This window comes from Hemibagrus wyckioides, linkage group LG08, assembly GCF_019097595.1.
Source record: "Hemibagrus wyckioides isolate EC202008001 linkage group LG08, SWU_Hwy_1.0, whole genome shotgun sequence".
In the NCBI taxonomy this organism is placed as follows: Eukaryota; Metazoa; Chordata; class Actinopteri; order Siluriformes; family Bagridae; genus Hemibagrus; species Hemibagrus wyckioides.
Window position 1 is genome coordinate 2,416,132 of NC_080717.1, and position 63,869 is coordinate 2,480,000.

At 39.1% G+C, this 63,869-nt stretch overlaps 2 protein-coding genes across 2 annotated transcripts in view; both read left to right on the forward strand.

Annotated features, from left to right (window-relative positions):
• The first annotated feature begins 55,639 nt into the window (after positions 1 to 55,639).
• Positions 55,640 to 59,933, forward strand: gar1 (GAR1 homolog, ribonucleoprotein). Its single transcript, XM_058396233.1, has 7 exons — positions 55,640 to 55,773; positions 56,145 to 56,307; positions 56,482 to 56,636; positions 56,738 to 56,797; positions 58,199 to 58,313; positions 58,421 to 58,570; positions 59,537 to 59,933. Exons 2-7 carry the CDS (start codon positions 56,160 to 56,162, stop codon positions 59,545 to 59,547), a joined length of 639 nt encoding a protein of 212 aa, XP_058252216.1. The 5' UTR covers positions 55,640 to 55,773; positions 56,145 to 56,159; the 3' UTR covers positions 59,548 to 59,933.
• Positions 59,934 to 63,418: 3,485 nt separating this feature from the next.
• Positions 63,419 to 63,869, forward strand: part of adh5 (alcohol dehydrogenase 5) — a 6,513-nt gene continuing 6,062 nt past the window's right edge. The window contains exon 1 of the mRNA XM_058397058.1: positions 63,419 to 63,543. Coding sequence (XP_058253041.1) covers positions 63,526 to 63,543 — 18 coding nt within the window. The 5' untranslated portion in view covers positions 63,419 to 63,525. The remainder of the gene's footprint in view (positions 63,544 to 63,869) is intronic.

Here is a 63,869-nt window from a genome sequence, read left to right on the forward strand (position 1 = left end):
AAAAAAGAGAGCGATTGCAAAGACAAGACCCTGAAGACTAGCAGTACAGGAGAACATACAGCCTAGAGAACACAGTACACACAGCAAGTATATGCAGGAACCCAGACAACACACGGCCCTGGGATTCAGAGGACTTTGGAAACAGATGGATTTAGGAGAAAGACCTGGGAATCTAATTTAAGGATTATTGTGGGTTCTCAAGTCATTATGTTCCTTTAGATCTGGTTCTGATCTACTGTATGCTCCCAGAAACATACATACCATTAATTCCCACATTCCCAGATATTTATGCTCCCAAGGCTCCTAATGATTCCAGAGAATGATTCCGCTTCCAGAACCCAACATTCCCTCTGGTTTGAAAACACTATGTTCCACAGGTTCCTATGCTCCTAGGGATCTCATCCTCATTGGTTCCTGGTTCTTAGGGTCCTATTCCCAATGTCCCTACAATATATTCCCAGGGTTCTGTGCTTATTCCTTTTTTCTAGGAATTTCCCAAACTATCACAATCATTCTGTGACATTTATGATCCAAGAACCTCTGTTTCCATGATTTTATAATCTGAGAACCATACTGTCCCTGCATTCACAGGGAGCTAAATTTTCCCTCAAAACTGTATGACGCCAAAACATGTTTCCAAAACCCAGCGTCCAAATGGCTTTGTATTTATTCCCTTAAAGAATGGAAACATCACTGTGTTCTCAAGGACTTCCAGAGCTTTTTGCTGTTTAAGATTTTTTAATCTTTGTGTTCTACTGTTCTATTTGTGTTCACAGGGTTCTAGGTTTTCAGGATATTACACTATATTGCCAAAAGTTTTGGGACACCCCTCTGAATCATTGAATTCAGGTGTTGTTTTGCAGGGGTTGGGCTCAGCCCCTTAGGTCCAGTGAAAGGAACTCTTAATGCTTCAGCTTCATACCAAGACATTTTGGGAATGACTCCTTCCTGTTCCAACGTGACTGCACACCAGTGCTCAAAGCAAGGTCCATTAAGATATGAGGAGGAACTTGACTGACCTGCACAGAGTCCTGACCTCAACCCCATAGAACACCTTTGGGATGAATTAGAGTGGAGACTGTGAGCCAGATCTTCTCATCCAACATCAGTGTCTGACCTCACAAATGTGCTAGAGGAACGGTCAAAAATTCCCATAAACACACTCATAAACCTTGTGGAAAGCCTTCCCAGAAGAGCTGAAGCTGTTATAGCTGCAAAGGGTGGGGCAACTCCATATTACATTCATGTGCATTAAAGGCAGACGTCCTGAAACTTTTGGCAATGTAGTGTATGTTCTCCAGGTTGAAAGAGTTTCTTTTATTAAATTAAATCCAAACACAGACACGTTAATTGGCATGCACTGTAAGGGTGTTTAGTTTGGTGTCTCAGTGACTACCTACAGGAACCTTCACGCGGCACTGGAGGAACATCGAACGTCGATAAAACCGAGAGTGTTCAGGAGAGTAAATAGTGAATCTCATTCAGTCTGAAACACTGTGGCTCTCTCGAGACGGTGCATGGTCACAGGCAGCACATGGCTTTAATTAGCCACTGTGTGTGTGTGTGTGTGTGTGTGTGCAGATCTACTATTTATAGGCTTTTGTCTAGCTACCTTGTTCTTCTCTGCTCTATTATACATTTTGAAAAAGGGGTCAAACTCCTTCGGTCATGCCTCGTGACATACAAACAGACACACTCGACCCCACTTTCCGTCTCAGTAGAAATCCAAATAACGTGAATTCAAATGAAAAGCGCATCTGTTGTGGAGTGTGTGTCCAGTCTCTCCAGGGAGAGAAAGCTGGCCTTTGCTATGACTCATAGTGCCTGTGTGGACACACACACACACACACACAAAGAACAAAGATAAAAACTTTAAAAGACTGGCTTTCTCCTTAAAGCTAGCAACCATAAACACAAAAGCATCTGAAAGCCTCTTAAGGATTTTCGAGATTTGTATTCAATTTAAGATCGAAGTTTTGAAGGAATTTTCTAGGATTCTCACGTAAATAGGAAAATAAAAGTGTTTAAGAGCAAATTGATCAGGAATAAAACAACAGGCATGATTAAACTCCTACAGGTTGATGGTGACTATGCAGTGACTCACTGAAGGAGAGCTTTGTAGCTTTGATAAAATAAATAAATTAAAATAAATTAAAATAAATTAAAAGTTTTTCAAAACTTGAAAAGGAGTATCCAATTAAAAAGAATAAAAATGAAATAAAAAAAAAGACAGCTACAGTGCAAAAATAAATAAATAAAGCTACTTAATCAAAAGGACATTAAAAAGAACAAAATTTAAAATGAAGATTTTTATTTATTTTAATAAAAATATCTGTTTTATTTTCAAAATAATAAAATACTAAATACAAATAAATAAATAAGTAAATAAATAAATATAATAATAATATAATAATAATAGTAATAATAATAATAATAATAATAATAATAAATAATGTCTCAGAGCAAGGAGAAAGGAAGAATAAAATAAAAAGAAAAAAATAAATAAATAAAATAAAATAAAAATAAAATAAATTTGACAAATTAAAAAAGAAAATCAGGCAGCAGTCATAAAAAGCAAATATAATACTATTATTATTATTATTATTATTATTATTATTATTATTATTATTATTATTATTATATTTAAATAAAATAAAATAATTAAACCAGGGAGCTTTGTCTGGTCTAATTCTTTTTTGTAAGTTGCCTTTTTCGACTTGCTTTTTTCGGGTCCAAAGAAACAGAAGCCCGAGTGTGTGCATGAAGTTCAGGTCATTTTCCCACTGGGTTTTGATTAACAGACCTATAATCATCCAGAGAGTTTCTGTCGAGTCCATCGATCCGAGATAAGCCGCTCTAATCGCCCCCATCTTCCTACAGAAACACGAGTCGAATGCTGACCAGACGAAACCTTCGTCCAGTGTCCTGCATGTTCACGTCAGAAACAGGCGATATTTCATACGCTGCACGTTTGGGACGTGAATGAAACTGAAATGTTTACACCTGGAGAGTGTGAGGCGGATCAATATATCAATTTACTCCCAAATCCCAGAGGAGGAACAGGATGGAGCAGGTTCCTGTGTCCCTTTAGCTGCTGAACACTAATAAGCTGGACATTATCCCCATAATGCACTGGGCATTTATATGAGGAGGTAAACACTCTGGGTCGTGCTGTTACAGGAAAATAATCATCACTAAATAACATTTATGGCAAAATATTCCATCCTGTCAGTCTGCTACTGCTGAATTTAATCTTCTTTTTTACCAGATACACCCAAAAGGAACATGTGGGTGGGGCTAGAAACACTGTAGAGCACTGATTGGTGAAACACACACACTGAAACGCATGTTTAAAGGCTAGCTTAAGGCCAAGAATTGCTTAAGAATAAGATGTGGAAGATATAAAACACAAATCTGGTTTAAAGCTGAAGTACATGTAATTAAAAAACTACCATAAAACTGAATGTCAACAGAGTAAAAAACTAGCATGAAGCTGAGAATAATGTGGGTTCAAATGTTAGCATAAATCTGAAAAACTGCAAAGTACAAAACTAGCAATAAGCCCCAGAATATACAACAGATAATTGCTAGCATCAAGCTGGAATATAGAAAATTCAAATGCTGGCATTAAGGCTAGAATAAATTAAGGATAGACAAAGAACAAGTGCTAGCATCAAACTGGAGTCTACAGGACACATGTCTAGCTTACAGTTGTAGTATAGTGAAGCCTAAAACTAGCATAAAGCTGGAATAAACAAATAATTCTAAATAAATATGTACAATGTTAGCATAAAGCCAGAACCCATACATTTCAAATATCTAGCATAAAGTGAAGTTAAATGATAGCATGAAGCTGAAAAGTATAAAACTATCAGGAATAAGAAATATACAAAATTCAAACGCTGGCATAAAGCTCACAATCAAAGACCAGCATAAATGAAGAACTGACAAGAAACACACGCTAGCATCAAGCTGGAATATTCAGAACACAAATCAGGCCTAAAAGCTGGAGTGTGTGAAATTCCAAACTAGCATAAAGCTGGAAATCCAAATGCTAATGTAAAGCTGAACACTGATGAACCACAAAACTAGCATAGAATATAGAGCTCAGAGGCTAGCATAAAGCTGACAAAACACTCAACTAGCATAAAGCTGTAGAATATAGAGCTCACATGCTAGCACAAAGCTGACAAAACACTCAACTAGCACAAAGCTGTAGAATATGGAATGTGCTGTACAAAGCAGTGTGGGTTGTTAGCAGGGGCAACAAACATTCCAGATTTCCGGGCCTGACGTTCCTAGCGGTCAGATCTGGTTGTGTGAGAAATCCTGAAGGTGTTGTAGAAGTAGAGAAGAAGAGAGAAGACAAGATAAAGGTTAAAAACCCAAAGCCAGATGATGGGGAAAAAATGTCAGCTAAGGATATTAGCATGAGTGCGGATTTACTGCGGAAATGTAATAAAGGCTTTTATTTTGCGTTAATATCATCATTAATAACATGCCAGGATTAGCAGGCTAATCAAACACCATTAGCATTTCCGCTGCCGTTTGAACTGAAAAGATCACACACGGGTTTAATTTCCCAGATCTGCTCCTGAAAATAATTCCTGGCTGCTTGATTATATAAAAGGAGAGATGTTTCGATCGATTGGAAATGATTTTCCCCTGTTCTGTTTCGCAGGTGGAGTAGATTTTCACGCGTAGCTGCTGAGCACGTTCACGTTTCGGGATAAACAGGAAGAGCCTCAGACATTAAAGAGGGATTTGATGTCGAACGGTCGGCTCCTGAGCTGCGGGTTCGTGCCGAGAGAATGCTGATGAGGGAGCAGGTGGGGAATATCAAGTGGTGTTTCGGGGGAGCGCTAAGCACACACCGCTGACTGAACGTTAGGACGGAAAGATCTGGATAATAACTGGAATCTTCGACACTTTTTTATTTTACACTGGATGCGTCTACATGGACAACATGAAGATTTACACTTTTCCAGAAAAAGAACTTGAGCGTATCCATCACTTTTTGTCCATGTCAACACACAAAAAAACAGTGAGCTTAAAAATGGACTAGAAAAACACAAATGCTAGGGTATAGCTCGCCTGGAAAAGCTAGCATAAGTTAAGATTCAATCAAAAACATACGCTAACATTCTTTAAAGTTTACATGCTAGCATGAAGCTGAAAAAAATCTAAAATGTACAATACTAGCATGAAGCTATTATTTACAACATTATACACTAGCATAAAGCTCATTAAATGACTAGCATAAGTTAAGAATCAACCTAAAACAAGCGCTGGCATCAAGCTGGAAAGTACAACATTCGATTGTTACAGTTCAAATGCTAGCATAAGCATTAAAACGCTGTAACATCAAGTTTGAATATGGGAAGTTCAAATACAAAGCTCAAATACTAGCATAAAGCTAATACTCATTCAAATGTTAGCATAAATAAATAAACACATCGAGCTGGAATATACAGAACACAAGTCTAGCCTCAAGCTGTAGTGTATGAAGCACAAAACTAGCATAAAGTTGCTGGAATATAAAATGTTTAAATGCTAGCATAAAGCTCTCATTCAATGACTAACATAAGTTAAGAATCGACAAAAAACAAGAACTAGCATCAAGCTGGAAAATACAACATTCAAATGTTAGCATAAATATTTAAACACTGTAACATCAAGTTAGAATACGTGATGTTCAAATGCTAGCATGAAGATGAGATATAAAAAGTTTAAATACTAGCATAAAGCTCACACTCAAAGGCTAGCATAAGTTAAGAATTGTCAAAAAAAACTAGCGTTCAACAAAAAATCAACAAAGAACAAATGCTAGCATCAAGTTAGCATAACATTTAAGTCCAGACTAAAGCTGTAGTGTACGAAGGACAAAACTAGCATAATGATGGAATATACAATGTTTAAATGCTAGCATAAAGCTCTTAATTTCAATGGCTAGTGTAAGACGAATTGACAAAGAACAAGAACTAGCATCAAGCTGAAAAACAATAGCATAAAGCTGAAAATTAATAACATACAAAACTAGCATAAAGCTGAAATACAGAAAATATAAACGCTAGCGTAAAGCTGAAAAATGACAAACCACAAAAAGCTAAGAATTCAGATGCTAGCATAAAGCTGATTTAGTTGGTCGCTAACAAAGTTTGTGTATTAAATGTTCTCTTTGTTGTTTTCAGACAAACTGTGTGTTTGTGTGGACATGAGGATTACAGTCTAAATCAAACATGTCAGTGGTTTCGCTCGGCTAAGTCTTGTGCGGTTGTTTTTCGATCCTCAAGCAGTGAATCAGAATCGATTTCCAAATCGCTAATCCTCGACTTGCCATTTCTTAAATTATGTTTTGGAAAGTCTTGATAGCTCAGCTGTCATGGCTAATCATTCCAAACACGGCTCTACCTTCATCCTCGATGCTCCGAAATGTAAATCAAACATTTATTAACCCGTCAGAAGATTGCGCCAAGCTTGCGTCAACACGATCTCCGATCTCCGCGCGACGCATCTGCGCTTAATCACATCAGCGTGACGGAGTCTTGAATCGAATCATTCTCTAGCTTATTTACCCCACACGGGTCTGATGAGTGTTTATACCCCGGCAGCTGTGTGTTCTCGCCACTCTCTGGCCTCAGATGCTGATGAAACTCGGCAGAGGTGCAAAATCGCACCAGAGTTTCGGATTTTTTAAAGACGGCGTGGCGTTAACAGAGCGCACGTGAGTCACGCGCTGTGCCGAATAATGCCTCATGGACCAGATGGATCAAAGAATCGATGAATAATGCAGAGGAAAATAAAGTGTAGAGAGAAAGATAATGATCTAATCACCTATCTCATTCTGAGTCTTATAAAACTGAGACTTTCAGCTGTGGATGATTTCATGCTAACACGTGTTTAAGACTTTCACACATATTACCACTACATTAATACACAAGATCCACTATATTGCCAAAAGTATTGGGACGTCTGCCTTTACATGTACATGAATGTAATATGGAGTTGTCCCGCCCTTTGCAGCTATAACAGCTTCAACTCTTCTGGGAAGGCTTTCCACAACGTTTAGGAGTGTGTTTATGGGAATTTTTGACCATTCCTCTAGAAGCACTGTTGTGTGGTCAGGCACTGATGTTGGATGAGAAGGTCTGGCTCACAGTCTCCACTCTAATTCATCCCAAAGGTGTTCTATGGGGTTGAGGTTAGGACTCTGTGCAGGCCAGTCAAGTTCCTCCACACCAAACTCACTCATCCATGTCTTTATGGACCTTGCTTTGTGCACTGGTGTGCAGTCATGTTGGAACAGGAAGGGGTCATCCCCAAACTGTTCCCACAAAGGCCGAGCCCAACCCCTGAAAAACAACACCTGAACTCAATGATTTGGAGGGGTGTCCCAAAACTTTTGGCAATATAGTGTATTAAATACATCATCTAATCGTTTACCTCAACACCGGCTTTGTGTTCTGTGTGATTTCTACACAAGCTACATGCAGGTTTATTTTCCTTTTTCTGACCAATCAGTGAAAGAGCTTCTCGAATACATTACAGCTGTATGATACAATATACTGATAAACATCAATATCACAATTGATTATGTTACAATATGCTTTTTTTATCTCATGGATATTTTCGTATTTTTTTATATATAATTTAAAAAGTAAATTAAATTTGTTTATATATTTATTTTTTTAATTTATAAATTTTTAAATATCAATTATTTCATGCATTGTACATGTTAATTGTAATTATGTAAATATATGTAAATGTCATAGTTTTTGCACTTAATCTTGCATCTAATATTTAAAAAAAAACACACATTTCTTCGTTCTGTTGAAGAAACAACAAAAAGAAAAGTAGTTCATATTTTATTTCAATACTTGGCTACAATTTTTAAAAAGTTAAGCTTTTTTAAATCTAGATATTAAAGTTTTAAGTTGATATTCAAACTTAATATCAGAGTTAAAAAATTAAGTGTAATTATATTTTTTCTTTCTTTTTACTGGTTAGAAAACACTCCTTTTATACTCCTTTTATATAATCAAAATTTACCTACAATTACCATATTTTGTTTATTAAAGAATATCTTTTTTATCCATTTGTACTTACATTTAATGTTGACGATGTTATTTCCTGTTGTCACTCACGTTATAGCAGCTATAAACAGCTATATGTCATTCCAGCACAAGCCTTTCTTTTATATATATATATATATATACTGTACATATACATATATTAGATTATATTATATATGAAATTAGAGTAAGGTAAAAAGTAAGGTTAACTGTGTATAAAAAATAGATATAGGTAAATATTTTCACTGTGTAATAGTGTAGTAATATAATGTATAAAAAGTGAGTTGTGTGCATTTGTGTGTTGATGTCCAAGTAGGTGGATAAGAGACCGATGTTTGAAGCTAATGACGAAGCTCTGACACTGAAGACTCCTTCTACAAATGTTAAATAAACATCTCCATGTCCATATCAACCATGAGACCTTTTTTCTTTATTAAAGAACACATTTCTACCGTAAGGTTAAGCTGTTGCTATAGTAATGATAACGCATTAGAACAAGCTCAGAAACGAATCAACACCTTCTGACCAATCACAACAGCGCTGTTGACCTGTGTGCATTTTGGACATGTTTCTGCTTTTCCCATGCCTCAGTATTTTCTTCCACAGCCATTACAGCGAGGTGAAAGGTGAAAACGTATGGCTCGGCCCAGCAGGACTCCAGCTAGACGGCTACGACGTGACGTGCAGCGTGATTTCTCGCATCAAACGCATCCCTCACATCCGATTCTTCGAGGATGACTCCGTCGGTGTTCGGCGTATTGTAGTTTGGATAATTACGCTGCGCATTCATAAATGTCACGCAATATCAAATATTAATCCCATCTAAATAAAATCGGAGCAGCAGCCCCAGTAAAAATGAATGAATGCTCTCAGGTCTCTCTGCTTATTGAGAAAGCCCAGCATGAGGGCTCTGCGCAATGCGATTTGCTGGTTTATTAGTAGAGAGTGAATTCACTGGATGACTTATGGTCCAGCGGAGTGGTAGAGACAGCTCTCTCTACGGCCGGCCCGTAGAAACTCGTATCCATGCTGACCCGCTCACTTTCAATAACAACTTCCTCAGTTTAAAGGTTTTCCTTTTAAGAGGATCAAAGCTGAGATTCACAGAAAAAGGAGCAGGTTGCCGAGGTCTGAGTTTTACCCGAAACGTAGCGATCTTGTGTCTAAAGTTTGCTTTTTCACTAACGTAAAGCTTTGTCATAAAGTGTTTATTTCAAACAAATCATTTGGCAATGTGATGCTGTTTCCTGTTAGAAAAAACTATGGAACTGTGTAATAATTTAATCATCTATAGGCCATCAAACTGTAGGCCAGGCCTCCTACCTGTATAAAAAAATAAGTAATTTGCTCTTTATTGGTTTTTTGATGGTCAATTCGACGATAACTCGATAACTTCTGATTGGTTGATACATTTCCTTTTTCTAATACATCATTGTTTCTATAGCAACACTTCGTTCACACAGGAGGATTATTTGACATTTTTGGAAGGAGTCTCCAGTGTCAGAGGGAGGAGTTTCCTTGCGAATATGACAAGGTGTCTTTTTTTATCGTATTAACTTTAAAAAATAAATAAATAAGAATCTGGTGAGAAAACAACTGCCTACTTAAGAACACACACACATCGGAATACTTTTCTTGGCATATCCCAGCTAACTAGGCAGGGGCAGTTACGACACAGTGTCCCTGCAGCAGGCAGGGTTAAGGGCCTTGCTCAATTGCCCAGCAGTGGAGCTTGGTGGTGCTGGGGCTTGAACCCCAATCCTTCATTCATACACTTCAGCCACCACTAGGGTTTTCACATATCCCAGCTTATTATCAAGCTGGGTTCAGGGCGCAGGGTCAGCCATAGTGCGGCGCTCCTGGTGCAGGTTATGGGCCTTGCTCAAGGGCCCAACTTTGACAGCTTGGCAGTTTGGAGGCTTGAACCTCAACCTTCTGATCAGTGACCCAGCACCTTGACTTCTGAGCCACCGCGTCCCTACAATTAATAACAGGAACCTGGGGTCAGAGCGCAGAGTCGGCCATAGTGCGGTGCCCCTGAAGCAGGTGGGGCTAAGGGCCCTGCTCAAAGGCCCTATGCTGATAGCTTTGCAGTTTGGTGACTTGAACCCTGACTTTCTGATCTGTGAACCAGCACCTTGACCACTGAGCCACCATGTCCCAACAATTAATAACAGGAACCGGTTTTAGAGATATTATAAACTTAACAATTTAACTATAAAAGGATAAAAAGTCTGATGTGTTGATGTTAGAGAATTATTGAAGTAAGAGGAATAAAACATTTCAGGTTAATTGAAAAATCGTCATGTTTGTTATTTCCCTATAAAACACGTTATGGCTGATCAACTGTCTGGAAATTCGTGCATGTTTTTGGCCAAACTATTACTTTAACATCACGACAATGTCATTGTTTCAGACGACACGAAACAAACGATGCGTGTTGGTTATTAATAACCGTTCAGCCAACAGTAGTCTAATGCAATCTGCATCAATCAAGGCAGCTGACAGATTGGACCTGAAAGCTCAGCAACAATGTGTGCGCTAATGAATACAATCATGCCTAAGCGTTCTCCTTGCTTCAGTTCACTTATTGCAGGCTAATGAAGGGTGGGATAATCACCTGATCATTTCTCCCACTCCAGTACTGAACTGGTACAACGCTGCTGCAGAGCTGGACTGAATTACAGGAAGTGAAGCTAACACCATGTTTTCTGATTCAGAGATATTAATTTACCACAGGTTAAAGGTTATATTTGGAATAAACAATATCAGAGGTTTTAATCCACCACTGGCATTTTCAATACCCTTTGAAAGGGGTGTTTATCATCTGAAGTTATTTCTACTGTCATTTTAGAGAAGGCAATAAGACGTGGCAGATTTAGATGAGAATTAAATCCAACAGATCTTCCAGTTACGACAGCTAGCTCTGTAACATCTACATGTTGTTGTTGTTCTATTGGCTGCTCCATGTTCAGGGTCACCAAAACAGATAATTTGGTCCGCATGTTTTGATTTGGCACAGGTTTTACGCCGGCTGCCCCTCTTGACTTAACCCTCCCATTTTATCAGGGCTTGGGACCCCCTGGGGAGTTACCTCTTCAGTGGCTGGGTTAGCTCCCTGCCCAGTAATCGAACCCGGGCCATGGCAATGAGAGCACAGGATCCTGCTGCTGGACCTCTGTAACATCAACATGTAACATATTATTGGTTAATATTTACAGCATAGTGTTGTTCTTGAGTTGATTATGTTCCCATAACAGCATGATGCTAAGAGTAAGAGTTTAAATCCAAGCTGCTTTGTGAAAATTGGGCCTTATGGCATTGGAAAGAAAAAGCCCCAGTTTGTTGTATTTTATGATTCTATTTATGCTAAATAGCACCACTCTTCCTTCAGTGAATTCAGAGCAAATAAAATGATGATGATTTAATCAATTGCTCTGAAGACGCTACATGTTGCGACTCCAGAGTCCCAAAGCCCCAAAGTACTATACTGTAAGCTGACTTTGATGTCATAATAAATGTCTGATATTTTTTTAAAGCATAATTAAACACACACACACAAAAACAAAATTCAAACACTCCACTCACGTACAGCATTAGAGCTGTTGCTTAGTGACTTCCAGAGCTACAGTGCGAATACAGATTTGTTTCCAGTCCCAGTTTCCTTCCCCCCCAGGACCGGACGAGCGATCGCCTTTAAGATGAGGGGCGGGGTTATCTCTCAGAATACAAGAAAATCAACTATCGACAGTTATGTCTTCACATGATCCGCGTGAGATCGGATGTGCTGTAGCCGGCAAGAACAGAATCTTACGAGCTTATGAGCTCTGTCATGATGGTTCTTACTATTCAAAGTCCGTTCTCACTCACCTGAGCTTAAGGAGAACAAAGTCAGGCGAATGCAACTGTCTAATTCAGCAAGTTTAAATTCATCCCAGACATCAGCCGTCGTGTTTTCAGCAGCAGGCCGCTAAGCCCGCTCGCTTTGTGCACTTCAAAGACGCTAAGACTGAGCTTTGGGTCCGCAAGTAAAACAAAGGAGCTTTACTGCTTTCGCCTCTCAGGTTTAGACAGAGAGAGAATAAAAAAACCTCAATATTAAATTAAACCTGAAGGAATATCACGTTAAATAAGGATGAAGAAATGCTAACGTGCGTAGTTTTGGAACTTTTTTTTGTTTCTACTACGATTGAAGGAAAGTGTAAGGATGTGGTTTGTCTTATCGAAGATTAAAAAATACACAAGCTGCTCACAGGTATTAAAACAGACAGTTGCATTAGCTTTCTAATAAGATGAGACAGAGCAGTAGTTGAGGAAAAAAAGTCGAAATGGTTCTGTGTGTGTGTGTGTGTGTGTGTGTGTCCTGGTGGCTCTATCTGGAGCTGTGTATCAGACAGAGGGACTGAGGGGACAGACTGTGTCATAGGTTTAAAAAGCAGCACATTAATTATAGCCGTCATTGCCCCAGTGTTGGCTGATAATCTGGCTCTCTCTCCAGCTCTACTTTCTCCTTATCGCTAGCAATATACCAACATCCTAATACACACACACACACACAGGGTTTTCAGATGTGCTCAGTCCAACAGAGACTTTTATGATTTATGAGACACACATGAACTAATCAGGACTGAGGCACTGAGATGTGTCCAGAGAAGAATCTCACACACATCTGTAAGTACACACTGTGCACCACTGGCTGCAAACATGAGATTTATTTCTCTTTCTCACACACACACACACACACACACTTTCTCCATCTCTCCATCTCAGAAATTCACTAACACAAGGTAGACTTGACTAATAAAACCTGACATATCAAAAGAGCATCATAGTCCTCCCACATTTATTCAAAATAGGGCAGAACAACACTAGAAACTAGGCTTTCATGTAGTTAAAAATCAAAAGAAACACTGTTGCTAGGCAACTAGGAAGAGTGGAAGCTAGCCAGTAACAGAGCTAGTGATTAGCTAACACATAACTGTTAAATCTTTTATACGGAGAAGTGTGAAGGTACAATGACAGTATAAACGGCATAGAATGATCAGGGATATCAAGATTTCTCTCAGATCTGTTGATAAATTATTTAAAAAAAACTCATTATGATTAAATTTACACTCTAATTTCACTTAGCATTAACCGCTAGTTGAGATTTCATGGATGAAATCAAGCATTTTCTCTCAATTTTTACCTCGGAATTTCATAAACACAGGTTGACCAGAACAGAATATTTACTACTGAAACATATCACAAGAGCATTGGATTTTTATCCCACATTTTAAAGTAGCAAGGAAATGGGGGAAAACACTATAATCTAGCTTTTTCAAGCAGTTAAAATCATGAGAACATTGTTGCTAGGCAACTAGGAAGAGCAGAAGCAAGCCAGTAACAGAGGCTAGCGCTTAGCTAACAAGTAACTGTTATAAATCTTTTATATATACATGTGTGAGGGTACAGTGACAGAAAAAATGACATAAAATGATCTGAAATATCGATATTTCTCTCAGATCTGTTGTTATATTATTAAAAAAAAATCATTATGATCGAATTTACACTCTAATTTCACTTAGCATCAACCGCTAGTTGACCTTTCATAGATGAAAACATTCTCAAGCATTTTCTCTCCAATTGTTTTTCTCAGAAATTTCATAAACAAGCATTGTATTTGTATCCCACATTCAAAAAGTAGCATGAAATGGCAAACAAATACTACAAACTAGCTTTAAAAGCTGTTAAAATGATGAGAATATTGTTGCTAAGCAATTATGAAGAGTAAAAGCTAGCCAGTAACTGTTATAATTCTTTATGTATGAAGGTACAGTGACAGAAAAAAATGACATAAAATGATCAGGAATATCAACATTTCTCTCAGATGTGTTGTTAAATGACAGAAAATGAATTAGAATTAAATTTACACTGTTACACTGCTAGTTGAGCTTTCATGGCTTGAATGACACTTTCTCTCTTTCTTTTTCCTCAGAATGCCACAAACACAAGTTTAACCTTGCATCCTTTTTTACTGTGGGGTAGAAAGAGTACCTCTGCTTCATCATGCCACCTGATAGCTGATAGTTTTCCTATAATAGCACACCCCCAAGTGTTTTATTCTTACACCTAGCTGCTTATTGGTTTTACATTAGCAGAGTTGTTTCCCCTGCAAAATAAATGTTACACTGAAACTTGTGACACAAAATGTCTTGGAGACCTCTCTGAATTTGTCTGCTTTTGTTTGTTTGTTTGTTTGTTTGTTTGTTTACATTATGTTAGCTTATGTAAAGATTCTCCGAAAGGAAAATGGCAGCCGAGCAGGCTCGTGTCACTGCGGGCATAATGACATCATCAGATTCTTGGAGATCTATGGAATGATGTTGGTTTGAAGGAAGGAAAGGGATGAGAATGTTCAAATTATTTCCACTCCTCTTTGGCAGGTGATGGAAAAGAGAAGGATTAGACAGAGAGAGAGAGAAAGGGGGATGGGAGAGAGATGGACAGAACGATAGAGGCAGAAGAGAGATGAGCGCGTTGTGGTAATTCTGCACAGGCTGCGTTGGCTCCCTACGGAGTCCTGCACAGGTAGTGTGAGCAGAATGCTAATGTAAAGAGCTAATGATGCAAAGCCTCTTCTCTTCCTCTGCTGCCTCTTCACTCATTTAACTGCTTCTTCTTCTACTTCTCTAGCTCGCTCAATCTCTCTTTCTCTCCATCACTGCTAAACCAGAGCTCGGATGGACAGCGTGAGACGGATGTGGGTTGAATGATGAGGACTGGTTTTACACACACACACACACACACACACACACACACATAGACAGACACAGTGTCGCTCATCTCATGGGGGCTCAATAGGGTGTGACCCCTTCAATCTGTCTCCACACACACATGCACACACACAATCTCGGGCAATGTCGCTCATCTCATGGGGACTTGACAGGGTGTGAAGCCTCCAATTCATTTCAAAACACACACACACACACACACACACACACACACACATGCACATGCACACACACACACTCATGCTTTTTGTCACACATACCATAACGATTCTTCAAAATATGAACGTATTTTTCACGTGTGTATGGAGATAATGGATTCCATCAAGAGAAAACTAGAGAAAACTTTGTAAACATAATTTTGTTACTCAAGCACAAAACGTATACAGAAATTCTCTTTTAAAAGTCAAAGAACACTTTTAAACGGTTTCCTTCATCAAAGTCTTTTAAATTTACAAAAGTATAAGTGACAAAGGAGAAACAGCTCATGCTAATCAAATCAATGATTACACGTTACTAATGACAAACAAATTGTCAGGTAAACGTCAATCTATAGCTAACAGCATCAAGCTACAGCTAGCTAATAATGGCTAGATCCATAATAATGGACTAACGTTAGCTAGCATGAGTCTACCTCTAACAATATGATGTCATGCTGACGTAATATGATAATAGTAGTTGGGTTTTTTTCCATGGCTATAGTAAAGCTAGCCACTGTTATTAATCTTAGAGGTAGAGAATCCTGACCGACACACACTCACAACAAGATAAATATATTTTAATTCTATAGAAAGCTCAATTTTAACAATCTTAGCCTTCTATGGCGTGCACATGACACAATAATGACACTTTACACTACAGGTGAAGTTTAGCGAGCCCTTTATTAACAATAATAGCGTTCCATGGCATGTACATGACACAATACTGAAAATGTTCTCCAAGCGAAGGTAAGTCAAGCCTCTTACTAAGTATCCTAACGTTCTATGACATGCACATGACACGATAATGACACTTTTCTTTGCGGCTGATTTTAAGCAAGCCACTTAAGTGTGATTTTTAGAGATCAATTCTACCATGACATCATAATAAATATGACATTTTAAGCAAAGTTATAACCTCTTATTACCACTGTATGACAAACATATAATACAATTACATTTAGCTTACATTTAGCTAACTAACAATTACATTTAGCTTACTAGCACTTAAAAAAGTGCTTAAATGTAAGCACTTTTTTAAACAGTTTTCTTCTTGTTTTTTGGGGGGTGGTTTTTTAGTTTAAAATTGTTAAAAAGTTTATATAGAAAATATTTATTTACTTTTCATTTTTTTGTTTTGTCTTTTTTAATATTCTTTCTTCCCTTTATTCATTAAATTATGTTTTAATAATCATATTTCAAATAATCTAAACTTATTAATAATTTCTATTTTCTGAAGTTATTTTATTTTTATTTTTTATTCTTTTCTGTTATTATTATTATTCGTTTATCAGCATTTTCTTTTTGCTATATTTTTCTTTTTTCATCTCTTTTACAAGATTAAAAATTCAAAGATTGTACTTAATCACAGTAATAAAATTAAGTAAATGCACAACATGTGTGTGTGTGTGTGTGTGTGTGTGTGTTAGTGTGTGTGATCTCAGACGAGGAGTGCATCATGATGGTCAGGATAAAAAATTCTGCTCAGGACCGAATAATAACACCCTGAAACCTGCTCTCATTCAGTTTTCCTTGCAATCATCACTAATACCCGGTCCAGCAGTAATGCTAACACTGGGGCTGTGGTTACCACGGCAACCCAAGTGAACTCTGATACAATAGAGGTGATTCATGTGTGTAGGCTATCATATATTCATCACATGTTCTCAGACCAAAGGCACCCTGGGCATCTACTTTGAGCTGAAAGTCAGAATGTAACGAACAATCCGAGTGTGTGTCTGTCGCACAACCTCCCTTGTGTGTTTCCTTCACGGCTGTGTGAGAGCGAAACTTTATTACATTGTTCTGAATGTTTGGAGTTTATTACAATAATCTGAATGGCTGTGGCAATCAGCAGACGTTTATAGGTATGGTTACAAACAAAAAACCAAGCAAATCCACCAAAAAGGAAACTGTTGTATCTCGGCAAGTGTGCGCTCTGAAATTATTGGCACTTTGCACAGAAATGTCCAAAGTCTTTTTTCACATACAAATAACAATAGAACGTATTTACCATTGCTAGGTTTCATAAGAGCAAATATTTTAGCATTGTAAAGAAAACATACTGTAGATTTAATTAAAACATAATCCAGAACATTTGCTTATTTGGCTAATGAAGGATACAACTGAGCTGAAGATTAATGCTTGTGCTCAAGGACCTAGCCATGATAGTTGGTGAGTGGTTTTTCATTAGTTGAGTGGTTGGTTGACTGGCTGGTTGGTTTGTTGGTTAATTCGTTTTTTGTTTGGTTGACTGGTTGATGATTGGTCACTTGGTTGGTTGGTTGGTTGGTTGGTTGGCTGGTTGTATAATTAGTCGGTGGCCTTTTTGGTTGATTGGTCTGATGAAGGATACAACTGAGTTAAAGTTTAATGTTCTTCCTCCAGGACCTAACTATGGCTGTTTTGTGAATGGTTGGTACATTAGTTGAGTAGTTGGTTGAGTGGTTGGTTGGTTAATTTATTGGTTGTTGGCTTTAGTAGTTGATAAAATTGTCTGTTGGTTGATTGATTGATTGATTGATTGATTGATCAGTTGGTTGCTTGGATAATTGGTGGGTGGCCTTTTTGGTTGGTTGGTCTGATGCAGGATAGAACTGAGCTTGATGGTTGATGGTTTTTCTCAAGGATCTAACCATGGTAGTTTGGTGAGTGGTTCATTCATTAGTTAAGTGGTTGGTTGGATTGTTGGTTAATTTATTGGTTGTTGGCTAGTTTAGTAGTTGATAAAATAGTCTGTTGGTTGTTTGGTTGATTGATTGATTGATCAGTTGGCTTGTCAGAAAATTGGTGGGTGGCCTTGTTGGTTGGTTGGCTTGTCTGATGCCGGATACAACTGAGCTGAAGGTTAACTGTTCTTGTTCAACTGTGGTAGTTTGGGGTGCTGGGTTCTGAACACATGACCTTCTCAGCTGTTACTCAAAGCCTTAACCACTGAGCCACCACAAGCTTTCTTTGAATTAATACAACCCTTTTTGCAGTTAATTCATTGGTTGAATTAATGCAAACTAGTTGAGCTAGTTTTTTTGACTCTGTTAAGGCTTTGAGTTTTCTCCCACAACCAGTAAGAACATACCAGTAAGTGAATTGGTGGCTCCTAAAGTGCTCCTAAATCCAGGTGGATTCCTCACCCCCAGTGTTTCCAGGATATTCTCCAGATCTGCCGCCACCTTGAACAGGATTGCAATGGAAACAGAGACTTATTTTTACCGTGATCATCTCTTCCACCTCAGAGTTTGGAATGAAAACCTGTAGTATGAGCTGAAAAAAAAACTGATATGTTATGTATGGAGGACTTGGCCAAGATCCTTTAGTAGTGTCTTCAAGTTTAGTAGACATCTCCAAAGCAGACTTCACCAAATATTATTCAATAATTCCAGGTCCTCTACTTGTCATCCCTTGCAATTTGGTGGGTTTAAAGAAATTTGAAACCGGTGTTTCACAGACACAAAAAAAACCCCACAAACCTATTTAATAGCGTTACCATAAATCTGTAAACCGTCAGCATATTTTCCAGCTCAAAATATGACTCATTGTAGGAGTTATTCATGATTTTATTTCTTTCTGCAGAGTTTTAGTCTGAGCTGGAAGAATAAATCCCTGACTAGAATGATGCCAGCCAGTAACACATGCATTTCTTATTGATTTAAGTGATTGTTATCCCCAAACATCGTGTATGATTTATAGTGCAAAGCAGAAAGCCAGAGTTAGAGTCTGTTTTTTGATTGCAGACCTGTTCTGACCTGTTGCATGTATATTTCACTGAAACCTCGAAATTGCCTGGCGGTCATTTTGCTTTCATTTTAAATTGCCTTTCATTCTGCGTTCTGTAATTAAAATGTTAATTGTGCAACCAGAAAGTAACTGTCTCGGATGTTTAATTGCATACTTACCCAGTAAAGTGGGGTTAGGCTATTTAATTCTGCGCGATCCAGCGACAAGGAGGAAATCATACGAGCATGGTTGAAACACTGCACACAAGTCAATTAGCTGAGCAAACCATTTTCCAAATGCATGCCTATATCAAGATAAAAGCAGAGATAAAAAAAAAAACCTCAGCTGCATTTAGCTTAGAAAATCAGGCCCATTATATGCCCTTACTCTCTGCATTATCGCTGCTGAAATGCCTGCTGCTGCTTTGCAAAGAGGAAAGTGACAATAACGGTGCTCATTGACTCAGCATGCAGAAAGGAAACACATTTCCGAACCCCTCAGGAAGATGACGATCCTCTAGAGCCGCTTCTTTTCAGAGGTACGTGTTCGGGTAACGTGACAGGATCCAGAAAGTCATCTGAAAGATGTTTCTCACCTCGATGCTCCCCTGTTGTCACTCAGCACATTGTGTCACACTGGGCCAATTTCAGGAGTCACTATTCGAAAGGACACATGTCTTCGAGAGTCAAACAGGGAAAGAAATAAAATAAAATCTAGTTTCTAAACACGGCACGTTTGAGGAGACTAAATTTAAAAACAGCCACTGGGTGAGAAACACAATTATTCAGACTTCTCTAATCCGAGCTGGAGTCAAGCTCCTGGCCTGTTCTTACTCATCAGCCACCGAGTCTCACAATTTACTGAGATTTCACGCAGACACTCTTAATGCATTAGTCCAAATGCCATTAAGAACTTCATGGGGATTTTGCTCCTCTGTTTTTGATCCTTGAGATGATGTCAGAATAAATAAATAAATAAATAAATAAAGCCTGGGTACCTTTAGATAAGAAAAGGTTTAAAATTTCTCTCTTAAGAAAGCAGCCCTAAACAGTTGGTCACACGGTCACGCTGCCTTCATAAACTGTACTGAATAAAAAAAAACTCATTTTAGTTTTGCTGTGTCGTGATATTTCCCTCAGCATGCTGGCAGCTGCCCGTTTCACCGCCTTGTCTCAGGGTAAGAGTTTTTTGGAAATTGCAGACACAATAGCGTGATTTTGCCCACAATCTCTAGGACTTCAAGATCCAAGTAATCTGAAATGTTGTATATAAAGTTTTTCAAAGACTCTAACCCTTTCATGATGTCAATGACCTTTAATTATTCAGTGAACATTTATGGTTTGAAATATTAAGAATGCAGAGAATACCATCTTAAGCTGCTTGAAAGAATAGTTCACCTGTTAGTTGGTCAGATAATTGGTTGGTTGCTTGGTTGCTTCCTTGGTTGTTTGGATTATGGATGCTTGATTGGTTGTTTGGCTGATTAGTTGAGCAGTTGGTTGACTGGTTAGTTGGTTCATTCATCAGTTGTTTGGTTGAGAGGTTGATTGATTAGTTGGTTGGTTGGTTGGTTGGATGATTGGTGGGTGGCCTGGGTGGTTGGTTAGTTTGATGGTTGTTTGGTTGGCTATTAGTTGGCTGGAAAATTGGTCAGTTACTGGGTTGATTTATTGTTTGGTTGCTTACTTGATTCATTAGTTGAATGGTTGGTTGACTGGCTAGTTGGTTCATTTATCAGTTGTTTTGTTGAGTGGTTGATTGATTAGTTGGTTGGATGATTGTTGGATGGCCTCAACGGTGGCTGATTGGTTGGACAGTTCCTGGATCAGTTGGTTGGCTGATTTGATTGGATGGTTGATTGGTTAGTCAGTTGGTTGATTATCCTGATTATGGTTGCCTAGCCTATCCTAATAACTCTGGATGCAAAACTGAAGTATTCACCACTGAAAAGATGACAGTCCATCATACCTTTCTTAATATTTTATAGAATTTTCATCAGCCTTTTTGTATTTAAAAACCTCAAGGGCTGGGAGAGGAGTGCTCATATGTCTCTGTGTTTGTTAAGAAGAGATAGAGTAATGCATTCTGATAGGGCAAGCATCATAACACACACACACACAGAGGTGAATTTAATGCAGAGCCCTTCATAAAGTTACATCATAAAGATTAACTTCCAGGCCAATGAGACACACTGGGAACATCAGTCGTGTGTTGGTTTCATTAACATCACTCCATGTACATAATTGTGCATTTGGTTTTTTAACAGCCCCATTAACATAAAAACTAAAGGCTCATGAAGACAAACAGAAGCAGTCTGAAGAGAGAAACTTCCGGGTGAAAGAGACGTTAATGTGGAGAGACAGTCATCGATTGTTCCAACACTCAGACGGAGGAAGTGAACAGCTCATACTGATTCACCATCAATTAGCACAAGGGCAGATGGAGAATGAACGTGTCTCCCAGGGGCAGATGGAAGATGGAGGGTCTCCCAGAGGCAGATAGAAGGGCAGCTGATGGAATCTGAGTCACACAGACCAGGGAGGCTTCCGTCTGTCCCAGAGGAACGTTTACCCCACAGAGTTCAAGTCTATATAAACAACTATGCAAAGTTCAACTCTGCATTGTGGTGCATTTGTTGAAATAATAGTCAACATTTTTAATTTGTTAGTACATAAACCTAAAATATTCAACATTAGACTGGTTCTGGTGGCAAACCCTTACAAAATCGCTGAAGAACCCATGAGAACCATGTTCAGATTTCATAGAAACAAATAAATCTAAATGCAAGCCACACTTCTAATTAAATTCAAAATCCTCATTTTTAGTTAGCTTTTTTATTATTTAATAAAACGAATTAGGTAAATTAATATACTGTATAATCAAGCATGAGCCAGTGTTGAATATATTACACCAGAGGGAAAGTACAGAACATTATTATATAGCAAAAGAGAAAGAACCAAGAATACACATTATTTCCTGGTTTCGGGCACGTTGTAGCCAAGCGCTTCCTGTTTGAAGGGATCCGGAATCCTGGACACAGTGGAAAAGCGGGCTAATGATGCCTTCCTTCCATCGCTCTACTTTGTAACAGAGTTCATTTCAGAGCAACAAGAAGTGTAAGACGTCCAATTAGATAAACTGATAAATCTAAGTTTGCTTTGCTTCAAACCAAGATAAGGAGCAGCAGTAGCGAAGCGATAGCCTGTTATTCGGGCCCTGCGGCGAGAGTTTACACAGCACAGTGAGTGCCGGAAAGTGAGAATCCCATTAGCTCCATTTCCTTGTCTTGGAAACAAGATCTTCTTTGATGAAAAACTGAGGCTCAGTAGATGCAGTAATGAAGGCAGATCTTATCAGATTAACAGTAGGTAGAAACTCGTATACAACCAGACCTGCCTGATTCATCACTTCTTCTTGGAGCTTCTGCTGCTGTGGATCCTCACACATGGATTCCCTAAAGATTCCCCAAAAACAGTTTAAACCGGAGTATCACTCACTCTTCTGCAGATAATCTCACACTCACACTGTAGTTTTGTACATCGTAGCTGCTACTGTAATCAGAAGGAGTGTCCTGTGCTCATCCCTGGACTCATTGTAATGAAGATGTAATACTGAAATTCACATAGTTTTCAGACATCAAACTTAACTTCAGATGTTATATAAGCGTTTGGGTGAGACACAAATATTGTCTTTTTAATATATTAAATTTAACAGCAAAAAAAAACCCTATTAGCTATTTAGCCTACGTTTTCTTCTGTACTTCTACATTACTGCACAAAACTTGTGTTTAATTTGGCAACCTTGGGTGTGTCAGCTAGCAAGTCTTAAGTCAGGGTTCCTCAAATCTGGCCCACGAGATCCACTTTCCTGCAAAGTTTAGCTCTAACCTTAATCAAACACACCTGAGCAAGCTAATCAATGTCTTCAGGGTCATTAGAAACTCACATGTAGAGGAGTTTGATCAGTGTTGGAGCTAAACAGTGCATTGCCGTCCAGGGCAAGATTTGAGGAACCCTGTCTTAAGTCATCGGCTCTTAATAATTGCTTACACTTTTCACTTACAATACTGTTTGTCCTCAAATCACTTCCTCATCACTGTTGCCTCTGGCTGAAAATATCTATACTACTTTGTGCAGTAGTATACTAGTTTGTGTACCCCTGACCATCACATGCCTATTTGGTTCTTCCCCCAAACCAAACATCTCCTTGTGCTATAGAAGTACAGTTTCCCTTGACTGGAACTCAGAGACCCAAACCCTGTTCCAGCAGGACAATGTCCCTGTGCACAAAGCAGCTGTGGAGGTGAAGGTTGGGGAAAGTGGAAGACCTCAAGTGTCCTGCACAGAGCTCTGACCCCACTCAACACCTCTGGGATGAACTGGAACTGGAGTCTTCTTACCATCACAACATCAGAGTCTGATCTCACTAATAATCTTGCAGCTGAATGAATCACCACAAATCTAGAAAAAGCCAAACTTTTTCCAAACATTTAGTGGAAAGCCTTCAAAGAAGAGAAGAGTGGAGTTTAATATAACAGGAAAGAGAGGTGAATAAATCTGGGATGAGATGTTCAACAAGCACATATGGGAGTAATAGTCAGGGGTGCACATACTTATGTCTGTATTGTGTATTTCTTATAATGAGATTATTATAAACCAAATATAAGCTTTAAATTTTCTTATTCTTTTGATAGAACGTTTTACTTCTTTCTGAGAAAAATGATCTGCAAATAGACCCATAAGCTTCAAAGAATAGGTTGAAGAATCAAATATTTGCTTTATTATCATAGAAAATACCAAGTAAATTTGACTAAATTCAAGATATTTCCACAAAGATCACGTCTGTAAAGCCGCTTTGTGACAACGTCTATTGTTAGAACTGCTGTATAAATCAAAAACCGAACTGAATGCGGCCTGATGAATAAGATAAACCCATGCGTTTTCAATAAACGCAAGACTTTCGAACCTGCGCATTATTTCTAACTCCCGTGACTGATGCATTCTGCGTGACGGGAACGACGATAACGGGGGGGGGACAGAGATAAAGCCTGTGTGATTTCTGATAGGCATCATGAAGAAGACTGAGCTCTAAGTAAACAAACAGCGATTGGGAGGCGGTGGAGTCCACTGCTGTCGTCCAAATCTCTCCAGCTCCATGTGAAGCTCTTGGCAAATACACACACACACACACACAGGGAAGCCACCCAGAGATACAGAGGTTAGGGCAGCCGTGTTGTTTCACGCAGCCCCCTGAAAACCATCTGCAACAGATGCCTGGACACACGCTGAGCAAATAACGGGCGCTCGGCAAAGCAAGACGACGGCAATAAGAGTCTCGGCCGATTCCTTCCAACGGGTCAGCGTGAGCTCGTCTCTCGGAGGACACGTGGCTACACGCATGACTCAATCGCTGATTCACTGGCCGCTTAGCAAGACACACACCATTCATTTGTATTTTCCAGTTCGTCACGCACATATCTCGTCGATAGCCAGAATTGCTCCGTTCTTATGATACACACTTCATTTAGCCTCGGTGTGTTGTGAGATGATGAGAGTTTGCTCAGCACGAATCGATACCTTTCTTTCAGTATCTAATGTCCTTCCATTAGTGTGTTCACATCAAGGTTGCGCCCTCCAGGTCATCCTAACTAAACTAAACTCATCATCCTTTCTGTGTGTGTGTGTGTGTGTGTGTGTGCATAGTAAATCCTGTCCTGGCTAACTGTAAATTATAAGGAATACTCATGCAAGATAAATGAATCCATTCGCATCCAGTATTAATGCACTGGTTATTTTTTTTTATCTAGGGGTTAGCTGTCAGTTTAAGCATATTTTATCATCAATGAATTATAAAGAGGGAAAGTTTCGGGTTATGATTTTGCACAGCAGTTAAGATGTCCTTTCAGTATAATCTTTTTTTTTTTTAAATAAATCCAATTTCTCACTCATTCTGATCAAAGGATCCAAGGACAAGCTAATAAAATAAAGATAGGGATAAAGCCTCAGCTGTACTGCACTAATTTGACCCTAATTACAACCAATCTGGATTAGATGGGTTATCTTACTTATATATGTTAGTGGGCAACAAAAGAGTTAATGTGTTTCTAAAGGTTGAAAGTGCACAGCATTCCTCGTTAGATGTGTGGAGTTCTACCAGAGTAGAAGATTTGGGAAATAAAATAAACTTGACCACAGTTCGGAGTTCATTGGTATAGGTATGGTTTTTCAATTATTTGTGGTTTCTAAACCAATCTGGCAACCCTGGTTTCTACATAATGTTCAAGGCTTGTTATTTGGCACACATATTTTACATATTACTACATCCCATTATCTTATGATCTCCCTTTGTTTCTTAATTTTATCGTCAGTAAATGAAGAAATTGTGATTTCTTCATGGAAATACGGGAAGTAAATCTTATTTTTTTTAAAAATCCAGTTTAAGTGAAAGAAATGCAACTGCTTGCCACTTATTTATTTATTTATTTTTTATGAAGGTTATTTGAAGTGGATTAGTTTAACACAAGGAGGTAGAGAAACTGGTTCAAGATCATTATTAGGGGAGATATCTACTCATATAAAACAAATACCACAGAGTACGGTATATACACTAACCAGGCATAACATTATGATCAACTGTCTAATATTGTGTTCGTCCCCCTTTTGCTGTCTGAACAGCCCTGACCAGTCCTGCACTGTGCATTCTGACCCCTTCTATCAGAACCAGCATTAACTTCTTCAGCAATTTGAGCAACAGTAGCTCGTCTGTTGGATCGGATCACACGGGCCAGCCTTCACTCCCCATGTCCGTCAATGAGCCTTGGCCGCACATGACCCTGTCACCGGTTCACCACTGTTCCTTCCTTGGACCACTTCTGATAGATACTGACCACTGCAGACCGGGAACACCCCACAAGAGCTGCAGTTTTGGAGATGCTCTGATCCAGTGGTCTTGTTCATTTTTCCTGCTTCTAACACATCAACTTTGAGAACAAAATATTCACTTGCTGCCTAATATATCCCACCCACTAACAGGTGCCATGATGAGGAGATCATCAGTCTTATTCACTTTACCAGTCACTGCTCACAATGTCATGCCTGATTGGTGTACCATTAAACCAAACAATCAAAATGTTAGAACCGGCCTCATGGGCGGAGTCGGTTGTATCATTATAATTCTCACAAATCTCATAAAGAACTGAGCCGTGACGAACAGATTCCTCCAGCTTTAAAGATTTTTTTTTTTACTTAAGGTCATTTTATAGTAGATGTGTGTAATGATCTCAGAGATGGGCGTGGCTTCGTCATGATATTCCTCATGTATATCCTTAGTCATTAATCAAACATTTCCATGTGCATCATGTTCATATCTCATGACTTTAATACAAACCTATTGCTTTAACCTTCACTTTAAATGCTTGTTATCATAGCCATCATTTTGCACAAAGGTCACATGACCATACCATTACAAGTATTTACGCTATACTAGTGCTAGAAATTCTACAACTAACAATTTTAAAACCCCTGGAAGAAGCTCTGGTGTGAGGAGCATGAAGAAGACACTGATCTCACACAGATATCACTTACCCAGTGTGAATCGATTCGAATTACACACAGCTTCCAGCAAACATACTTAACAGACATGTGTCAGGAGACGTATCCGCCCTGAACTTAAGAGTGAGGATGAGGAAAACTTTGAGCCATTATTACTGCTGTCTCTTACCAACAGAAAAGTGTGTGTTTTAAGCATGTCTTTTTTAGCATTTCTTAAGATTTTAAGGAAAGCTCAGTCAAATTAAGATACTTGTTGAAAATTATTAGATTAAAAATGCATCTGGATAAAAATACATTATTTACAAAAGCATTCTATTTTAAATTCTTTAAAATAACGATACATTCATGTCTGAAGATCTATACGCTGGCTGGAATTTCCCCAAAAAAAATATAAACATTAATAAAACATAAATAAAAATAAAATTTTATTCATTTTTAAAGTACTTATACATTCATAATGTAACTCTAAACAATCTTCATCACTGTTCTTCTCAGAAAACTGAAGTAAATCTGTTAAAAAAAATATATTGTTAGATGTTTTTTCTAATTTGAAAAAGACATTCTTTATCCAGAGATAGATTCGTTTGTTAGCTTACTTGGTTAGCTAGTACGCTTTCCAGAAAGTTCTAAGGGGGTGTGGTTTAGCGGGTCTGGAATTAGATCGTTTGGATTATGTTATGTTCTGAATCTTTTTATTTGTTGTTCTAATTTGTTGTGACTGTAATGTTTTTGAGCATTTTCGATCGTTTACAAAACTTTAATAGTGTAATATATACCACAAATTATAGTCCCCTATAGACCACGCCCACTTCTGGTTAAAAAATCCGAACACAGGCACACAAAACAAACACATACGGATATTTGTAGCGCCACTGCATTACAAAATCGATGCTAACTTTGATTCTAAGTGTCGCTAAGTGGCTAAGTTCACTGAGCAGGCATTTCTCAGAACTCCTACGTGCTGAAGTTAGCTCAATGCCAACAAAGTGTTCTCAGAAAATCCTTCAACACACATGCTCTGAGGTTCTGAGGAGGTTATTTATTAGAAACTGTATGAAGTGTGTCCTTTCCTCAGAATGTTCCAGGAACATCTTCCTGTAGATACATCTTCCTGCTGACATGTTAGCGACCAACGCTGGAGCATGTACGTTGAATGTTGAATGCCTTTCAGTGTGCTAAGTGCAATAGAGACAACAAAAATAATCTATATCTACAAATATATGACAGCCATGTTATCAGGACAAACCTTGAAGTTTAAAGCAGTGATATCTCAAGTGTAATTAAATCCTTGTATTTTTATCAGTGTTGAATCGGATTCAGAGTGTTAAGGAAAACGTGTCATGAATGTATTATCCGCTTCTAAGGAAAGAAGTTCAGAAATCTCACATGTTCTGGATTATGTAATTACACGGCTGTTGGGGTTTGTTTTCTGTACAAATAACCAGAGATTGATGAGAGACAGAACTGATCTGAGTATCATAGTATCAGTAAGAGTGTGAGGATGATACGATCAGAAAATTGTCAAATTGTGGATATCAGAGAAAACTATTCGGATATCGGATCCTGGAACCAAGTGAAAAAATTGGAATTAGATTCGGAAAAGAAATTCAGAAATGAAAATATTTACATACCCAAAGGCTTGATTAGATTTGCTTTTGCTAGGAAGTTAATATGTGGTTAATATGAGGATTAAATCTAAGCAGACACTGAGGGCTTTAAGAATTTGTAGTTTTTCATACATATTTGTGCCAACTAGGGGCAATATATTCATAGAAAAGCTACAAAAACTATTTTTTTCCGCACAAATGTGTGTATATTCAAAGTAAACGTTGATATCAAACCCATTTCTGCTCTCTCAGATGCTCCGAGTGCTTGTTCATCTAAAAAGCAGCTCAAATTCCATCTTCAACCAGGAAAATTCTGTGTAAGGTTCTCCAACAGAGGGGAAAAACACACTGAAAGCCAACAGACTCATTTTAGATCAGACTCCCAGCCTGAACATCATTCATTTCCATTCTGTAGGCAGACTGGAACACCAGTGTACTGATCAAAAGAGTTAAAGCTGAGGAGTTTTTAGAGAATTCTGTATCAGATGTGCATCAGTAGGATGTTGCTCAAGGCTTCAGTATCAATTTTGGAAAAGATAAAGTTGGTATTGTGATAAATCATTACCATTTATTTATCCTCTTTTTCAGCTCTGTTAATCACATATTGGTGTGAAACCAAACCGAAACAAAGAGAAAACAAAGCAGAAGTATGAATTTCGCTTGGATTCAGCCTCGGCAACTGAAAAGGCCTGGAGGTGGATTGGTGATGAATACGTTCCCCATGCCTCCTCTTTAAGAAACTTCTTGGCTGCAAATGTCGCAGAGTTGAAATAAAAGCTTATAAAACGGAGAAATCAATATTGAATTATCACAAAGGGCTAATAATAATAAAAATAATAATAACTGGACTCGGCTGGATGTTTTTATTCCTCTGTTTGTGAGAGGATGGAGATATTTAAGAGCGGCTGCAGGAAAAGCCTTCTTACTACCGCAGCGTGTAAAACTCTCCATCTGTTTACCGCACTCTCATATGTGAGCAAATTAGAAATGCATCAGTTGACAAAAGTCATGTTTGATACCGAATATATAAAGAATTCCACTAAACGTTACAGTGGCCATTAAAGTTCTGCGTTCGGCGAACGGAAGTTGCTTGGGATAAAAGCATCTGGCAAATGAATAAATGTAATTTTATATTGCGGCTGGAACGAGTAAAGCTCTTTGCAAATCCAATGCATTAGCATTTAGTTAATGGAGTTTTAACTAGCTCACATGTCATTATCAAGCCTATGAGCATATTACCGGGATCAATAAAGCCGACGTGATGCCGTACGAGTCGAGGGAAAAAGTGCAATGCAGTTTCGTAATACACTGAAGATCTTCACAAGGTCAAGTGGCTGGTTTTCCGATGCATTTGTTTATAAAAGTGCTTTTTAAAAGCACTTGCAAAATTCATAATTCATCATTTAATATGGGGATTGTTTACTGTACAGTCCCAAGACAATTTAGAGCTGAAAAACACTTGCTGTATTGTCCACAAATATGTACTATATTAATACTAATGCTTTCCTAATGATTCATTAATATATGCTAATTCGTAGCATACACCAGGGCTTCGGAAACAGCAGAAGTCATGCGTTTTCGGTTACATCTTGTTATTATTCCAGATTTCTAAAAGCCCAGTGTATGAATTGGTACTTTAACGTCAATTACTCGACTTCATACTAGCTTCATTAGCAGAGGAGCTTAGCAAAAATGAGCTAACTGTACTGGCTACATTCACTCACCAGGCAGATCTTCACTACTTCCTTTTCTTAGTTTTATTTTTTTCTTCCTTATGTCTATATACACATTAAGTTAGAGAACATATACAGTAGAACAGGATAAGATAAAGTCAGAGGTATGAATATTTCTGACATTTTTGCAGAAACTAATTGTAGGCACTGAAGAAATATCAGATAACACGTGCTGTTGTACTGATCCAAAGAGACTGTTGCTTAGTTTTAGACCTAATTTGCATAGAGTTAAGCAAATCTTAATTCTGCCTGCTGTCACTCTATTCACAGCTCTGTGTTTCACATAGGAAATGAATGTCTGTGCCATTTTGTGAACATAGGGTCAGAGTCAGTTTTTGAAGAACTAGCGGGAGCTGATGGATGGAGAAATATGCCCATTTTTTATGTGGTACTGCAGAGATGACATATATTTTTGTAGACCAACCTGAAAGTTAGCATGTGTAGATTTATAGGGTTGCCAGATCAGCGCAAGAAAATCGGCTCAAATGAAAATGACATTGAGGATCACGATAAACGATACACTATACACAGCATTTCGGGGTTGAGATCCTCCGTAATTCTACAGAGTGAAAGTCAGAGGCGAAGAGGACGTGGTGCTGGAATTGGGGCCGTGTAGAGTATAATTAAATTTTGGATTTGGGAAAGTATCAGTGTAATGGATTACACTGGCTCATCCAGAGTAAATCCCTGCAATGGTGTTTCTGAATCCAAGGCAGAATAAATCAGTGAGTGAGTGAGTGAGAGAGAGAGAGAGAGAGAGAGAGAGAGAGAAAGAGGGAGAAAGAACACTGAGGGACTCTGGCCAAAGATTTCCACTGAAACAAACAGGGTGATTGTCCCTGTTACACCAATTAGAATCAACTCAGACACAGGAGTGGTGCACTGAGGACTTTGTAGATGTGCAATCCAAAATCAAGGTCAATAACCAGGCAAGGGAGAAAAACACAGCCAAGAGTACAAACAAAACCAGAGTAATCTAAAACAAAAAAACACAGCATAGGCCTAGTACATGGTAAGGCTTTAGTGCACAGTGAGGGTCTAGTTTATGGTAAGGGTCTAGTACGTAGTTAGGGTCTAGTACACTGTAAGGGTCTAGTACGTGGTTAGGGTCTAGTACACTGTAAGGGTCTAGTACGTGGTTAGGGTCTAGTACACTGTAAGGGTCTAGTACGTGGTTAGGGTCTAGTACACTGTAAGGGTCTAGTACGTGGTTAGGGTCTAGTACACTGTAAGGGTCTAGTACATGATTAGGGTCTAGTACATGGTTAAAGTCTAAGTATACAGTAAGGGTCTAGTACATGATTAGGATCTAGTACATGGTTAAGGTCTAAGTACATGGTAAGGGTCTAGTACACGAATAGAGTCTTGTTCACAGTAAAGATCTAGTACACGGTTAGGGTCTAGTGCACAGTAAGGTTTTTGTGCACAGTTAGGGTTAAGTATATGGTAAGGTTCTAGTATATGGAAAGGTTCTAGTACATAATACGGGTCTAGTGCACAGTTAGGTTCTAGTATGCAGTTAGGGTCTAGTACACGATGAAATTCTAGCACACTGTTAGAGTCTAGTACACAGTTAGATTCTAGTGCATGGTAAGTGTCTAGTACACAGTAAGGGTCTAGTATGCAGTTAGGGTGTAGTACACAGTAAGGGTCTAGTACATGGTAAGGTTCTAGTACACAATTAGGGTCTAGTACATGGTAAGGTTCTAGTATAGGGTTAGAGTCTAGTACATGGTGAAGGTCTAGTACAAAGTTAGAGTCTAGTGCATGGTAAGGGTCTAGTACACAGTTAGAGTCTAGTGCATGGTAAGGGTCTAGTATACAGTAAGGGTATAGTACACAGTAAGCTTCTAGTACACAGTAAGGCTCTAGTATACAGTAGGGGTCTAGTACAAATGCAAGGATTCACAATGAGCTCATTTATCAATCTTTCAATAAAGTTAATTAAATAATTAATATCAAATTAATATAAAAATTAATTACTGTAATTCTTTATTAATTATTATTTAGTAATTAATTATTTGTGTTGTATTCACATGTGTATATTTTTAAAATGACAAATTTCTGTAAAAAAAAAAAAAAAAAAGCACAAAGCATATTGTCTTCATTTATGGATTTTATTTGGATTCGGTGTCATTAACAGGAAATGCATATATTCATTTGGCAGAATGTTTTTTGTAAATTGCTGGAGCAAAACGATGTAAATATCGCTGAAAATTAGACTGATTTACTTAAAAACAAACATAGGATATAATCATTTCCCCCAAAATAATCAGTATCACATTTCTAACACCACTTCTACAATCATGTAGGAATAAATTTGTTTGTATCCAGTTGGCTAAATGAAGCTCAATGTTTTGGTTAATTTCCTGCCAAAATAAGCAAGCAGAGTCATTAGAACCAATCAGATACACGTGCAACATAAACACATTCTACACAGCTGGCTCAGAGATGGCGGTTTTGCTGATTTTCCCCATGTGTTTATTTTACACTGAGGGAGGCTCTTGCAACTATAAACATGCTAATGTTACACACGACACACTCGCACACGGCATGTCAACATGCATGCAGGTGGTAACTGTGAGTGTCAGAGCGTCCGATGAGCTTCTTTTTAAACCTCAGTTATTCCCACAGAGCCAGAAATACCAGCCACAAGATAAACAAGAGCAATTAGCACCACAATGGGAGTTGTTTTACCCGAGAACGACGTTGTTAGACACAGTCGAGATGCCGAACTTAGCGAGAATTCACAGTGCAGCAGCGTTAATCTAGTCGAGCTGAATAAGGCAATTAGAGCCTGTCAAAATTTCAAAGAAATAAGTGAATAAGAAATATTCCATTTCAAGGCTGATAGAAAACGGCTAATACGAGTGCACAGAGCAGAACACAAGCCGAGATGCAGATAAATCACAGAGGCGTGTGATGTGAAACGCAATGCTACGCGCTTAACAAACAGGAACCTGAAGGCAATTTCAGATTCTCTTCATTATCAGATTTATTAAATCAGATAATCCAGGTCATCTTTGGGGGTTTCCCTTGGACAAGGACTGAGGCTTGGTTTGGGGCAAGGCTTATAATCAACGGTTTTGGTAAGGTACACAGTACACAGTAAGGGTCTAGTACACAATTAGGGTCTAGTACACCGTAAGGGTCTAGTATTTGAGCCACACCTTTAAATACTCACACTTATTATAATCAAGCAATAGTTATAAAATATATTACAATTTCTCTTTTTATTATTATTATATTCTGAACAATTGCGAAAAAGGAAATCATTTGCTGCAATTCAGTGTCTCTAAAATTTTATAGCTTAATTCAATTATTTACTAATCCTTACCAACATAAAAGTGATTATAATAAAGAAATTAGCAACTCTATAATACTTGAAATACTTTAATACTTCAATCTCAATGAACCTTATTTGCCTTTTATTTTTGGTTATAACTGTAACAGAACAGTAAAGTAAGCTTTCAGAGCAGCTCTATTAAAGTAATAACAGCTTCCATTATGAATATCAATTCAGCCCAAGTGCCAGGCCTTTATCAAAAATAATTCACCAGATTGTCTGAATCATTTTCACCATTTTGTGCAAGTGCCAATTTTGACACTTTTAAGAAAACCTTCAGGATGTCAAATAAATCAGTGTTTCTAAAATGAGGTAGATGTACTGCCACGGGTAGTTTAGAGCTAACACAAACGGTACTTAACATAAAAGGAAAATTGTAACTTTAAATTGAAGAGCAAATGGTTTTATTTTATTCCAGAATATATAGTTGGTTCATATATGACAGATTTAATAAATAATTAAAGTTAGTGCCTTCTATAAATTGAATGAGTAAATCTTTATTATTATCTGTTAATGCACAATATGGACAAAATTGTGTGCACCCCTGACCATCATACAACATGGCTCTTCCCCTAACTGTTACTACAAACTCTATATGTGCTGTAGAGTTCCAATTTCCCAAGGATTCTAACCCTGTTCCAGCACGATTATCCCCCTGTGGACAAAGAAGCTCCATGAAGACATGGTATGAACATGAAGCATGGAGTGGAAGAACTCGAGTTACTCAAACCAGAACTGGAGTCTCATCAAAATTCTAATATCGCTGATGATCATGTAGCTAAATGAATTACCACAAATCCCCAAGATTTACTGGAAATGCTTTTAAAGAGAAGAGAAGTTTTTAGTTGAGTTTATTATTAGGAAAGGTAAGGGGATAAATTTGGAAGGAGATGTTCAACAAACACATATCAATGTGCTGGTCGGGGTGCACATACTTTTGGACAAATAGTATAAATGTATTCACAAGGAAGCTCACTGAACAATAAAAAGGGTACACTGGAACCTCGGCATAGGAATTTAATTGGTTTTGGAAGCGAGTTCTTAAGGTGAAAATTTGTATTATGAAATGAATTTTCCCATCAGAAATAATATAAATGCAGATAATCCGTTCCAGCCGCCCAAAAATATGACCAATATGACCGATACGAAGCGTATGTAAACTGTATGGCTGCTTACGAAGAACTGACCCAAGCCAAGCATTCCATGTCAAGGCTCCTCACAGGAAGTCGTGCCACCAAGCTTGGGCTAAAAATAGAACAGACCGCTCACACCCCCAATCTGTCAAAAAAAAAAAACACCCTAAAAATCACCTAGCTTTTGAATGCATGCCGAAGGCATAGTTGGTATCGTGGGTTGAGTCTTTCCAAATAGCTTTCACTGACTGAAAAAAAATTCATAAAATTCGTAAACTCGCTTCGGTTGGCTTTCCACTGACGCTAACAAGTTTTGAACAGCTCCTGGACGTACACATAACTTAGCCAGCATTCGTTCGGTTGCCAAAAATGCTTTGCATGCCGTTGCAAATTTCTTGCAAAATTTCAATTCTTAAGGTGAAAATCCATATGCAAGGCCATTCGTATGCCGAGGTTCCACTGTACTTTTAGGTACTGATAGTAACATTGCATGTGCTATTATACGTTACATTCAATATGATTTAATTTAGTATCCTCTGCACTCAGATGTATCCAACTTCATTCAGAATCTGGAAAAGGCCAAGGGTTAATTTGCAAAAAGGATGCTGACATAGATAACGGCTATCTTTGTCACACACCAGTTGTGTGATGACAGAAGGAAAGAAACCTTTTCTGAAGCGGCACATTTTAGTCATATGTAGTCTCTAGCTTTTGCCAGATGGCTGAAAGATGAGGTTTGCTGAGTGGGTGGGGTCAGCAGACATTTTAAGCTCTTTTCTGGCTGTATTTGATGTTCAGAGATTGCACTGATGGGAGCTTATGTCCAATTATTTTTCTAATCCGTTCAATTTTGCTCATGGTGCGTGAGCCTGGATTGCCGTAGGTAGCAGGCTGCGATGGAGGATCCGCATGATGGTTTGGATGACTGCTTCAGCAGCTTTTCCTTTACTCTGCATCTCGTCAGTTGTTAGAGTCTCAGGGGGAATCTCTGATGTTGGTGATGTTCAGGTCCCACGTAAGCGAGCTAGTATGTATGTCATAGAATTTAAACGACTCTGTGATGGTTTGCTTTCATTTTAATTGATAAATACGTTGAATTCTCTTTTCTCCTCAATTAAAAAGCTAAAACACTGCAATTATTGAATTGTTGATTATTTTGGTGTAACCAAATTGGAGAACCGCTAATCGAAATCTACCTTTCTGGTTACAGGTGTATTCCCCGTGTGCAGCCAAGTGTTTCCAGGATAGATTTCCTGACCCTGACCAGGATAAAGCACTTACTGAAGATGAATAAGTGAATAAATAAATATATTATCAGTTTTTCCCTTGAACTCATAAACAATTCAACACGCAGATCGTGCTTAGACCAGGGCAAATATGTTGATTTTGTTCTCAGAGAAAGAAAAAAAAATACATGAAATAACAACATATTGTCACGGCATTGTGTTGTTCTAAGAGCAGAGTGAAGGAGCAAATACAGTATTAGAGAACTCATAAAATGATAATATTCAACCTCAAGGCTTGAAGCCCAAGTGTGTGTGTGTGTGTGTGTGTGTGTGTGTGTCTACTGAGAAAAAAATAAGCTATTGAAAGTGTATGCAATTTTACATCTGCAGAGCTCTGGGTGAACTCGTATTCACCTCCCAGAGAGCAGCAGATGTGGTCAGTCATGTCTTTCCGATATTTGGCAACTTTTGTAGATTTTTAAAGAGCTGGAAAGACGATTTTAACGTCTGAGCCTTTCTATTTTGATGCGATTCCTCTTGTGTCAGTATGTGGGGTTATGGCCCTTCTTCTTACAGACAGCTTGAGAAAATAAGAGCCATCTTGCAGAAGGCTGAAATACGTCAGGAAAAAAAACTGGGAGGTTTCATTAACTGTACGGCATATTAGCCGATATTATTAGCCGATATATTAGAGATTAGATTGTTCTCCAGTAATTGTTTTTATTTTCCGTGAGGCCATTTTTGATTTAGAACACTATCAACCCCCAGAACATACAATCTCTCGCATGTAATTCTGAAACATGATCAGCTTAAACGCCTGGCAATTAAATTTTTACCTTCCATCTAAAACAATATTCCTTTTGAAAATGATCACAGCGCTTCCTCCCTTTCACCAAACAGCACTTCCTTTAAAATCACCACCCCATCTCATGTGGTCCATCTCGCTTGTTTCACCTCGTATGTTACACACTTACACAGAAATGCCGGACCCTGGGGGGGCTTTGAAGAAGTGTGAGCAGAAATGAGCTTCACTCTGCGTTGGCTGGCTGATGTAGAGGCGAGACTCGCGCGGTCAGGAGGGACACACAGAGAAAATACGCTCATGTTTCAGAGTGCTGCTGTAACAAAGAGTGAAAATCCAATAGTTTCCTCATTAGACCTGCTGGCATTGATGTTCCATCGCACATCCGGGAAGGTGTAGCGAGGCTGTTCATATGAATCGATAAGTCAGACTCGGACTGTGTACGATCCTGGAGTTGGGAATGGAGTCGAATGATTTCATGGCCATTTTCTTTAGTTTCAGAACACTAGCTACCGGAGTCAGGCTCATTTTTCCACCATTTGGCATTGAGGTTAAAATAACAGTGGAGAAATTTTACAGGAAAAAAACCTGATACTTGTGACAGAAAGAATAAAAGAGCATTTTGGTCTTTTTCCTGATCTTTCACCAAAGTGGGTTTGGTTCTGGTCTCTGGTTCTGAGAGACAAACTAATAGAGAGGGTTTCTCCCAGTGTGGCTTGAACGCCTCTTGGGTTGTGCTAGCTCACAGCTCATTCTGTCTAAGTGAATGCAGGGGTGGGAGAGAAGAGCTGATCCTCTTTCTCAGCCCATCAATCTTCCTAAAGGCTTTGGGTTGGGATAATGCTTCTTGAGCTGCTAACTTCACCGCCGGGACCCCAGGGGACACGGACCAACCGCTGCGTCCGTCGACGTCCGTTCGCCACTGTGGTGTTTTGAGCGCCAATTGATGGTGTTTTGATGCATTTTCCCATTGATTCTATCAATAATCCCACGCTGTTAAACTGGCTTTCGGATTCAATTTGTCTTGGCCGCAGTAATAGACAGTTCATCTAAGATTTGTCATTAGACGCAGAACGGATGGGAGGCTAAGCAGCATCGGCTAATCACAAGTGATCCCCCGGAAAGCAAGTATCCTTATTCGCCTCCAGCTGAGCTCTGCGGGTTTCCCACTTTGAGGACATGTCCCAAATGTAATAATCTTTCTCACTGTCTCCCTCTCTCCCTCTCTCTCTCTCTCTCTCTCTCTGTTTCTCTTTGTCTTCTCCCTGGGTGAAGCTGAGAAGCATCCAGAATTTCAAGGCAGGTAGACAGACAAAGGGATTTTTTTACACATGAAGCAAACGGATGCCAAACAGAAATGTGAAGAGATTTCTTATGAATGAATGCCTCAGCTGTGCAAAACCATTCAGAACTGGAGGAACCAGATATTTGTAAAGAGTGAGACCAAATTTTCACAACAGTCAAACAGAATTACCCCTCTAAAAAAGGAAATAATATATATCTTTGGATCCACAAATAAGAAAATACAATATGGACACATATTTTAGCATCTCTGTGAAGGAAATCATACAGGTTCTGCTAAATGATTGGCTCTGAATGCAGAGCTTAGTCTCTCTGTCCTTCACATTGAAGCAAAACAGAAGCAAGAGGAACATGACAGAAAGGTAGTAACTGTGAGAAACCCAGAGACTCAGAGGAATGAGGGGTCAAATCACAGCACAGTGCTGTCTAAACACCACTGCATTATTCACTATATGCATGCAGGAGGATACGGTGTGAAGTTTAGGGTGGAAAAAAAAATGAGAGGAATACAATGGGGGGGGGGTCACACTCAAGGGTCATGGAGGAAAAGTGGTACAATAAGAGGGGAAGGAATATTATGTATTAGGCCAAGTTAATTCCACATGACACAATGTGAACTGCAAAAATCACACCGGACCTGACCTTTTTTATTCTTATGTGGTCCTGAAATCTGATATAGATCTAAAATATTGATCTGCAGCAACGCCTAACCCATCTCAAGGGTCCGACTCGAGAGTCAGTCTGCTAATGCAGGAATTCATCTTAGAGCATTATTCCTGTGTGTCAAATTTCACGGAAGGAAAAAATCACTAATCAAAATGGCAATTGATATGCCATGAGGAGATGCTTATTTAACATTCATGGAAGGAGTCTTTAATGTCAGAGGTGTTACTTTAAAATTTCTGTCACAGGAAATTAAACATGATGCTGTTATTGAAAAATAATCAACTTCTATATGGTAACATCAATCTGTCACGGATTATTCGCTTATAACCACTCATCGTTATTCCTATATTATTATTAGTAACCTTTTCCTGCCCTTGGCGGAGCCCTTGGCTTGGCCCTCTTTTCACTCTGGGGCATTAAGCAGCCACTTAGCCACTTCGCTCATGCCTAGAGCCACCCCTGTGGTGGTTGATAAATTGTGCACAGCAACAAATGGGCTAGAGTGACTAACTGTACAATCGGTAAATAATAGGTCACTATGGTAGGGAGTCCTTGGCTTGGCCTACAAATAGATCGGCCCTTAGAGAGGAGTTGAGTTTGAAATGTAATTGTGATATTTCCACCCTCTTCTACATCCATTCTGCTGAGGTCTAGGTATGCTGATGATGCTGCCCATCACCTGGTGTGATAATGTGACTGTAAGTAGCTAAGCCTTTTAAAGCTAGGATTTTGGTCATAATCTTTGTACCGACTTTCACCGTCATCATCTAATGTTCAATTCACTTCACAGCATATCCTGAGCATCTTTACAACTACATTGTTTGAAATGTTCATTCTGGTGAGGAATATTGAGACATGCATGCACACCCTGTGTGTTTAAGAGCACAGCCAAAGACAAAAGCTAGAAATTGTGCTAATATCGCACTGCATTGTTTCCATCTACTAGGTGGTAAAATTAATTAGCACAAAACAGTGCCATTATCGTGGCCACGTGATTTGGCTGGCACAATCCTGAGAATATTCTGTAAATAATGTCAAAAGCAAAATGGTTCCCCAGAAAGCTGTAAATCTCTTGCCTGAACACACAGCATTAGCCCTGATAATCTCACACACCCCAGCGCAAAACGATGGCAGAACCTATCTAATGCACTCAGTCTGGGATTGACCTTGGGGTCTGAACGCTACTGTTCATTTCTGCTATTTGATGCAGTGATGCATGTACTGCTTGTGTACTGCTAGGTGTACCTGCCACAAGACTGTATTCATGGAATTGATTCAAAAGCTGGAAGGCAAGGTGAGAGACCAATTTGTGCTACTCAAGATGAGAGGCGATGCTACATTTAGGTCAAGACTAAAGTCGAGTCAAGGCTTTCTGTAAGAAACAAGTTCCATTATCATTCAGACCTTCACTGAAAAAAAGAGGAAAAAAGTACAGAAAATGAGATAGTACCTTAATCTATATGAGTAATAAAAAAGTATGAACTTGAGTCGACTTAAAAAAGAATTAATAACAATGCAAGGGTGCTTGCCCAGCATCCGAAATAAGAGGAGACTCTCCCAAAGGAGCTGATGTTTTTTAAGTGTTCCATTCCAGTGACATTGAGATATTGTTCTGTAAGCTTTTTCCCATCTGCAATGCTGAAGATGCATTGATGAGCTTTGATGAAGAGCACGCCTGGGGACATCTTCAGTCCACCAGCTGATCAGATAAGATTGTGCAGAAAGAATAGCGAGAGAGGAATAAGGATGTCTGGGAACCCCCAGGTGTGGGTTCTTTAAGATGATGAGTGAGAGTCTTGAATAAATCCACAGAAAATGACTCAGGAAAGCCGGGGAAGTGTGAGCTTGTGGGGTTCTTTGAAGGTTTACGAAGGTTTTGAAGTTTTTTGTATGATGTGTGGAAGGGTTTTTTTATTTATCTATGTAGTTTTTTGCCCTGATTCAGACAAATATCTACAGTTACAGTTAACTAACTTGGGGCCATGTTGGGGGTATAATTTAGGGTAAAGATAGCGGTGCAGTGATGGTCTGGGGTACAAGTAGTGTAGTTGCAAGAACAGAATGATTTGAGTCTGATTGGAGGGTTGTGGGTAAATGAGTGTCAGGAGCAATAGTGGATATGGTTTTGGTAGGGGCAGGGGTAGATTACAAGGAATGCCATTTGTAATGGCAAAGCTCACACTGAGTAATTGTAGGTGCAAGACTGGGTGGTGCAGATTACTGATAGGGACAGAGTTGGGGTTAATTATTTGGTGGGGACTGGATTGGGGTTGGGGTAGGTTAATAGAAGGGGCAGGATAGGAACAAAACTGGGGGGAATTATTGGTATGAGTATGAGTGGGTATTGATGGTTGGAAGTCTGGGGTAGATTATTAATAGGGGCAGGGTGGAACAAGGGTGGCGTGAACTATGGGTAGGAAACAGATTGGGATGCATTACTGGTATACTGTTAGGGGCAAGGGTGGGAAGAGTTTGGCAACTGCAGAGCTGGTGTAGATTATGAGACAGGGTTAGAACCAGGCAGAGATAGACTATAAGTAAAGATAGCATAGTTATTTATAGGAAACAGAAGTAGGGTATATTTTTGTGCACGTAAGTGCCGGTAGATTATTGGTCAGGTGGGAGTGGATATTTGAGGGGCAGGATAGCAGGCATGAGGACTGAGTAAATGTGCCTGGACTCAGAGTACATATTTTGTAAGAGCAGAGCTGGAGTTTATTATTGGGGGCAGGCTAAAAACACGCATAGAATAGATATTTTCAGGGACATGGTACGGGAAAAGTTGGGGAACAATGGCGGGGGAAAGGGTTGGTAGATTGTTGGTAAGAGCAAACCTGGGGTTTGACCCTTGCTGATAATGGGTAGGAACAAGTCTAATGGTAGGGGCAGGATAAAGTGGATTATTTATCGGAATTAACTGTGGTAGATTATTGGTAATAACAGAGCTGGGGTGGAATTTAAATAGGAACATACAGCAGGTAGGGTACATTATAGTTTGGGGCAGAACAGAACAAGGACCGAGTGAATTATTGGTATGGGCAAGAGTGTGTAGATTATTGGTAGTGACAGTAAAACAGGGCAGAGTAAATAACTGGGATAGTTTATTGGTAAGAGCAGCCATGGGGTAGATTTTTGTAAGAATAGGCTAGGAAAAACATTGATGGGGAATGTGTGGGAGCTGATATTTGGTAGGGGCAAAATTTAAACAATTGAGGGTTAATTATGTGTTGGAAATGGATTGCAGTAGATTATTGGTAGCCGCAGAGGTGGGGTAGGTTTCTGAAAAGGAACTAGGATGGTAGAGATTATGGGTGGGGCCATATTATTGGTAGAGGCAGGGGCAGGAGAACTGGGTTAGTGGTAAGGGAACGGTAATGGTAGATTGGACAGGAATAAATTTTGACTAGGGGTCTGTCAGGAGTACATTATTGATTGGTGAAGGTTTGGTTAGATTTCTTGAGAGACAGGACTAGAGAAAGATTGTTTGTAGGAGTTCAGGGATAGTGTTATTGATGTGGGAAGGGCTGAGATTTTTGACAAGCACAGGGTAGATCTTTTTGGGAGGTGGGTAACTATAGTGTTGGGGTTGTATTTGTGAATCTAGACTAGACTGTTTTCAGATTTCTGATTAGCTAAATTCACTCTGTCTCACATGAGACTACAGCAATCCCATCGTATGTAAAGAGTGTGATATTGAGAATATGGAAGTGTGAGGACACACGTGTTTGCGCGAGTGTATGTCAAGCTGCCCCCAGAAGAACAGACTTGCCCTGGGATAATGAGGTTTTTGACACTAGCCAGCTGTTCTCAAGAAGGTGAGGCAGAGTCACTGGAAAAGTCAAAGCAACCCTCTCTCATCACACGTCTGCTGCAGTTTCATTAACAGCACACACACACACAATCATTTCCACATGCTGGCAAACGGAACAATTGACCAATTAAATTGTTATCTGTTGTTTGGAATCCTATTCTGGATTTACTAAATGCTTTTCTATTTATATCTGTTTTAATTTTCATCACTGCTTAAGCTCCATATTCTACTCCAGATGTAATTTACTCTGGTCAATTTTTTTTAAATATAACTGTGTATATTACTGAATGAGTCAAGTGAGACAACTGTAGGCAAAGTTTTCTAGGCAAAGTTCTGTGTGTGTGTGTGTGTGTGTGTGTTTAGCTCAACAATTTTATTCCCTGATGTTTTAACAAGGCAGTTCTCAGTGAGGTCGAGGCTTACAGCAAACCCATTATGAGCATTTTATGGATTATGGAGGTTGAATGTGACCCCAGATTGAAGGTGAAGGAACTGGACCCTTAGTAACACAACATGCTCTACACACACACACACACACACCAGGTTACCTCGAAAAAGTCTTATAAAATACTAGCCTACGTTTCACCTCATCTATTTAAAATGATTTTTTTAAGACAGCATTTAAACACACACACACACACACACACACACACACACACTACTGCCTGTAATGACAAACTGAGTTTACAAGAACATCTAGCCGCACAAACATGGAAATGTGGGTGTGTCACTGTGCCCATATGGAAATCAGAGCAGCTCTGAGTGGGCATGCATTTAAGACTGTATGTAGTTGGAAATGTAGGTGTGTAATGGTAAAGTGGGCATCTATTGTAGGCCTTATATGGAAATGTGTGTGTGTCATTGACTACAACTACCTCTGCTCAAAAAGGTGTACGAAATCTTCATAGTTTACATTTTAAAAGCACTAAGCAGCTACGTTTGTAAATGATGATGATGATGATGATGATGCCGACCCCCTTAGCAACAATCTACAAAAAATAACCCTTTTTTCACACATATTGCTGTGTACTAGGCTACATTTCAGCCTTCACATTTCAGCAGGCTCTCACTATCAGTCTGTCCTCTCTCCTTCTGTTTAGGTGTGATATTGCTACAGATATTCTGTCCAAAATTATTTATCATCCCTCTCTCTCTCTCTCTCTCTCTCTCTCGCTCTCTCTCTCTCTCTGGATAAAGATACACAGTTTATAAAATGAGGAATAATGTGTAGTTAATAAGTGCATTACTGCAATGTGTCAAGGCTTGTTTGTCACCAAGTGATGTGCAGAATATTTAGATCCTGAAGAAAGTGTTGCCTAGTGTCACGCTGACATCGTGATGGAGCAGGGGGTATTTTAATTCCGGAGTGTTAAACATTTCAAGCGTCCTCAAATGCAAGTTCAAAACCAAAGTCTGTAGCAGAGTGCACTCTGGGTGACGATACTCCCTACAACACAGCACATTTACATGCACTTTCTCTTCCTCTCTCTCTCTCTCTCTCTCTCTCTCTCTCTCAGAGGCCTCGTTCGGACCTGGCATTAACGCCAGTCTTTGTTGTTGGATGGTATCTTAATGTGTCTTGAATGAATAATATAGCTGATTAAGTGGGCATTAGTACGCATTTCCTATGGTGCACTGGTATGGCAGTCTGACAAAAGCTACCAGACCTCGCTGAACCTGAGAAACATATTTCAGCTCTAGAAATTCTACTTTTCCATCAGATATGTTGTAGAAAATGTTCAAATAAAATCAACTGAAAGACAACAGACATGAGCACACCCACAATATGAAGTCGGTATCCTCTTTTCTGTTATAATAAACTCTACTCTTTTCTTTCCATTAGATTCTTGATTTGTGGTGATTCATTCAATATTAGTGAGATGTCTGGATGACAAGGTTCCAGTTCATTCCAAAGGTCTTCATTGGGGTTGAATCAGATTCAAGGCTCTGTGCAAGTCACTCCAGCATGAGTTGGACAAGAAATGGAGCCAAATATGAGCAGGGATCAAAACTCACGACGAACAAAACAGTGAAGCTCCCTATGAAGGTTTCAGACACACTGGATGATGGTGATGGTGGAAACTGCAGCATGCAAAAGACAGAAGATCATAACCTCCAAAGCTAAAAGCATGCTTTATGCATGAAAGCCGTGTTATGCTGAAGCAACAAGGAGCTAGCGCAAATTGGTTGAAGGATGAAAACGATTGAAAACAGCCGAAGCATTATTCCTCCTCCACCAAAGCGTACTGTTGGGATTATGCATAAAGGCGAGCAGCATTCTCTTGGCATCTGCCAAACCCTGATTCGTCCGTCAGACTGCCAGATGGTGAAGTGTGATTCATCGCTCCAGAGAGCGTGTTTGCATTCGAGAGTCCAGTGGCGATGCGCTTTACACCACTCCAGCTGACGCTCCGAAACGTATATCTCAGCAGGGAGCGCTGCACCCGAGGATACACGCTTTTTATCCACTACATGCTTCAGCATGCGGTGATCCAGTTCGAGGAACAGAGCCATAATTCCTTTCACAAAAACAGCAGCTGAGCAGAGCAGAAACTGGAGTTAGAAATATATGCTTGAGGAATAGCTGAATTAGCCACTGATTAGGAAAAAAACCCTGCCCATGATTTCAGTGTTAAGCTGCATTTCAAGCCTGGGAGATGATCCTGATCCCGGTGTGAGAGTCTCAGAGTCGGCTGATGTGATGACAAGCTGGCAATTACTGAAAATTACCATTCTTATGTCATCAAACAGCGTGAGCTGGGAATCAGCTCATGCAGAAAAGAGGCTAGAGTAAACTCAGGAGAGCCTGAGGTAAAAAAGATGATGCTGTCCATTACTATGTTTCTTTTTACGCTTCGCCGTCACCGTTAGCGTTTGCCATTTCACAGGGTTTCGTGTAATCTTGTGCTCTCCTGCTATTTGTGGATTAAATAGCAGCGCTTCTGAGATTTTAATCTCAATTCTCTCACACTGCCAGAACTTCTTAGTATTAATGGATCGGTGATGTCACAGAACATTTTATTTAGCTCTGTTCATGTTGGATGTCGTAGCTCGGGGCTTAAGGCATAGAAGTCATCGGTAGCTGTTCCTGTTATATACTGGTTGTCATAGTAACAATGTTTCTCAGCAGGTAGCATGATAGCACTGCAAATGGATGAAGAAGTGATGTAGCTCAAGTGGTTAAGGTTCTGGGTTGTTGATTGGGGTTCAAGCCTCAGTACCACCAAGCTGTCACTGTTGGGCCCCTGAGAAAGGCCCACTCACGGGTGTTGCTTCATGGCTGACCCTATGCTCTGACCCCCACCTTCCAAAGTGTGGAAGAATTTCACTGTGCTGTAAGGTACACCAATCAGGTATAACATTATGACCACCTGCCTAATATTATGTTGGTCTTCCTTTTGCTTCCAAAACCACCCTGACTCATCGAGGCATGGACTCCACTACGCCCCTCTGGATCCTTACGCCCTCTTCTAAAGAAGGAGTTTTAAAAGCTGTAGGACATTTTATCAGGTCCTATTTTCACAGAGGACACTCTGATCATTACTCGTGACATCCATCCAGACCCGGTCATTCCGTACGATTAGCGTCACACACAGGATCACGTGGTATCAGATGTCGGTCTGATCTCAGCTCTATTTTTGAACTGAATGCACCCGATCTTTTTCACTACTCCTTTTTTTCACCACTCAACTCCCGTTTTCAGGGCACATTAGCATTCACACGACAAACCTTATGTGACCGTATGTGTCCCTGACTGATCGAATCACGGCGGGTCTCGATGATGAATTTGACCCAGTTCACACCTCTGGTTAACGCTGTCCTCTCGTGATCGTATCATCTGATCCAGATGTTAATATCCGGTCCTAATGAGGCTTTAGTGCATTTTTATGGCCGCTAATCACAGCGGCTGGCATCTCGTTTATTCCTCAAAAACTCAACACACTCTCCAGTTGTCTACTTACTGCACTTTTAAAGCTTCTCTTTCTCTCTCAGACACACACACGCGCACACACACACACACACACACACACAGAGTTTAACACCACTCTGTGTTTGTCTCAAACCCCCGTGGCCTCTCTCACCTGCTCTGCGATCCTGTCCAAACACATTTTACAGCCATTGTGGTAAAAAAACAAGGCTCTCTAACCCCAGATTTCTCTTGATGCTTGCAGGCAGTACAAACTCTCAGCTCTCGCTCATTAAAGCTGATTTGGGATTATTTACACGGCATCGGGAAGCCGAGTAAACACGATTAGGTTGGGCTATATAGCGGGGTCAATATTTTCATAGGCAACTCTAATTAATAAAACATAACACACGATGTAACGGCTGTGTTTTCAGCATCAAAGACCCAGAATGTTAAATACGGGTTTTAGCTGTGGAAAATGAGGAAACAGTGACCCCTGGTGGTGAATTGTGTAATGAGTGCTAAGTGGAAAATCAGGTGCCACTGCGACTGATGTAAGATTCCATTGGATATATTTTTTCAGTACTGTTTGCAATTAAGTTAACATTACATTAATAAATATTGTTTCATATCAGGCTTATGTTAATGTTTTAACATCAGGAAAATCGTCTGGCTCCATCAGTAGCCAGAACATGGTGGCTAGGCCCCACCTCTTTTTCCTCAAAAGGAAAAATATTTAATTTTTTTCATTTTGAATGAAATTGCACTTCCCTTCGCAGGCAGCAGAGGGCACTAGACTTCTATACAGTATGTTAATAGAATAAAAACGTGAAATACGTCATTAGAGTGTACACTTTTATCTCTTCTTTACAAACTACAACAGTGATCTCAATATTGCTCTGACCTTCTGGAACATTCCACATTAAAACGCACGTATTACAATTTAGTTTATACGTAGCATGTGACTGTTAATGAGCTCCGTCGAATATACGTTATCGTTTCCATAGTAACAGCTCTGGTATGGTCGCCTCATAAGACGCTTTGTTTATCTGATGATGAAAAACCCGAGTCGTTATTAATTTCTGTAAGGAGATGTATGTTTGTGTAACATTAAAGGAAGGAGTCTCCGGTGTCAGCGCAAATGTAGAGATCTTACATGTAGCTATAAACGGTTAAAAATAGCGACGTGTCAATCATTAATGTGTTCAATTTGTTCTGCAGAGGAGTTTAGGACAAGCTAACGATGTGATATTGATTGATCTTTTTTTTCAACCAGCGTAATCAGGCACTAATCAGAGTGATTCATGGACATTTGAGATGGTTTTTATTTTCCTAATTTTAATGAAGCTATATTCTGTAGAGATTTCCAGCGTAGCTTGCAGCTAAAGCTAAACTGAGCTGTAGAAATCGGAGTTCACCTGCTTGGAACATAACAATTTCCTGACACAATGCCAAGATAATTAAGTTGCCAGCGAACGGCATGTGCGGCTCTATCTGATGACAGCCGAGTAAGAAGAGGTTAGCGGAGATAAGCTAAGGTATGCGCTGAGGTAAAAATTAGGGAACACAAAAGGGCTGCAGGCGCTAATGAAAGGAACAAACTGAAGAAAATAAGCACTTTGGTCTGTAATTGGAATCTGAGATTGGTGTATAGATTCAGAGAGAGAGAGAGGATGAAGTTCATGGGGAAGAACAAAGGTGATTTACAGCCTTCGCTCATGCTAACGTTCTCCCCTGGACTCTGGCTTCTGTGATGAGAGCTCAGAGCACGAAGATGAAACGCAGGGAACCGACTGCACAAAGCAGCGACAGAGCGCTGAAGTGATACAGAAACTAAAGGACCATGAAAGAGGGAGGATAAAAAGAGATGAAGAGGACTCTGGGTCGATTATGACCGTGCATACGGGAATTAAGGGTCATAAACATCTGACTAGCTCTGACTGCGGCGGCGTGGGCGGCTCTTTATACACTCAAGTGACTCCCAGCTTTGTGTTTCACTCTCTCTCTCTCTCACACACACACACACCACAACCTTCAACTCACCCTGATTCACAGTGTTAGGGTACAACACACACACACACACACACCATTGAACTTCACAGGAACAGCTACTACCTAAAGTGGAGCTACTCAAAGTACTACTGCAGAAAATACTCGCTTCTGATTGGCTGGATGTTAATGGTTCCTCACGCCTCAAATCGTCTTCCTGATGAAAAGAAAAATTGTGATATTTTACCTCAGAACCAAGATCACGATTCTCTCTCTCTTTTTTTTATTTATTTTTTTAAAGAAACATTATGTAGATTTATCCCATGTTATTTTTTCGGAGCAGATGTTTGTGATTGACAGTTCACAAAAACAACATAAATCTGGAATAGACCTCTTGGGGTCACGCTGTTCTGGGAAATTAACTGCGACTCTGTAAAGGAAAGGCTTTCTATAAATAAACTCCAGAAATATTGGTACCTGTTCTTAAAGAAATAAATAAATGATATTTTAAAGGATATTAATGCAAAGACTATAGGAATCAACTTCAAAAATATTGGCACCCTTTGTGGAAAATATAATGATATTGTAGAGGATATTAGGTCTCTAAAATAAAAGTCACAAAAAATCTTTACTGTTTATGGATAATTCTATATATATTTTATAGAAGTTCAAAATTAAATGCTTTTTATCCATCAGCTCCAGAAATATTGGTACCCCTTATGGGTAAACTTTTTTTTTTTAATCAGTAAGCATCAAAAATGTTGACACCCCAGATAAAAAGAGCATATCAATATTTAAAGAAAAATATTTAAACAAATTCTATAAATGAAATGAATTTATTTTTTTCAAAAGGGCATAAAAATGGCACCCTGGATGAAGAAATTCTGGATATTTTTGTGTATATTAAATCCACATTAAAAGTAAGCTCCAGAAATATTGGCACCCCTTATGGGTAAACAATTAAGATATTTCCAAAAATATTAACGCCAGAATTTTTTTTTTTTAAATAAGTAAACATCAAAAATATTGACACCCTAGATGAAAAAAGCGCATATTAATATGTAAAGAAAAACGATAAAATTAACTCTAAATTTAAATGAATTTATTTTTTTTAAATGGCATAAAAATGACACACTGGATGAAGAAATTCTGCATATTTTTGTGTATATTAAATTCAAAGCTTCAGAAATATTGGCACCCCTTATGGGTAAACAATTTATTATATTTCCAAGAATATTTACACCAGATTTTAATTAAAAAAAAAAAGCATCAAAAAATACCCCAGATAAAAAAGAGCATATTAATGTATAAAAAAATATTAAAATTAACTATAAATTACATGAATTTTTTTTTATGTAATAAATGTAATTATAAGAAATTCTGAATATTTTCACCCTTTATGAAATAAAAGAAAACTCACTTTTTAAAAGAAAGATCACTTTTAAATGGCTCCATAAATGAACCTGTGTAGAAATCGTGTGTCATTCCACATCGCTAGAATAAACGTTTAAGCTGTCGGTGGTTTCCCCAGTGGAATAGGACACATTTTAAAAGTTAATGACAAACAGCATCAGGAAAACATTTCCTCATTGTATTACTTTGTCCTCAGTCGGAGATGCTCGTGCTCCGGTAATCAATAGCGACATCACTTCATCATTAAAACTTCATAGTGCAGCACAGTGGTGACCGGTGTGTGTGTGATTCGGTGAAACACAGCGCAGCCATTAAAAATGAACGAAGCCCCGTTCGGACCAAAACAAGGTGAGTGCTGAAAGTTTGATGCGATGTGTAAAAGGTGGAGTGAGGGAGAGAACAGAGAGCAGAAAAGAGGTGCTATTATCCAGAGTGACCTGTAGAAAAGCAGTGGGTGTCTGAAGAGTGTGTTTCATCCTCTGCAGTGCAGAAAACACACACTCCACAGCCAGAATGAGGAGAGAAGGCTGGAACAGGAGGGTTAAAGAAACGGCCATCTGCGCTCACACTCACGCATAAACAAGCCCATGGACGGCTTCCTGCTTGAAATGAACAGCAGAGTCGTTTACATCATGTGAGTGAGTCAGAAGATCTCATCTATCTGTGTGAGGGCTGTCCAGTGGTCCACCTCGCTCCAACTATGATCATGATGGTGTGCAAATCATTTCAGCTCAGCAAGATTAGATCCAAACATCAATAAAATGATACCACAGTATTAATGTACAGGATAGCAGAATTTGATGATATATTCCGAGGTAACCCATCTACTGTTACGTACAGAAAAAAATAACAACTAGTTATTTATTAATGATGAAATTAATAAACACTGCCAGGTCAGAGAAGTCTACACCTCCTTCACTGAGACTGATAGACACAGAGGCCACACCTCCTTCACTGAGACTGATAGACACAGAGGCCACACCTCCTTCATTGAGACTCACAGGTGTAGAGAGCACACCTCCTTCACTGAGACTGATAGACACAGAGGCCACACCTCCTTCATTGAGACTCACAGGTGTAGAGACCACACCTCCTTCATTGAGACTCACAGGTGTAGAGACCACACCTCCTTCACTGAGACTGATAGACACAGAGGCCACACCTCCTTCATTGAGACTCACAGGTGTAGAGACCACACCTCCTTCATTGAGACTCACAGGTGTAGAGACCACACCTCCTTCACTGAGACTGATAGACACAGAGGCCACACATCCTTCATTGAGACTCACAGGTGTAGAGACCACACCTCCTTCACTGAGACTGATAGACACAGAGGCCACACCTCGTTCATTGAGACTTACAGGTGTAGAGGCCACACCTCCCTTACTGAGACTGACAGGTACAGAGGCCACACCTCCTTCATTGACACACACAGGTGTAGAGGCCAAACCTCCTTCACTGAGACTGACAGGTACAGAGGCCACACCTCCTTCACTGCGACTGACAGGTACAGAGGCCATGCCTCCTCCACTGAGACTGATAGACATAGAGGCCACACCTCCTTCACTGAGATTCACAGGTGTAGAGGCTACACCTCCATCACTGAGATTGAGGTGTCCTTAACTGAGATTGATATACATAGAGGCCACACCTTTGATATACAAAGAAGCCACATGTCCTTTGCTAAGACTGACATGTACAGAGGGCACACCTCCTTCACTGGGACTGACATGTACAGAGGCCACACCTCCTTCACTGTGACTGATAGGTGTAGAGGCCACACCTCCTTTGCTGAGACTGACAGGTGTAGAGGCCACACATCCTTCACTGTGACAGATACACATAGAGGCCATACCTCCTTAACTGAGACTAACAATTTTAGAAGCCACACCTCCTTCACTGAGACTCACAGGTGTAGAGGCCACACCTCTTTCACTGAGACTGATACACATAGAGGCCACACTTCCTTCACTGAGACTGATACACATAGAGGCCACACCTCCTTAATTGAGACTGACAGGTCTAGAAGCCACACCTCCTTCACTAAGAGTCACAGGTGTAGAGGCCACACATCCTTCACTGAGACTAATATACATAGAGGCCATACCACTGATATACACAGAGGCCACACCTCCTTTGCTAAGACTGACATGTACAGAGGCCACACCTCCTTCACTGAGACTGACAGAGACATAGGCCACACCTCCTGCATCTCTCTCTCTCTCTCTCTCTATCTCTCTGTGAGTATGAACAGACGTGAAGTCACACTCCAGACGCTGCAGTGATTTTGACTAAATTGCATCTGCGCCATCAAAGGAAGCCAAACTGGAATCTGTCTCTTCCTCGCCCTTTTATTTCCCTCGTAATTTACTGAAACGTTTCAGACAAAGACGCCATGCAATGTGACTCTAACTAACCATCAGAAGTCCTGCCGATGTGAATTCCCTCACCCTGTCAGGCAGTGTACACACACACACACACACACCAATCTGGAGGCCTCGGCGCCTACTGTGTGTGAATAGAAACACTGTTATGTGGTGTTGCATTTAGTTTATAGACCATTTCAGACTGAGGCGCAGCTGGAAAGATCAATGTTCAGAATAATGACGGCGGAGCGGGACGTCTCGAGTCAGAATTCAACACCGCTCACGACTGCGCCCTTTCCTTTTTTCTTACAGGCTACAACAGAGACAGAAAAAATCACACATTTTGCTGAAGAGCTGATTTAGTGCACTAATTTTAAAGCTTTAAGCTCCCTATATAGTGCACTAGATCTAATATTAAAGCTTTAAGCTCCCTATATAGTGCTCTAGATCTAATAATAAAGATTTAAGCTTCCTATATAGTGCACTAGATCTAATATTAAAGCTTTAAGCTCCCTATATAGTGCTCTATATCTAATAATAAAGATTTAAGCTTCCTATATAGTGCACTAGATCTAATATTACAGCTTTAAGCTCCCTATATAGTGCTGTAGATCAGATATTAAAGCTTTAAGCTCCCTATATAGTGCACTAGATCCAATAATAAAGTTTTAAGCTCCCTATATAGTGCATTAGATTGCATATTAAAGCTTTAAGCTCCCTATATAGTGCACTAGATCCAATAATAAAGCTTTAAGCTCCCTATATAGTACAGTAGATTGCGTTTTAAAGCTTTAAGTTCCCTATATAGTGCACTAGATCTGATATTAAAGCTGTATGCTCCCTATATAATGCACTAGATCTGATATTAAAGCTTTAAGCTCCCTATATAGTGCACTAGATTGCATTTTAAAGCTTTAAGTTCCCTATATAGTACACTAGATCTGATATTAAAGCTGTATGCTCCCTATATAATGCACTAGATCTGATATTAAAGCTTTAAGCTCCCTATATAGTACACTAGATCTGATATTAAAGCTTTAAGCCCCCTATATAGTACACTAGATCTGATATTAAAGCTTTATGCTCCCTATATAGTTCACTAGACCTGATATTAAAGCTTTAAGTTCCCTATATAATTCACTAGACCTGATATTAAAGCTTTAAGTTCCCTATATAGTGTACTAGATCTGATATTAAAGCTTTAAGCCCCCTATATAGTGCACTAGATCTGATATTAAAGCTGTATGCTCCCTATATAATGCACTAGATCTGATATTAAAGCTTTAAGCTCCCTATATAGTGCACTAGATTGCATTTTAAAGCTTTAAGTTCCCTATATAGTGCACTAGATCTGATATTAAAGCTTTAAGCCCCCTATATAGTGCACTAGATTGCATTTTAAAGCTTTAAGTTCCCTATATAGTGCACTAGATTGCATTTTAAAGCTTTAAGTTCCCTATATAGTGCACTAGATCTGATATTAAAGCTTTAAGCACCCTATATAGTGCCCCAGATATAAAAATCCTCTTTTCTTATCCAGGCAAAAAACAAGCAAACAAGCAAGACTTTTCAGTCTAATGAGCTGCTTAGCGGTGTGTGTGTGTGTGTGTGTGTGTGTGTGTGTATTATTCCGTGACAGAGGAAATGTACTTACACCAGCAGGGGAATTTTTAACGCTATAAGGATTTGTAACGCAGTGGAAGTACAGAAGAGCGAGTGTTAGAATCTAATCGATAATTCATTTACTTTCAGTAGTCAGCAGCAATTAACAGGCCTCCCCCCCATTACTATCCTCGGAGGCCACGCCGCCTCTTTTACCCCTAATCTGACTGACCGTTGTGACAATCACGGATTAGTGAACAGGTAAATCGATGCAGCACGATGTAGGAGCGGCTCCGGAATCACACGGGCCTCGGATCTGACTGGAACACAGGTAAATAATTTGGGGTTTATTATCTGGAGCAGTATAACGTATGGATGATACACTGATTATCGTAACTGATCAGTGTACTTTTATACTTCTTATAGTCTTGTGATTTTAATTTTTCACATTGTATTAAAACCAAAAGTCTCAATATCACCATGTTTCCATACAATCAAACTCCTACAATGGAAGTCCAGCAATTAGACCCGCCCCTAACTCAGCTTCTCAGCACCGCCCCCTTTTCCTTAAAAGGTAACTCACGAGCCTTGCTATACCTAAGCCTGTATACAGTGAAATCTCTGATATGACCCAATCCTGTGTGACCTGAACAACTAAACTGCAATTAAACACAATTAACAAAGCTTAACTTAGCTAATTCAGGAATTAACGCTGAATTAAATTATTTTAAAATTTACAAAACAGCTGTTTAATCTAACCTTTTACCTGCCAATTAGGAGTAAACTATAATTAACATACATATATACATAAATAAATAAATAAATGAATGAATGAATGAATGAATGAATGAATGAATGAATAAATAAATAAATAAATAAAAATATGAATAAATAAATAGCCTATGGCCCTGCAATATACAGGTTTTCCAGACAAACAGGCTAAGCACACACTCTCTCTCTCTCTCTCACACACACACACACACACTATAATTATTTTTCATCAGCGTAATTCTTTTTTTTAACGCTCTTTCATCCTCCACAGAACACGTTGTGCCAGAACAGAGCACTTTAAGTGTGTATTCCGTCTATTTTTAATCCAATTTTACTGCTGACTTTTATTTTCCTTTTTTCTTTCTTTTTTCTTTTTTTGAAGGCTCGAGCTGTCTCTGAGAGGAGAGTAATCAGTAAGCAGCAGGCCACCCACAGCCTGCACAACTTTCCCCCAAAGGGAGCGATATTTCGAGTCCGACTTCCACAGCTAGGATTTAGTGAACTCCATTTAGCCTTAGTCATGGAGTGTGAATTTATCCTCTAAAAGGCTGAAGGGGAACAATGAAAGCATATGAAGGTATCTGTGGTGCAGGGTATATAACACGGGATAATAACCTGGAGCAGGCTGTGCTACTACACTTAGTGTTCTGCTCTCTCTCTCTCTCTCTGTACATTTTGGTGTATTTGTTCTACACACTTCTGCTCTCGTGTTCCCACGCACTTATGCTGACAGTTGCCAGAGGCGTTAAGGGAAAGCTGGAGGAAAAAAAACAGGGAAGCAGTAGTAGAAGAAGAGGAAGATCAGAGGAAGAGGAAGGAACTCGGCTGCTATTTACAGATACGGCCTCCCCCACGTGCGGACCCCGCAGAGCCGAGCATCCCCTGATCAGAATCCAAATGAAGCTCAAGCAGCTGCTTCCTCCCAGGAGAAGAAGCGAATGAAACCTTCAAGTTAAGCTGGAGCTTCGTGGATATTTACTGCCCCCTGCTGCTGGTTCTGCAGAAAGACAGGCCTACTGCATGGTTAGCATGCGCTAGACGCGTCATCAAGGCCGCCATCTTGGATAGGGCAACTTGACTTCACTGAGTTAAACTAGCACTTGCTGAAGCTGAAGGAATGAGGGTCACTAGTTTTTTCTCACACATCTTGTTATTTTTATGCTTTATTTTTACTAAACATTATATTTTTATGTTAAATTTTTTTATGTTAAATTACATTCACAGGGTAGAGCAGAGGAAACCATCAAATAATTATCAAAATATACAATAAAAATTGTATATAATATGAATTAAATAGCCAAAATATGCCATGAACATCCCTACACATTATATTTTTCATAATGCTCAATCATCAGCAAAAAGAAAAAGACTTTCTTTTAATCTTGTAATATTCTTTTCTATTTCAACTTGAACTTTTCTATCTACGAGACCTCAAATATCTATCATAACTACTTTTTATTCATTAATCTTCTCCATTTGTCATAACGTTCACAGACTCTATACTTGATTTGTTGTTTTTGTTGTTGTTTTTCTTCATATGCAAATTAATGTTTTCATTCGGTATGAATATAGAGAGAAAGAAAGAAAGAAAGAAAGAAAGAAAGAAAGAAAGAAAGAAAGAAAAAGAACCTCCGTTTCAACTACAGCAACTGAGCTGACATACGTCATTCCGCTTCGTTTTGCGACAGCTACTCATTTCCGGCACCGATGGCCGCATGGGTTTGCTCCAGCAGCGTGTAAACTGAACGCAGCGCCGCTAATCTAAAAGAATAAGCAGCCGTGTGTTTATTTATTAGGTTTGTATCATCAGTTTATTCTTTCCTCAAATTGATCTTCTTCTATTTCGGCTTTCGATCGAGTGTGTTAAAATGTTAGAAACATATAAATCGAAGTGAAATCGTTGTCCGATGCTAGGTGGCTAAACGAGCAGCACGAGAGCATGAGGTTGCTTGATGTTGTTATGTAGCCTTTCCTTCGTTATATTTATATATTAAGCAAATTTCATTATTATATGATCATGTTTGGCTTTGTTTGTTGTGTATTTTTACTGATTATCCTCAAGTTATTATCTCTGCTGGACCTGCTCAGGTGTGTTAGACCAAACTGGACAACATCTGGCCACCAAACTTCTTCATTTTCTCTGTTTTTCCATGTCTCTGTTGGTCAGATCTCTTGCTTGAAGATGTCTTTCCGTGGAGGAGGAGGAAGAGGAGGCCGAGGAGGAGGATTTAATAGAGGAGGTGGAGGAGGAAGAGGATTTGGAGGAAGAGGAGGTGGCAGAGGAGGATTTAACAGACAGCAGGATTATGGACCTCCAGAATATGTTGTCGGTATGGAGGTTGAGGTTTTAGTTCAGATTTCTTGTGCACCAGACACAAACCAAGAAATAATGAGGCTTAATCCTTTTCGGACATGTTTGTGCTTTGATGCGCATGCTGTAGCCATTTAACTAGTCATATGATCTGATGTAAATGTTGTATTGTGTGTGATGTGTGTGTGTGTAGCACTGGGAGAGTTCATGCATCCGTGTGAAGACGACATTGTGTGTAAGTGTGTGACGGAGGAAAACAAGGTGCCCTACTTCAACGCTCCCGTGTATCTGGAGAACAAAGAGCAGATCGGTAAAGTGGACGAGATCTTCGGCCAGCTCAGAGACTTTGTATCCTTCAGATATATATATATTTTTTTAGAATTCTCGTTAATCTGCACCCTAGCTTCTTCGATTCCTATTTTCTTAATGTTCCTTAATTACTGCTGCAGTATTTTTCAGTCAAACTGTCAGAAAACATGAAGGCATCGTCGTTCAAGAAGTTACAGAAGGTGCGTGTTTGGTGTTTATGGATTTATCACACACAAAAAGCCTGTAGAAGCTGAAGCCGAGTCTGGACTGTCGTATCTAGCACCCTGTAATATTCAGTAGTTTTCATCTCCCTGTTTTTAATCTTACAATAAAACCATCACCAGAAATAATTATAAAGTCTAAAGACAAGGCTTCATCATGAACCTGAGCTCACAATGATATGAGGAGGATTTTCCTCAGAACAAGAAAAAAGACCTAGACTGCAAGTAGAGTAAATATTTTGTTGTCTATTTGATTGCATTTCCCTGAATATACACCCATCAGCCAGAACATTATGACCAACTGCCTAATATTGTATTGGTCCGCCTTTTGCTGCCAAAACAGCCCTGACGAAACGAAACAGCCTTTATTTGTCACATATACATTACAGCACAGTGAAATTCTTTCTTCGCATATCCCATCCTTGGAGGTTGGGGTCAGAGCGCAGGGTCAGCCATGATACGGCGCCCCTGGAGCAGAGAGGGTTAAGGGCCTTGCTCAAGGGCCCAACAGTGGCAACTTGGCGGTGCTGGGGCTTGAACCCCTGATCTTCCGGTCAACGACCCAGAGCCTTAACCACTTGAGCCACCACCCATCCTGCACTGTGTATTCTGACCCCTTTCTATCAGAACCAGCATCAACGTCTTCAGCCATTTGATCAACAGTAGCTCGTCTGTTGGATCGGATCACACGGGCCAGCCTTCACTCCCCATGTGCATCAATGAGCCTTGATCGTCCATGACCCTGTCACCGGTTCACCGCTGTTTCTTCCTTGGACCACTTTTGATAGATACTGACCACTGCAGACCGGGAACACCCCACAAGAGCTGCAGTTTTGGAGTTGCTCTGATCCAGTGGTCTAGCCATCACAGTTTGGCCCTTTGTCAAACTCGCTCAAATCCTTACGCTTGTTCATTTTTCCTGCTTCTAACATCAACTTTGAGGACAAAATGTTGACTTGCTGCCTAATATATCCCACCCACTAACAGGGGCCATGATGAGGAGATACTCAGTCTTATTCACTTCAGTGGTCAGTGTTATGGCTGATCAGTGTATGCTGATATAAGACATTTTGATAATTCTTCAGAAGTGTTGGTGTCCTTCATTAAGAAGGATGAAAACAGGAATGTTTCAGTCTCAGGGTTGCTCAGATTTCCACAAAATTATCTCTGATAATTAAGGTTTTTGAACTTTTCCTGGCCTCTTTCACCAGGAGCGCCAATAATTTTGGAGCAGGTTAGTTTATATAAAATAGAGAAATCCACCTACGTTTGTACTGTTTTCTGTCACTTTTCCGTGTTCTGCGGCCAAGTTTTCGGTATTTTACATCAATTTACAGAAACTTTAAATTCACTTCATCTTAATATTCTTGGGTTTTTCAGTTCTACATCGACCCGGCAAAGCTGCTGCCACTCCAAAGATTCCTCCCGAGACCGCCGGGTGAGAAAGGACCTCCACGAGGAGGCAGAGGTGGAGGACGAGGTGGAGGACGAGGAGGTATGTACACACACACACACACACGCTCCTGGGTGTTTAGGTATTTTGAGATTTGAGATATTATGCAGGAGTGTGTGAATGGTTGATGAGTGCGCGTGTGTGTGTAGGTGGGTTCCGAGGGGGCCGAGGAGGTGGTGGTGGTCGCGGAGGAGGTTTTGGAGGAGGATTTGGAGGAGGTCGAGGAGGGGGAGGGTTCAGAGGAGGAAGAGGAGGAGGAGGAAGAGGAGGAGGATTTGGAGGAGGCCGAGGATTCAGAGGTGAGTGATGCTCAGTGGATGAAGCTGGACAACGTGACCTCATAATATAAAATTATTAATAAATAAATATATTATAAAGAATGTAATGTATAATATAATAATATATATAAGTAACATATATTATTGCTTTATTCTTATACATAAAAAGTAACACAAAAATTAAACGGGAAACCTTGATGTGTTTGTACGCAATCTTTAAAATTGCAAAATGTTTTAATAAAATAATTGACTTTTTTATACATTAATGTTAGTATATATTAATATTTTTCTTATTTTATAACCACAAATGTTATATAAAAAATTGATTAAATGTGATTTATTAAAAGACCTTATTTTATGATGGTAATATTTTAAATATTTAAATAAAAAAAATACTAGGCAAATTTCCCTGCTTTGGGACGAATAAAATATTATTTTATCCTAAAATAATTATTTAAATTGTACTTTTTTTTTTACTGAAGTTCAGTACATGATATTATTTCATATATTGTATTAGGAAATAATTTTTACATCACGTATAAATGTTAATCTAACATATTCACTAATATATATATATTTTGTTTAAATAATTAAAATCTGTATTTTACATAAATACAGGGGGTCCTCAACTCACCTACGCTAACACAGCCATCTTCCTTGTATAGCACCGCGTGACGACGTATTCGTCCACTCCGCTCGCCAACTAGTTCCCACGCGAAATTTGTTTTAACGTCGCAAAAGCCGTACGTTGGAATGATGGAACAAGACTTTCTTAAATATATGGGAGATGGCGATGTAACCACGAAACGCCGTAGGTCGAGGACGCCGTAAACCGAGGACCTGCTGTATACAGAACTATATGCCGAATATCATGTGATGCTCACACTGTAACCATGACAACGATTCTTAGACATGTTAGCTAGTATCAGCTTAGGTTAGCCTACTTACATCTAAAATAAATTTTATTTATACGTGGCCTTTCTTTAGGTGGAAGATGATGATGAACGGTGCTCTGACTTTATTCCTGCCTCAGAGGAAACCCTCAGACCGACACGCCGCAGATGGATGATCGCTTTCCTCGCTCTTCCACACGCTGCCACGTCTATCTGGCAGTTTTTTATTTTTATTTCTGTTTTACTGTGTATATTTTCAGGAGTGTGATGATGCTAAATATTCATGACCGAGGTCGAGTATTGTGTTGACCTCGGTATGTTTGACCTGTGCTGGTTGAATCAGGAATCGGTGACCATCAATACATCACACCTTTTGTATGGAACTTGAAAACATTCATAATTTTGTTACTGCAGAGATATGAATGGATCCGAATTGTACAATAGCAGCGCTAGCATCATGCTAGGGCTGAATAAAATCTATCTTGTTTGTACGTTTTGTCTTTTTTTTTTTTTTCTTTCTTCAGATTTTATCCATTTTTGTAGCTGCTAGTAGTGAAGATGTGGAGTTCCTTTGGAATTATGCATCTTCACGAATTTTGTTAGCAAGCTAGCAGGCAAGACTACTTGCAGCATTTTAAAGTTATAGTAATGTCCATGAAGACATTTCTGAGAGGATTATTCATTTATATTCATGAGTAATTTGTCCTTACAACAGCTAGCCACCTAGTTAACACATTCTGACAGGATTTCTGAGTCATATTAATAAATGATCATCCGCTAACTAGCAAAAGAATTTCCTTCACAATATCTTAACTTTTTAGCCAACTAGCTGACAAAATAACATGTTTTCTGGGAGCATTTCTTTTTTATTTTATGGAACATCAGCTTTCTGACAGGATCTGAGATCTAAAATATATTTCCATAATTTCTATTTGTCAGCGCAAAATCCTAACATGTCTAGCTAACATGAGTTAACCTAACAGCAATCATTAGATGATTTTAACTCATTAATTAATGTTTGTAATATTTGGTATTATTTTTAAAAATAAAAATCATGTCAGAAAGTTAGCTTATGTGCTATCTTGCCTGAGGATACAGTATTTTACTTATATTCATGAATTATATTATTCAAAGCTAAAGTGAGCTGTCAAGTTGATATAAGCTGATGGGATCTTAAGTCATATTAATAAATATTCAAAGTGTTAGCCTGCTAGCTTATCTTGGCTAACGTGACCGGAATTCTGACAGGCTTTCTTTCTTAAAAATATTCTCATGGATTATTTTTACCATTGCTAAAGCCTGATATCCACATTTGACTCATTAATAAGTGGTTATAACTAACATGTTGTAAGCTGACAGGATATTTAAATATATATTTATAGATATTTAATTCAATGATCTATATTATTCAGTGCTATACAGTATATTGCCAATGCTAAAGCTAGCTAACTAACAGGATTTCTGAGAGGATTGTGTTATATCAATAATCATTACTAATCTTTTCTGCTAACTGAAACACGCTAACCTGGCAGAGAGGGTTTCTTGTTCATGTGCATTAATAATAATGTTGTTCAATGCTAAAGCTAGCCACCTAGCCTACATAAACTGACAGGATTCCTCAGAGCATTTAATGTCGTATTCATGGTTCAAGATTAATCTTTACTGCTAATGCCAGCTTCATTTTTTAAGGACCTGTTTTCAGGTTTACACGGTCTCAGCAATAGAAACTTCTAGCATGTGCTACAGTATATTTTTGTATAATCATTATCATCTATTGTCCACTTGTTAGCATTTGTTATGGTAAATATGATGCTTCAGCATTTATGGGAAGATATCCAGCTGTTAATTTGAAAATCCAGTCAGGAAGCTAGTGGAAATTAGCATGATTTATTCTTTGATCAAGCAAATTAAGTAAATTTGAATGCCCAGCTTTGTATAACGGCTAGATTTTGCCTTTGTAATTTCGTCTCTTTAAAACTTCCGTAACGCTTTAAATATCCTGATACAAATCGTATAGAGTATCGCAATACGATATTTTTGACATCATCGCCCCTCCACTGCTCTCATGCTATGTAATTCTGTCTGTCTTTTGCTTCTGTGGTTGTAGAAACATGATAAACAGCCAGGATCAGTTTCACAAGCTCTCAACAAGTTTCACAAGCTTTCAGGTCATCGCGTATGTAAGCAGCAGTCATGCCTTATGTGAGCATGTGAGCTCGGCAAAAATCACTATTCCTAATCAAAGGGTTCATCTTCTAGAGGAATGGCTAATATCCAACGGAGCTTTAGCAGACGAGACCTCTGAACTCGAGACACCAATAAAAATCCTTCCTTCTCTATGGATTACTCACTGTTGAGAAATAATTCTCTTCGAAAATCAGATCATTCATTTACAGACAAGGAAGAAATCCAGAGTGAAAGAGGCAGACAATGAGAATAAGCACTATGAGTTTGTAAATCTCACGTCACCTTTTACCCAGATCTGTGAGACCACCTGACCTTCTGGATAAAAAGCTCTGCTGTTCTGAGAGGTTTGACATGCCAAGTATGGATTTTACACATATGTTGTTTGTAGTTATTTTCAGTTTCTGTTATTATATAGATTAACCGGGAAAGAAGTTTCCCACCAGGATGAAAAAAATTCAGCTTCATACCAAGACATTTTGGACAATTTCATGCTCCTAACTTTGTGGGAACAAACATGTTCCAACATGACTGCACACCAGTGCACAAAGCAAGGTCCATAAAGACATGGATGAGTGAGTTTGGTGTGGAGGAACTTGACTGGCCTGCACAGAGTCCTGACCTCAACCCCATAGAACACCTTTGGGATGAATTGTGAGACTGTGAGCCAGACCTTCTCGTCCAACATCAGACCTCACAAATACGCTTCTAGAGGAATGGTCAAAAATTCCCATAAACACACTCCTAAACCTTGTGGAAAGCCTTCCCAGAAGAGGTGACGCTGTTATAGCTGCAAAGGGCGGGACAACTCCATATTACATTCATGTGCATGTGAAGGCAGATGTTCCAGAACTTTTGGATAGTGTATCTGCTATATACTGTATATGATGTTAGTAACAGTCACAATTTTCCATTTATGACAATACTACACAAAAGTACATGTACAAACACACAACCCCTTAGAAATCCTTTTTATTTGGCTTTGGTAACTAAAGGTTCTCTGTAGAACACTACAATAGTGTTACTCATTCAAATAAGGTACCATGCTGAACCCTTTTGAATGGCCATGAACAGTTACTTATCAAAAGAATCCAATAAGACTCCACATTTTTATCCTAACAGTGTATCAGCGTGTTTACGGACCAACACATCTTTCCTATGTTACGACACAATCGGGACTCTTTATTTGAACAGAAAGCTGGGAAATATTTCGTTTTTTCTCCTTGTATCGTGAGATATTAGGTCTTGTCTCCTCCAAACCAGTCCAGCTGGCTCACATCCATTTGAATGAATCTTTGACTAAATATTAGGTGAAAGATGTAAATGTGTTAAAGACATCAGATGAACTTTTTAATCAGACACGCCTGAGAGTTGTGAGTGGGCGTGGCCTAATATTCAAATGAGGATCGACAAACTTGATGTGTTTTAGCGTTTGTGCTTTAATATAAACTACATTAATGAAAAACCGAAATGTTAAGCCTTACTAAAAGAATAGTTATTGATGGTTTTGAAGACTGTATTGTTAAATTTGTTTGTTTGATATTTTTTTACAACATAAAAGGAAAGGAACGCTGTAATAATGTATGAAATCCATTTTTGTGAAATTAAATAAAAGGCAGAGATGGTGTATTGTTTGGGCTTTGACGGCTGAGAAACCAGTAATCTTTAATAAATAATCTTTAAAGCAATTTAACAATTTCTTTTTGGAGACTAAAAACCTTCTCTTCACGTGAGTTCCTGTTTGGAGTCCAATCATAAATCACTGCGCTGCTGTAGCGATGAGAACAGAAACTCGTCTCTGACTGGTGCACAACATCCACAGCCTCGTTTGTGATTGGCTGAATAGGGAACGGTTCAGTTTTCTTAAGACACGCCTTCTTTTTCAGTCAAAGCCCGAACATGGAGACGGCTGGGAAAGTAAGTCAGGCTTAAATCACGAATTTACGTTTAAAAAACGTCGATTAATGGTGAACTTTAAACTCTATCGTGTTGCTAAAGCTCTATTTTACTACATATGTATGTATTAATTCACTGGAATGCTAGAGTTGATTGTGATTTTTGACGCTTTGACAAGTTTTCATCAAAGTGCACGCAGACTCCTCGTGCTGGTCTTAACGTGTGTGCATTTCTGTGCAAAAATTAATCATTAATTTCAGATTGCATGCGGAATTTTAACCCTCAGATGACATGCAGTCAGACTTTAGCACGTGCACAACTCTGATAAATGTGTCCTGGCAGGTTTA

Bases quoted from the DNA above. Each gene is read 5' to 3' on its own strand.
- gar1 (XM_058396233.1), top strand. From the start codon at position 56,160: ATGTCTTTCCGTGGAGGAGGAGGAAGAGGAGGCCGAGGAGGAGGATTT. The intron at 56,308-56,481 runs GTATGGAGGTTG...GTGTGTGTGTAG, and splicing joins ACCTCCAGAATATGTTGTCG to CACTGGGAGAGTTCATGCAT. The intron at 56,637-56,737 runs GTATCCTTCAGA...TTACTGCTGCAG, and splicing joins TCGGCCAGCTCAGAGACTTT to TATTTTTCAGTCAAACTGTC.